At 50.2% G+C, this 72,089-nt stretch overlaps 1 protein-coding gene across 1 annotated transcript; it reads right to left on the reverse strand.

The window, feature by feature from the left end:
- Positions 1 to 23,367: 23,367 nt before the first annotated feature.
- Positions 23,368 to 44,610, reverse strand: LOC119375354 (serpin B3). Its single transcript, XM_037645532.2, has 5 exons — positions 44,557 to 44,610; positions 41,860 to 42,241; positions 40,650 to 40,961; positions 36,598 to 36,854; positions 23,368 to 23,826 (listed from the first exon to the last, which is right to left on the reverse strand). The coding sequence occupies exons 1-5, from the start codon at positions 44,589 to 44,591 to the stop codon at positions 23,454 to 23,456; spliced, it is 1,359 nt and encodes a 452-aa protein (XP_037501460.2). The 5' UTR covers positions 44,592 to 44,610; the 3' UTR covers positions 23,368 to 23,453.
- Between the last annotated feature and the right edge of the window lie 27,479 nt (positions 44,611 to 72,089).

Raw genomic sequence — 72,089 nt, forward strand, 5'->3', positions numbered from 1 at the left:
GCTCTGCTACAAGGATTTGTCGAGATAAAGACCTTGAAAGTAAAGAAAATAACGTCCCCTGGGCCAATATTGAGGTTTTTTATAAAAGCATCTACACTACACATCAAAACTAAAAATACCTGAGCAGAAGCAAAAACATGCATATATTTAGTTAAAGAAATCTCAGCTACCTAACTTTAGTATATTTTGTGCAATGCATAACGAAAGTTGGCCAAAACAGCAGAGCGGATGAGCGCTCTACTCCACCTCTTCGTCATTATTGATTTCCTGTGCTTCGAAAAAATTTTTGGCGGCAAAACAAATTGCGGATCTCTTCTTTCCACTCATCAGGCAATAATATATAAAATTTTGAAATAAATTTGAGAGGTCGACCAGCCATCGATTGTTCGATCTTACGTGGAATCACCCAACTATCGTTTATTGAAGCAACGCACACATATATACCTGTCACATATGTGATTACAACGATATCAGTCAGCGCACAAGGGGGAAACCTAAAGAAAAAGCAACAAAACTACGCAGGACCAACACGTGCGCGGAATGCAAATGCGTGTCTTTATTTGGCAGTACAACAGTTGGCAACTCACCCTAAGGATAGCACCAGGCTCATCATTGAGGCGGAAGCGATTGCTAATGGAAGTTGCATCAGCAAGCCATCAATCGCACTAACAAAAAAGGAACTAGATTACTTAAATTCACCCGCACGTGTTGGTCCTGCGTAGTTTTGCTGCTTTTTGTTTAGGTTTTCCCCTTGTGCGTTGACTGATATCGTTGTAACCACGTGACAGGGGACCCTGCGTGCACATACGTTCGTAGTGGCCGGGTATCCATATCAGCTGTTTCCATTCTCCCTGAGCGCGGGGACAACAGCTGTGTTAGGATTCGGTGCGCAATGGGGCCAATCTGGTTTTTGCAGACATTTCTGTAGGCTCTTTGTGAGTCTGTGAGAACGAAGGTGGACCCGGGGTTTCGTATAGGGTGACGGCAATTCCTGCTTCTTCCATGCTAGTTGCGCCCGTGTCCTGTGCTGATATACAATAAATGTTTTCCTTGGTGAATGGCACTTGCCGTCTATTTTCCGCTCATTGGTGCAGCCGCGTCGGCAAAGAAGAAGCCCTCAGTGTATGAGTATTTGTCGTGAGCCTTGGCCCATGCCCTACGTCGATGTTCGTGGAACTGTGGGTGCATGTTGCGCGGTAGTGGTTTTATGAAGTCCCGCCTCCATTCAAGTGGGATGTGTTGTTTCCCCCTCCTCTGAAAGGGGCCTTCGATACCAAGTTCTGACACTGCTTTCCGTCCCGTTTTACTGACGGCCAGGCGCATGACTTGATCCGTGTGGCGTGGAACTTTCCTGCTCCGCATACGCGGCTTTGGTCATGCAGAACAAGAAGGAAGAGTAAAGTTTATTGATTGTAGCAAAGAGGAATGCCCAGCGCTGCAGCCACATCGCCAGCTTTGCTCGACGCACGAGCTGGAGCTGCCCAGCCTGTGTTTTCTGAAACGCTGCCTGCGCCTGTACAGTTTTGGCCGCCCTGGTGTGCACAAACTTCGGGCAGAACAACGCCTACGAAGCCGGTCCCAGCAGGCAGGTGAAACGTTCACCAGCTACATCGAGGACGTTCTCGACCTCTGCCGCCGGGTCAACCCGACCATGGCGGAAGCGGACAAGGTGCGCCACATCATGAAGGGCATTTCCGATGATGCCTTTCAAATGCTGCTCTCTAAGAACCCTGGCACTGTCTCTGAACTCATTGAGCTTTGCCAGAGTTTCGACGAGCTCCGAAGACAGCGTCTTCTCACGCGCCGCCAACACGTATCTGACGAAGCCATCTCGAGCGTGGCTAGCGCTCCTCACCTCGAGTCACTGTTCTCCCAGATAAAGGAGTTTGTCCGTGCTGAGGTCGCTCGTCAGCTTTCGCTGCTATCAACAGCCGGCCAACCACCATCGCCTTTGCCAGCAAACATACGCCAGGTGATACAGGAGCAAGTTTGCGCGGCTCTACCTTCTGCCCGCGACACTCCACCGGCGCCGACCCCTGTTGCCTGTGCCGAGGTAAATGCTCCCCTAAGCTACGCCGAAGTTGCCGCACGGTCGCCGCCTCAGTCCTTTGCGCCATTACCATCTGCCGTGCCACTGCGACCAACACCCCGCCTCGATCAGGCCATGTACCTCCAGGGTAGCGGACAATGGCGCACTTTCGACAACCGGCCAATATGCTTTGCGTGTGGGCCACCTGGCCACGTCGCTCGATATTGCCGTCGTCGAGTACGTCCCTACCACCAGACCTTCGAACCTGACCCGTATGTGTCACCGCGGCCATCGTTCTCAGCGTCTCGGAACCCCGGCCAGATGTCTTCATATACCGACCACTATCCTGCTGCCAACCGCCGCTCGCCATCGCCTCGACGCCGCTCGCTATCGCCGATGCGCCGTCGTCCCTCTACGCCAGAGCGGGAAATCTAATTGCCGCAGTTCCAGAGGCAGGAGCTGCGTCACCCGCGAAAAGACCAAGGCCTCTTCCTTCACCGACGAACGTTATTGACGTGTATGTGGATGGCGTCGCTGCACTCGCCCTTGTCGATACAGGTGCAGCAGTTTCAGTTATCAGTGCCAAACTCTGCCGCTTGCTCAAAATAGTTACGACACCGCTGTCCAACATATCGCTTCGCACCGCCAGCGCAGACCGCGTCACGCCGGCCGCTGCATGTTCTGCTCGCGTCGTAATTAACGATATCCTCTACGTCGTCGAATTTTTAGTCCTCCATTCTTGTTCACATGACGTCATTTTGGGTTGGGACTTTCTATCCGCTAATAAAGCCGTCATCGACTGTTCTCGCGGAAGTGGCATTTGAAGCGCTTTGCGATGCTCCGTTATTTGACGCTCGTGAAGCCGAGGACAAGCTATTTGTTGCCGAAGACGTTACGATACCGCCGCACTCCTTTGCCCTTGCCACGGTGTCCTGCAACAGTATCGCCGAGTCAAGCGCACTTTTTACGCCATCTTCTATCTTCGTCCGCCGCAAATGTTCACCGCTGCCTTTTGCCCTTTTGGAAATCCGTGACGGTGTCAGCACACTGCTTGTCTCCAACCTTTTGTCATGGCCTCTAACACTGCTTCGCGGTGAGTGCGTCGGACGTGTCCACGGTGTCGACCCTTCGACCATCACTGACATGCAAACTGCTTCCACCGCCGAACACGAAGTCGACGGAGTGACCTGTGACTCCTCGCAGCAGACGCCTACGCCTGATGTCCTGAGCAGCTCCGTTGCCGACACGTTGACTGTTCCTCAACGCGCCCAGCTCCTACATCTCCTCGACAGATTCCGTTCGTCCTTTGACTGCCAGCATGCTTCCCTCGGTCGTACGTCAGCTGTGAGTCACCGCATAGACACGGGTACCAGCGCACCACTGCGACAAAGACCGCATCGTGTGTCCACGACAGAGCGCCAGGTAATCGACGACCAAGTAGCTGACATGCTGTAGCGTGGCGTCATCCAGCCTTCGAATAGCCCATGGGCATCTCCAGTTGTCCTCGTTAAGAAGAAGGATGGGTCGATTCGCTTCTGTGTTGATTACCGCCGTCTCAACAAAATCACTCGAAAAGACGTTTATCCCTTACCGAGAATTGACGATGCCCTTGACTGCCTTCAAGGCGCGGAGTTCCTTTCTTCTATCGACTTACGGAGCGGCTATTGGCAAGTCCCCATGGCGCCTGACGACCAACCTAAAACGGCCTTCATCACACCCGATGGCCTTTATGAATTCCGTGTCATGCCGTTCGGTCTTTGCAATGCGCCCGCAACATTCGAGCGCATGATGGACAACATTTTGCGAGGTCTTAAGTGGAAAACATGCCTCTGCTACCTAGACGACGTCGTTGTATTTTCATCAGATTTTCCTACGCACCTCCGCAGGCTAGAGGAAGTGCTTCAGTGCCTAACTGACGCTGGCCTTCAGCTCAACCTGAAGAAATGCCGCTTTGGCGCAAGGCAACTCACCATCCTTGGCCATGTTGTATCCAAAGACGGTATTCTTCCCGACACCGCCAAGCTTCGGGCAGTTGCTGACTTTCCTAAACCTGTTACTCTCAAAGAACTTCGTAGCTTCCTTGGCCTCTGTTCCTATTTTCGCCGCTTCATCCGGAATTTTGCGTCCATCACCGCTCCCTTGAATCAGCTCCTACGGAGCGACTCGAAAAGTTACGCCTGGACGCCCGCTTGTGACTATGCCTTTCAAGAGTTGCGCCATCTGCTCACCTCTCCGCCAATCCTGCGTCATTTCGACCCTACTGCTCCGACTGAGGTCCACACCGACGCCAGCGGTGTTGGACTCGGCGCCGTGCTCGCGCAGCGCAAATCTGGATTCCAAGAGTACGTCGTCGCATACGCAAGCCGCACCCTCACTAAAGCAGAGACCAATTATTCTGTTACAGAGAAGGAATGTTTGGCCATAATTTGGGCTCTTGGTAAATTTCGACCTTATCTGTATGGCCGCCCCTTCGACGTAGTCACAGACCACCATGCGCTTTGTTGGTTATCCACGTTGAAGGACCCCTCCGGCCGATTAGCTCGCTGGGCTTTGCGGTTGCAGGATTTCGACATGCGCGTTGTCTACAGGTCGGGCCGCCGCCACACCGATGCCGACGCCCTATCACGCTCGCCTGTATCAACCGACAGCACTGCCTGCCTATCTGCCGTGGACGAAGTACTTTCGTTCCCAGCTGACTGCAACATGGCGTCGGAGCAACGCAAGGATGCCTGGATCAGCGCTCTGCTCCGATTCCTTTCCAACCCGTCGACTCTTCCTTCAGCTCCTAGAGCCTTGCGTCGTCAAGCTACTCACTTTGAGATCCGTGATGGCCTCCTCTATCGCAGGAACTACATGTCCGACGGCCGCAAGTGGTTGCTGGTGATACCTCGACATCTTCGGGCTCAAATATGTTCAGCCTTTCACGCTGATCCACAGTGTGCACATGCGGGCGTCTTCAAAACATACGCCCGACTTTCCTCGAGGTTCTATTGGCGAGGCATGTACACCTTTGTGCGCAAGTACCTTCGGTCATGCCCACAGTGCCAACGACGCAAAGCTCTTACTCCGCACGTCTCTGGTACGCTCCAGCCAATACCGTGCCCGGCCAGGCCCTTCGACCGCATTGGCATTGACTTGTATGGACCTCTTCCCTTCACGGCTTCCGGAAACCGCTGGGTAGTCGTCGCCGTCGACCACTTGACGCGATACGCAGAAACAGCCGCTCTGCCTGCTGCCACAGCCCGTGACGTAGCATCTTTCCTCCTGCGGAACTTCATTCTCCGTCACGGCGCACCCCGCGAACTTCTGAGCGACAGAGGACGTGTATTCCTTTCCGAGGTTGTAAACGCACTCCTTGCCGAATGCCATATCGTTCATCGCACTACTATACCGCCTACCATTCTCAAACCAATGGCTTGACAGAAAGATTCAACCGCACCCTCGGAGACATGATCTCTAAATACGTTGCCTCTGATCACTCCGACTGGGACCTAATTTTGCCCTTCGTGACGTACGTTTACAACACGGCTCCACAGGCGACTACAGGCTTTTCACCATTTTTCCTCTTATATGGCCGCGAACCTTCTACCACCCTCGACACCATTCTGCCATACCGACCCGATTCATCCGAACCTACGCCCATCTCTCATGTTGCCCGCCGCGCCGAGGAGTGCCGTCAGCTCGCCCGCTCGCTTACAACTGTAGACCAATGGAAACAAAATCTCGTCGTGCCGATGACCACCCGTACCCTGATCCTCACTTTCTTCCAGAATCCCTTGTGTGGCTTTGGGTTCCAGCTGTCCCTACTGGCCTCTCCTCCAAGCTTGCTTCGAAATATCAGGGACCCTACCGTGTCGTTGCGCAGACGTCACCTGTAAACTACATCGTCGAACCGGTTACACCGGCTACAGACCAACGCTTTCGTGGTCGTGAAACCGTCCACGTACAACGCCTGAAGCCCTACTACGATCCGCTTGTACTGTGTTCACCGTGAGTCGCCAGGATGGCTCCTTTTTCGACGGGGGACGATTGTAGCGAAGAGGAATGCCCAGCGCTGCAGCCACATCGCCAGCTTTGCTCGAGGCACGAGCTGGAGCTGCCCAGCCTGTGTTTGCTGAAACGCTGCCTGCGCCTGTACAGATCTTGCTGTTCCTGCCCGGACGCTTCCTGCCCAGTGTTTTACAGCGAAAGCTGTTATGAGATCATTTCACCGGCCGTTTTTGGCGCCGTAGTTGTCCGCCGCCGCCGCCGCCGGTGTCCGTATCCAGTATCGCTCGAAATAAGAAAAAAAAACTAAATAAGAAAAAAATTCCAGGATGGAACGAGGTTCGAACCCGGGCCCTCAGCGTGGGAGCCCGGTATTCAACCTCTGAGCCATGCCGGTGCTTGAAGCTGCTTTGCAAACAGGTCCTATACAGGCTTCATGTCGGGAAGGAACCACATTAGCATATGCAATATAGCGTGGTAGAAGAGTCAAATAAGCACCAAGCATCGCACAACGTGAATTCTGTAACCAGGCGTCACACAATGCGAATTGCGCAACGAGTAGGTTGTGAAATGCTTCCAACCCATTACAAAGAGTTCTGCCATAATTCTTCGTTGTCATCAGGCACAGCATCAACAAAGTGCGCATAATGCCTTACATGCGTTTAGCAGGTACCACGGCTCTCCGTAAAATGACGAAAAATGGCACCGTGCCTGCTGCCCTACTTCTCAAAAATTACAATTATTCAGAGCGTAGTGGGTTCCTCGCAAGTGCACTTGTATTGGTTGCCAAGGAAGCCCATAAGCGCATGATCCATTTCCTCGTGTCTCAGTAAAATTACAATGATTTATAGCGTAGTGGGTTCCTCGCAAGTGCACTGGTATTGGTTGCCAAGGAAGCCCATAAGCGCATGATCCATTTCCTCGGGGTCTCAGTAAAGTTCTTCGCCCCCCCCCCCCCCCGTCTCTCTCCCACGTCAACGTATGCTATACAGCATGATGGGAGAGGGAAATAGCGAGCGGGCCTCACCCAATGCAAATTACATAACTGGTGGGCCGTTTAAAGATTCCAACCCATTACAAAGGGATGAGCCATAATTCTTCATCGTCATCAGTCGTCGCGTCAACAAAGTGCACATAATGCCTTACAGACGTGTAGCTGGTGCCTGGCTTCTCCGCAGAATGACGAATATTGGCTTAGTAGGTGCTTCCCAACTTCACAAAAATTGTGATTTATGGCGTAGCGGGTACCTTTCTAGTGTACTTGTATTGTAGCCCCAAGAGAGCTTAACGGGCTCTAGAAACGCCGCTCTTCCAGCTTTCGCTGTGACTGTGCTGCGGTTTTAGCGCAGGCCTGGCGTTTTTTATTATAGATAATAGATGCGAGTGGGAGTGGGGGAGCCAGGCTGGACAGGGAAGAAAGTTCCAGGGAGGCGATCAGTGCCATCTGTCGCATAAAGCAATAAATAAAGGAAACAACCAACCGTGTTCCATTTGGAGTATTTGTAGAGACAAGAAACCACTACCGCACACCCCGTGTGATATGTAAGAGCGCTACCGACTAGTGTCGTGACTAGGGTGACTAGATGTTTTAACGCAGTAGCGTTACATGCAGCGCACGTCCGATGAAAAGCCGTCTGTGTAAAAGTTGGGAAGAAATCACAGCATGTATGCCGATTTATTTCCGGAAAAACTTCTCTAAATCGAGTTCAGTGCCACGAAAGCTTCGTTAATTCGAGTTGATGACAACATTGGACCCCATGGGCACCTGCCGAGGAATGGACGTCTTCGTTAGATCGGGAAATTCGCAAAATCGGGTTCTGTTAGATCAAGCTTTAACTGTATCATGCACAGATTACATCCCCCTTGATTGCATACAGCGATGGTTTGGACTTTAAGAATTGAACATTTACCGAAGAGGGGTGCAATTCTCTGCATAAGATGGAATAGTAAGGACTGATACCAGTTTCAATAAAGACGCTCTTCGCCTAACAATCCCCTACTCCCGACCCTTACTTTCCTCCCTCATTCTCGGGTACGGCTGAGAGCTGCCCCATCAGTGGAATAAATGTTTCAGTCCTTCATTCATATAGGATGAATCCACACAGTTCTAGGGACTATGTTAGTTTAGTTGAAAGTTTCCGTCGCTTCGAAAGTGCTGTAGTTGTTGTTGATGATCATGGTTAATTAATTAATTAATATCTGGGGTTTAACGTCCCAAAACCACCATATGATTATGAGAGACGCCGTAGTGGAGGGCTCCGGAAATTTCGACCACCTGGGGTTCTTTAACGTGCACCTAAATCTAAGTACACGGGCCTCAAACATGATCATGGTTGGCTTGAGGGTTGACATGAGCGCTGTGCGTGTGTGTTTATTTTTTCGCTCGTTTCACTTCGTGCGTTATTGAATGCGAAGCATTTCTTAGCGAACCTCAGGCACTTTGGCCGTTTTTATATCTATCTATCTATCTATCTATCTATCTATCTATCTATCTATCTATCTATCTATCTATCTATCTATCTATCTATCTATCTATCTATCTATCTATCTATCTATCTATCTATCTATCTATCTATCTATCTATCTATCTATCTATCTATCTATCTATATATCTATCTATCTATCTATCTATCTATCTATCTATCTATCTATCTATCTATCTATCTATCTATCTATCTATCTATCTATCTATCTATCTATCTATCTATCTGTCTATCTGTCTGTCTGTCTGTCTGTCTGTCTGTCTGTCTGTCTGTCTGTCTGTCTGTCTGTCTATCTATCTATCTATCTATCTATCTATCTATCTATCTATCTATCTATCTATCTATCTATCTATCTATCTATCTATCTATATCTATCTATCTATCTATCTATCTATCTATCTATCTATCCGCCTATACGTCTGGGCGCTCTCATACTATCGCTCAGGCCGACCTCTCTGCTTTTCTGTGAATAAACCTCTCTCTCTCTCTCCTGGCCGTCTCCGTAACTTGTTCACCAAAACTGACATAACAGGGGATCAGTCTAAAACGAACAGGATTCACTGGTCATGACATGAATAAAGCAAAATGCTTGTCGCGTACGTCATGATACCTTTTCCCTCAGTCACGTGTGGCACATACACGCATACCACAGTTCATGTTATACGGGTATGCACCACAGGTGATTCACAGTCTCAATCAACACGTTAACAGCGAACATACACAATGAAACGCAAGGCTAGTGAGGAAGCTGGAGGCAGAACACCCCTGAAAGACACTCGACTACCGTCCCCGGAATGACGCAGTGTTCTCTTCATTTCTTACGAGGATGGGCGGTAGCCCCATGCTGACTGAGGATGACGTCAAATTGATTGAGAGCCGCTTTGTGACACGCGAAGAACCGCTATAACTCACATTGCCTCGAAGCTGCGGTCGACGTTTTATGTCATACTGCATGCGATAACATAACTGGCTACAAGAATGAGCGGGTACACAGGGATGTCCTGGCCAAGGTGGTCAAGATGAACGCAAGCGACATGGGTGGCCTGCCGGCCTCAATTTGCCTCAGCGTCGACAAGCCCTACATGATCACAGCCAACATCGACGAAAGCGACGGCCTGGTTAATGGGAACATGAGCACCTTGCGGTACATTGAGCATGACGAACACGGCAACACGGCAACCTCGTGCGACTGCGGCTTGAATTTCCGACGTCCACGGTAGGCATTGACGAAACAGATCACTAAAGCACACTCCTCAATACAATTGAAATGCGTGTCCGTGAGATTGCGAACCACCGCAACCACGATATAGGCTAGAGAAAACATCTCGTGTAATAGGACAGTGCCCCTCGCGCAAGCAAATGCCATAACTGTACACAAGTCACAAGGGGCCACATACGCCGAGGTAGTCTTCGATTACGATAAGCAATATTACACCGCAGTCACCTTCCCGACGTATGCTTCGTATAACGTCGATCCCCATGGTACGTGGGACCTGCCAAATTTTTTTTGTGCTGAACAGGAACTGTACTATCTTCGCTGAACCGAGGAACGCAAATCGAAATGAAAACCTACTTGTTGGCACGGGTTGTCTAATCAGAGCCATGCTAAAACAGTGAAGCAAAACGGCATGCTAAGTTAGCGCTGTGTTCGAGTGCGGCAGTATACTACAGATGCAACAGCAGACATGTTGTGCTTGCTAGAGACGCCGGTTTAATTGTTGGTTAATTACACCCGTCGGCCAGGCAACGCGCAGGATGACACGTCGTATTGCTCGTTCGTGAGAGCAGTACACATGTCAAACCTGTAATCACGCAAACATTGTCGTGTTTCAATTGTAAGCACAAACAGGGAAACTTAACTGTAGACGATATACAGAGATGCCGCGTTCCAGGAATTGCGTAGAGAGAAAAATGCGACAATGAGTGACTGTATGGCTAGCTATGTCGTTCCGAGAATTGCGGCTGCCGATCGAAGCTGCAACTTCCACCGACGACGTCCCATTCGGTGAATAGGAAGTGATCGAACGTCAGTTCACCCCACCGGATTCCATCGACGCATTGTTGAATGACATCTTTGGTGCTCGAGTGGTGACGTTCTTTGAGATGACGATCGCGCTGTTGATCAGGTAGCGCACGTACGTCGTGAACATCAGAAAGGCGCACACTGCCACCAGGACGAAGAAGATCCAGGACAAGTTGGGCGGCTTCTTAGAGGGCGTCGAAGTGTCGCCGGTGGCGCGGAGCGTGCCGGGCTCCCATATCCAAGTCTCGACGCTCGTCGCTGGCTTCGCGTCGCCCTTTCGCTTCGAGCGCTCGCATTCGCGATCTTGAGAGCTCGTCGACTCCGAGCGAAAACTACTGTCGCAATGAAGGCTGCCACTCCCGGGGACGTCGTCGTGGACGCTGGGTTCTTCGAGCGTATCGGTCTGGAGGAATCCGCATTTCGCTGCTGGGAGTAATCTATCGATGGAAGACGTGGAGTCGTTCTTCATCACACTGGCGTCATGCGTCGTCGTCGATGTCATGCTATGCGCAGAAGAAGACATGATTGCGTTGCGACGCACGAATGTGTTCCTCGCTAAATGCTTCGGCGCTTTCGGATCTGGCTCTCAGAGACTTGAATCTGGCTCTTCCCGATCTGACTCGCAGAGAATGGCAGGTCAAGTCCATTGAGAGAACTAGGGTATGGTTGATGAATACATCTCACATCCTCATGGCGAATTGTATCGTCGTTGGTGTCCAGTTAAGGCTAGACGTCCGGTACTCGATCCCTTCTTCGGAGCAGGTACGTGTCCGGAAGCGCTCAAGTCAGCGAGATGGATAGCTGGAACTGCAGATGATCTTGCTTGCTTGCTTGCTTGAACCTCTTCTACTGGCTCTTACCCACAAAGGGGGATTGGCCATGAAACCGGCGGTATACATTACATACAAATTTAGAATTTAGACAAAAGTAATTGAATTAATCGGACTACAAGCGAGTATTGAAAATAAAATAAGAATCTTTGGGTTATGTGCGAATAGAATGAGAAAAGAGCCTTAATATCGAAAATAATCAATTAGAGAAAAGAATTATAAAATACCAAATTGCAATAGGAAATAACTTAATAAGGAACTCTTCTTGTGTCTCGAAGAAATTCGCAGACAGCTATGCAAACGTTCCTGTTGCTGTGGCCCAGAGAAGACGCCCCAAGGGAAAGAATATTTGCAGAATCTAGAGGAATGTTCAAATTTCTGAATAAATATTCGAAATGTTTTTTCCTGTGACTGGAGAAACGACGACAATGTATTAAAAAGTGAGCAATGTTTTCAGGCTGTTGACATAAAAAGCAAAGAGGGCACGGAACCATACCAGCCCTGTGTAAATAAAAATTTAGAGGAGGAATACGGCATCGAAGTTTAGTAAGGGACACCTCCAATTTACGAGAGGGACACCATTTATTGTTGCAAGGAAAAGAAAGGTGACCATATTCTTGCTGTGGTAATCTTACTTTCATGGAACCCTGATTTAATGCGTATTTTCGGAATCTAGATGCAGTAATCTAGATGCAGTAAGTCTGTATCTGGCACAATGTACATTGCAGGACCATCTAGGGACCAACGCGCGAGAACATCCGCCATCTCATTTAAAAATATGCCACGGTGACCTGGTACCCATACCAACCGCACTGTGCTGAAGTTTTTAGGAATTAATGACATGAACAAATTTAAGGAGGAGGACTCGGAAGGAGAAGCGGAAGTGAGAGCACTACATACAGATTTCGAATCAGTGACTATTACAGCTGATGACTCATTTACTGAAAGCTTGCGAAGGGCTAAAAGAATTGTTAAGAGCTCTGCTTCAAATATTGGAGTATAATCCGGGAGTCGCAATGAGAATGACCAAGATAAAGCCTCTGAGAAAATACCTACTCCCGCTTTCTCTTCACGCATGGATGCATCAGTAGCAATTACGTTAAAAATTCCCAACTGACCTAAATGGTCTTCTAGCAAGCCTTTCAGATATCTAGAGGGAAGAAATTTAGAAATGGATGGGAATATATCATCGAATTCAATTTTTGTCTTAGCCAATGAGAAATCATTTGAAACAATGTTGCGTATATTCACCTTTAAAGGATCTAGCTGATCTTGCACAAACAAAACTTGAGGCTTATGTATCCGAGACCATGGCTCATTAAAAAATGATCTCGATTCAGAAATGAATACAAACTGTGAACGTCTTAGAGAAGATGCATAAATTTTTAAATACGTTTTGACTGTAAGAATGCGGAATCTGCAAGTCAGAGTAGGTACTCGGGCTTCTTGATATAGAACACTGTTCGCTGTAAATTTCGGAACCCATAGATAACTACGAAGAGCCTCGCGCTCTAAAAGAACCAGGGGATTAATTTTGTATGCTGGCCCCCCAGAGAATAAAACGCAACCAAATTCTAAAATCGGGCGAACATACATACGGTAAATCATAATGAGATTGTCCCTGCGTAACCCAGTGGGATGACGACCAAGTTTACGAATCATTCCAAAATAGCGAGTTGCCTTCGATTTAATATGCTCAATGTGATGTAGCCAAGTTAGGTTTTCGTCATAAAACACCCCCAAATACTTAACGCAGTCTTTTTGGGGAATTATTTCTCGACGGTACTGAAGTGAAATGCTAATTGGAGCATTCAAAGGAAAAACAATAACGGAACATTTACTGACGTTTAGTGTCATTCGTATCTGTTCAAACCATAACTCTAAAGTTCCTATATATGATTGTAGTGTAGCATGCAGTGACTGAATATCACACGCAGAAGAGAAAAACGCGATGTCATCTGCATATACACACAGATGAACGTTAGTCTTCATAGGAAGTGGACTTAATAGAACATTAAATAAAACAGGAGAAAGAACGGAACCCTGAGGGACTCCTCTGGACTGACTATATTTTGGGGAAGATATGCCACGCTGGGAACAGTAAAATTTTCTATCCTTTAAAAACTCATACAGCCAATTAATAATATATTGCGGGAAGTTCAAGTTTAGCCACGTCCGTGGCGTTGTTGCTGTTGTTGTTGTCCTCTGTGCATGGCTCATACGCAATGCAGGGGATTGGCCAAGTAGAGGGTGAACGTATTGCAGATGATGATGATGATGATGATGATGATAATGCTACTTTAAGCTTATTGGCATCCACCCACTCAGGGGAACAGACCAAGAATCGGGTGTGTATCAATATTGTAGTGGATCAGACCAACGAAGTGACTCGCGTGAAGGGGAGGCTAGTGAAAGAGAACGAAAAGGATGGAGTTGTGTTGCAGGGGCGTAGCCAAGGGGGGGGGGGTTGGGGGGATTCAACCCCCCCCCCGAAATTTTTCAATTTTGCTTGGGTATATATGCACGCACACATACAAATGCACGCACGAACATGCCTAATGTATGGTTGAACCCCCCCCAAAAAAAAAAAAAATTTCTGGCTACGCCCCTGTTGTGTTGGACCGTGTTTGTCAGAGTTGCTCTCGTACGTTACATTTGGTGGCAGCGGTGACAACGGTAACCCATGCTTACACGGAGCAAGGCTTCTGCCGCGACAGCAATAGTCGGTGGTTCAGCGGTGAACCCTATGGAGGACGATACGTCGTCGCCGGCCGTGGGACCTGCTGTCCCGACTACGGAGGGAAGCTTGGCAGAAGCCGCGGGAGCCCCAGTCTCATCAAACGTCCCGCCACCCGAACCCCGTCAGCCTCTTCCGTCGGAGTTTGATGTACGGGGCGCATCAACTCACCCTCCACAGTCAAGCACCGGGCCCAGTCTACCTATGGCAGATTGCCTACAAGCCCTGGCTTCACAAGCCGAGGCCGACAGAAGAGCGCTCATGCAAGATTTCGAGACTCGCTTTGCTACTCGCCTGCTGTCTCTTGAGACCGCGCTTGCCCAGCGTACCTCCACGGCAGATGACGTCGTCGCAGACCTGGCTGCACGGGTCTCTGTCATCGAGGCACAGTCTAGCCGTCACCAACGTGTGTCCACATCGGTCGAACAAAACAACATCCGTCGAGCTCAGTCTCGGTTTTTTGGAGCACACCTTCTACCACCTACCTTTGATGGTACCACATCGTGGGCAGCATTTTGCCTACAAGCCCTGGCTTCACAAGCCGAGGCCGACAGAAGAGCGCTCATGCAAGATTTCGAGACTCGCTTTGCTACTCGCCTGCTGTCTCTTGAGACCACGCTTGCCCAGCGTACCTCCACGGCAGATGACGTCGTCGCAGACCTGGCTGCACGGGTCTCTGTCATCGAGGCACAGTCTAGCCGTCAGCAACGTGTGTCCACATCGGTCGAACAAAACAACATCCGTCGAGCTCAGTCTCGGTTTTTTGGAGCACACCTTCTACCACCTACCTTTGATGGTACCACATCGTGGGCAGCATTTCTGGTGCAGCTCGAGTCTGTTGCTACCCTAAGCGGCTGGACAGTTCAAGACAAAGCCCAGGTGCTCGTTCTGCAACTCCGTCACGCCGCGGCTGAATACCTCGAGTACATTCCCCAAGCCATCAGCTCGAACTATGAAGCACTGGTGTCGGCGCTCGAAAGCCGATATGGTGACCGTCATCTTCTTCAGCTCTACCTCACACAGCTGAAACACGTCCGGCAGGGTCGGCGAGACCTTCAAGAACTCGCCGCTCACGTCGATAGCTTGTCCCGGAAGGCCTTCTCGGGTTGCCCTACCGCAACCGTGGACCTTATTGCTGCTAATGCCTTTGTTGACGCCATCAATAACAGAAACGTCCAGCGCTTCGTCCACCTCGCTCGTCCGATCGACGTACCATCAGCTCTAGCCGTCGCTCTTGAGGCAGAGATACAAGACCGCTCGCAAGCAGCTGAAGATACGTACCGGAGGCCAACCTACACGGACGTGCCGTCCGAAGCCCGAAATTCTCCTGCTCGGCTACACGAGCCTACAGCGATGTTTCGCTGCTACCACTGCAACGACGTTGGACATTTTGCTCGTAACTGCCCTAGAATGTCCGAGTCGCTGCCAAACTCGGTTGCTCGTGCAAAGTTTCCCTCGGGAAACTACAATGCGGGCCGCCGAGGGCAGGACCCCGCATGATGACTGAAGCCCCTCTGCTTTCACTTGGCCCCTTCACCGAGATGCCAACTCTGCCGGTGAAGCTTGGAGATCCGCCTCAGCGTGTTGAAGCACTTGTGGACGCAGGGGCTGCCTTAAGTTTTCTCACGTCGAGTTTCTTGTTTGGAAGATTTTCGGTGAATCCTGCACAGATCGATCGACCCCATCTCGTCCTGGCTGACGGAGCTGCTCTACCTAGCCTAGGCGAAGTCTGCTTGAATGTGTGTGCGCTTGGGAACAAAGCGAGACATCTGTTCCTTGTCGTCCCAAACCTGTGTGTGCCAGTGATCTTAGGCTGTGATTGGTGTGCAGCGTTTGGCGTTCGTTTGCAGTTTAGCGGCACTGATTGCACCATTGACCTGCTATCTACCACGTCGATACCATCGCCAGCAACTCTTGAAGCCTCCAATAGAGCTTGTCCTTGGCAGTAGTATTTCCCGTTACATCAAGTCATTTACAGCACTGTTCACAAAGTCTGTTCCGTGCTCGCTGCCAACTACCGCATGATGAAAAGTCTGTTCACTAAATTTTCTTCGCAATTCGGCATTCCAAACACAAGGACGTGTATGGCCGTTGGTGCAAACAGGAGTGAACAAGCCGAAGTTGGACAATCATCACCTCTTTTGCATCCTGTGATTACGGCAACTTCAGTTACCATACCCTTGTCGTCTGCTGCGTGGGTGCCCGTTTACAGCCACGCGAAGTCTTTTGCCGACACGGAAATTCTTGTAGAAAGCGCCGTTTGCTCCCGGCCTGGAGGTGAATTCGCAATGCCGTGGGCCCTCCATCACTGTTCCGGCAATACCTTTGCAGTGCTTGTCTTCAATCTGTCCGACAGTAACCTGCGCGTGCCGTCAGACACCGTTCTCGGTACCTGTACGTACCTTGAAGCCCCGTCTGTCGTGGCAGTAGTGCAGCCCGGAGCACCTTCCCCACCAGCTACTTCGCCCTTAGACTGGAATGAATTCAACTTCGGCCCCAACTTAACTCCGTCACAGAAATCGGAGATTCAAGAACTTCTACGAAAATTCCGTAACTGCGTGGCCATGTCACCCAGTGAGCTTGGCCACACTCCTTTGGTGCAGCACAGAATCGATACCGGCTCTGAAATTCCTATCCGACATCACCCGCGGCGAGTCTCTGCCTCTGAACGCGCAGAAATCGCTAAGCAAGTGGATTACATGCTTAAACGTGGTATCATATCGCGCTCGTCCATTCCTGGTCGTCCCCCGTAGTACTCGTCAGAAAGAAAGACGGCACGATGCGTTTCTGTGTGGATTATCGACGACTAAACAGTGTCACCAAACCGGACGTGTATCCACTGCCTCGTCTTGATGATGCCCTTGACCGCCTGCATGGTGCCAGTTTTTTCACTACGCTGGGTCTTCTTTCTGGCTATTGGCAAGTGGAACTAGACCCAAATGACGCTGAGAAGACCGCCTTTACAACTCCCGACGGACTATACCAGTTTAATCGCCTGCCATTTGGCCTCTCCAACGCTCCCGCTACATTTCAGCGATTAATGGACCGGGTTCTTGGGAATCTGAAGTGGTCGATGGCTTTGGTTTGCTTAGACGACATCATCGTTTATGCTCCTACGTTTCCCGAACACCTCAGGCGCTTGGAAATGGTCCTGCGTGCTCTACAAGACGCTCGTCTTTGCATTAAGCCTTCAAAGTGCTTCTGCGGCTTCTCGGAAGTTACTTACTTGGGACACGTAGTCAGCGCCAAAGGCATCAGCCCTGATCCCACCAAGATCCAAGCCATCGCCTGTATTCCGCCTCCCACTACGGCTAAGCAGCTTAAAAGTTTCCTAGGCTTTGCTTCATATTTCCGGCGCTTTGTCCCTGACTTCGCTTCCCGCGCAGCACCTCTCAACGAATTGTTGAAGAAAGAAGTTCGCTGGAAATGGGGTCCCGATCAAGAAGCTGCCTTCCGCGACCTCCAGACTGCCCTTCAGGCACCACCGACACTCGCGCACTATGACGAGAATGCGCCGACTATTCTACACACGGACGCCAGCGGGCTTGGCCTCGGAGCTGTTCTCTGGCAACTTAACGAGGACGGCCAGGAGAGGCCGGTCGCTTCTGCTAGCCGCCGGCTCAGTGAACCAAAGAGCCTATACCCCGCCTCCGAACATGAGTGCTTGGCGGTAGTTTGGGAAGTCGAAAAATTTCGCCCGTACGTTTATCGTAAAACCTCCACGGTCGTTACCGACAACGTTGCCCTTCGCTGGCTTCAAACAAAAAAAGACCTTAACGCTAAGTTAGCCAGGTGGGCTCTAAAGCTGCAAGATTATACCTTTTCCGTTGTCCATCGGAGTGGCGCTCGCCATCAGGACGCTGCCTACCTTTCTCGCCACCCGACAGCTCTCAACGGCACCTCGCCAGTCACCGCAGTGCTTGATTTACGCGCCACACAGCCACAAGACGCAGAAATCCTCGATATAATCCAGCGGTTGTCCGGGGAAGTACGCACTCCCAAGCGTCGTCGTGAAAGTCTCGCCGCGTCTTATGTCGTCCGAGATGGAATCCTTTTTCACCGAAATCATCGGGATGGGTCGTGTGTGCCTGTCGTGCCTGCAGCCATGCGACAATCGGTGCTGTTCATGTGCCATGACACCCCGACTGCCGGTCACCTCGGGCTTCACAACACGCTGGTACGCATCAAAGAGAGGTTTTGGTGGCGGCGCATGCAGACTGACGTCTCCCGCTACGTTTTGTCGTGCACGGTCTGTCAGGCACGGAAGGCCGTCACAAATCCGCCACCGGTCCCCATGCACCCTATTCATCCTCCGGAAACGCCTTTTTAGATAGTGGGACTTGACCACATGGGCCCATTTCCACGTACGTCGCGCGGCAACAGGTTCCTCATCGTTGCCACGGACTATCTCACGAAGTGGACCGAAATCAGGGCCGTCCCTAACTCTTCGACGCAGCACGTCCTCACGTTCATAAACGAGTGCATCGTTTTTCGACACGGTACACCACGCTTGCTCATCACCGACCGCGGCACGGCCTTCACGTCGCGTGCATTCAGAAACCTATTGAATGACCATGGAATTCAACATGCAGTGGCCACCCCTCAGCACCCACAAACAAACGGTCTGGTGGAACGTACAAACCGTACCATAAAGGACATACTGTCGTCGTACGTGAATCCTAGTCATGACAACTGGGATGAATACGTTGCCGCAGCTGTCTCCTCCCTCAATACGTCACAGCAGGAAATCACACGGGAGTCACCGTTCAAACTTGTCTATGGAAGGTCGCCAAGGCTTCCGCAAGAGAGTTTCTTTGGTTTGAACACAACGGCACACCACCGTCCGGACGACACCAGTACTGCGGAGCTCCTTCGGAAGGCTCGCTTTGGAGCGCACCTGACCATAGCGCATCACCAGGCGAAATTCCGCTCGCCTTCCCGTGAGAATTACACCGCTTTCAAACCGGGAGACCTAGTGCTGGTTAGACGCACCCAGCGTGCGCCACGGCGCTGCCAGAAGTTTCTTCACCGGTTTTCGGGCCCATTTCGGGTGGTGAAAGCACTAGGCCCTGTTACGTTCCGCTTGGAAGTTATTCCAGAACTGGGCACCAAAAGCCGAAACCGTGTTTTCCCCGCCCATGCAAGACAGTTGAAACTTTATGTGCCGCGTGATTTTTGTATTCTCGCCTCTTCGTCTTCAAGCTCCGACTCTGGGGGAGAGGGGGTGGCGAATGTAGTGGATCAGACCAACGAAGTGACTGGCGCGTGAAGGGGAGGCTAGTGAAAGAGAACGAAAAGGATGGAGTTGTGTTGGACCGTGTTTGTCTGAGTTGCTCTCGTACGTTACAATATGGTTTCATGAACCTCAGTTTATTTTATAGCTTTCGAAATAAATTGGAATGAATGGAATACGCAGTTAGTTTCGTTTCGTGTTCCTTTACAAAGTGATGGCGCGTACCTGCCACGGTGATTGGCCATTCGCTGTGTGGTATTAAAATGAAGATTTAACGCTCAGCGAAAACAAAAAGAAATAAATTGAAGCAAGAAATGAACGAAAGATTATTTACGGAGAACTTATCCCCAGAAATACCCCCTGAAGCATAAACTACAAGGGTCCCTTATGCACTCACCTAAGGCGACTGGAAGGCGAAAGCCATCTTCTTTTTTCTTCTCAGTCGATGTGTTGCTCCTGCCTCGTCTCCCTCCGAAATCTATCCGCACTTAACGTGGTTTTCCACTGCCTCCAGGATCGGAGGAACTTACTTTGTTTTGCACTGCCTACGTGATCGACCCACCTTTGACCAAGCTATGATGTCATGTGACGTTACGTCACGCGATGTCACACCCGCTTTTATAATTGAACTAGCTTTTATAATTGAGCACGCCGTCGCTTCTGCTGCCTCCTTCATTTTTGGTGGACCAGTGGTGAATAGTGGGATTACCCAATTTCTGTGGCAGATACACTTTAGGATAATGGTATTCTGCGATCGACTCGCATGGAACGATTTGCTAAACGGCTTCGGTGTTAAATATTGTGGCTGAGTGCAAGGTTGGGGTACGTATTAGTTCAGAGCTGGCGCCAAGCAGCAGCTTCTGCACGGGTTAGTTTTGCGTATGGTGGAGGTAAGGAGGTTCCACGAGATAGCCTGTAGTGCTGTGGTATGTGCGTGTGTGCGTGCGTGTGTGCGCGCGCGCGCGCGCGCGCGCGCGCGTGTGTGTGTGTGTGTGTGTGTGTGTGTGTGTGTGTGTGTGTGTGTGTGTGTGTGTGTGTGTGTGTGTGTGTGTGTGTGTGTGTGTGTGTGTGTGCGCGTGTGCGTGTGTGTGTTATTTCCACCTTGATTGGGCTGGACTCGTCTGCCAATGGCGCCTTGGCTATGTAAGCAAACAATCTTCGAATAGTTGAGTAATTTTGAAAATATTACTTTAAAACCCCGCGCGACGTACAATGACAGAAGTTGCAGCGATGGATCCCTGCAATTGACGTCCATGGAATAAGACTGCGCAAACGACTTAAGCTCACAAATTACGGAGCAGCATGCATAGATGCATTTGGTTTTCCTATTCCCGTAATGCCACGGCCAACACACGAATTCTTGTGGGTAGCAGCGAACCCCAGAATATTAAAATGATTAACAAACGAGAAACTTTTGTTCGTGCTTCAGTGAACTTGCTAAATGTGCATATAATGGCTTAAGTGGGCAGAAGAGAGCTTTGGTTTTAAATGCGAAGCATTTCTTAGCGAACCTCAGGCACTTTGCCCGTTTCTATCTACGTATCTATCTATCTAGCCGCCTACGTCTGGGCGCTCTCCTGGTCGTCTCCATAACTTGTAATATACCACAATTCACATAGCAGGGGATCAGCGTATGACGAACACGACTCACTGGTCATGACATGAATAACGCAAAATACCTGTCGCGTACGTCATGAAACGCTTTCTCTCAGCTACGTGTGGCACATACCCGCATACCAAAGTTCATGTTATGCGGGTATGCGCCACAGGTGATACAGAGTCTCAACAAACACCGTAACCGCGATGACACACACATTTACACGTAACGAAAGTGATAATAATAGTAATTGTTGGGGTTTTATCCCAAAATCATGATATGATTGTGAAAGACGCCGTAGCGAAGGGCTCCGGAAATTTTGACCATCTGGTATTCTTTAACGCGCACAGAGATCGCACAGTACACGGGCATCTAGCATTTAGCCTCCATCGCAATTCGACCGGCCACGGCCGGGATCGAACCCGCGACCTTCGAGTCAGCAGCCCAGCACCGTAACCGCTACACCACCGCGGTCGACGCAAGGAAAGCGAGGAAGCTGAAGACAGAACATCCCTTGAAGGCGCTCAACTACCAGCCACTCGTCCACGTGCTTCGCAACGTGGACCACGTGGATTACGCAGGAACCGGGATTAATGCTTCCATTAATAAATCTGCCGAGAAAACCACGCCTCTCATAATCACCGGTGACTTCAACATTGATTTATCGAGACCGAACAACGCCTGGCCCTTATACTGCGTGAAAGACGACTTGGATGTGGACAGGGCATCAAACGATCTCGCAGCCACATCTAGGACAGGAGGCATCATATATCATTTCATCGTAAGAGGCATCCGGGATTTCCACCAGCTGTACTATACCTCGCACTTCACTGCACTTAAACCCCTCGTAGCCGCGATCACGAACGGATCCGATTAAAGGGATGGTGCCATCAAATTTCAAGGCTATAACAATCCTGTTGTGGGTTTGCTCTGTATGCAAGGACACTCCAAAAGAAGGGTCGGACACAGCAAACGTTTAGAATATATTTTAATTCACTTCCAAAGTGTACCTAAATGCCCATTCTCCCGATCGAAACCAATCGCTAGCGCGCCAACACTGGCGTAGATCTGTAGGATGGGCAACGAAAGTTGTAGTGACGTCGCACCAAATCTGCTGTAGTAACGTGAGTGACCACCGGACCTCCGCCACTTCCGCAACATACGTACCGGCTGTAGTGAACTAGAATATATTCTAGTTCATTAGGAGTACCGGCAAAGCATCGGTTGTTACATCACTCGCCGAGTTTCGGTCGCTTCCTGGCTAAGTGCGTCACAGCCTTGTGTGGTCATGTGACCACGCCTCCTACACTTCTACGTCACTGCACAACCGCGGCGCCCAGAAACCTAAACCGAAAGTTGTCCACATCAAAGAGGAATATTAAATTATTTAGCGATGAATACATGAATCTTGGCGCGTGCATCATGCTTCCTGGAGCTATGGGAAACGCTTACAGCAAAGAACGCGCAAGCCACAAATTTGGTAGCACCACCCCTTTAACAAGTCCGGTCCAGCTGCTGGTGCTCACTGATCATGATGACGATGACCTTGTTCAAGAACTTTCAAGAACCCCTTTCACACATGCACACGGGTTCGTGAAACGGGCGTGCGTTCTTCGTCATAACGGACAAGTATAAGCAGAACAACTGTAACGACTGCAACAGTGACTAACGTACGTGCAGTGCGCCTGCGCGCGCCACTCGGCTGTGCATATATCTAGGGACACTTTCCTGCATGAATCGGAGTTGCGAGTAACGCCTGTCCTGTGCATCTTTGTCCTGTTCGGATTCGCGCTATCCAGTATTGAATAATATAAGCACTACATATCAGCTTATCACGTCTGGTGTTAGTAACACCAATTCTGCTGTTGTCATCGTTACGCAACTGCATGTAAACAACTGGTTATATAATACATATGCGACTCTTCAACATATTAGTGTGCGTTTGCCACTTCCACATTGCTGTAGCGTCATTCCGAAACGTTTCGCTCAATGTGAAAAATTATGCCACAGTCACCATCCCGCGCATGCTTCGCATAACATCGATTCCCACGGTACGTGGGATATGCCGAATTTTTGGTGTGTAGACGGATTAGGGCTTGGGGTATGCAACGGGCAGAAATAAAAGGTAATTATTTAGAATCATAGGGGCACCAAATGCTGAACTGCCATAATAACACTTTATTTTTTGCCGCGTTAACGATCGGAGATGTAGGCGAATAGATTAATTTCGAGTGAACAATACGATCATAGTAGACCACAGGAGTAGGCTTAACGAAACATGCATACTTGAAACACACACTTCTACGCAGTAATATAGGAGAATGATTAATACTGCAATGAGCAGTACCTGTTTTTTTATCAGTGTTATACTGTGCCACAATAATCAGCTAATGTAACACAAGGTGCCAACGAAGCACTGCAATCCCAACAGGATACTGTATTGCACACCATACATTTGTCAACCAGCTTTTGAAGCTGCATCTCGACGCAATACAGCGATCGCATATCCAACACATCGCCGGGCCCCTTGAAAGCTACACGAGCTTCTTGACGGTGCCTAGCAGGAGCACGACGTCGGGTCTTCTCTTGAGCATGAGCAGCATGAAGGGCCGGTCGACGACGAACTGCGACGTGGAGCGAAGCGGCTCGTCGAAAGCGTTGCCGGTGCTCATGCCGCTGGACGAGTCGGCAGCCGGAGCGGAAGGTGACAGTGTCCCTTCCGGTGTAGGACTGGTGGGCGGACTGGCGGAATCCAATGTCGGGGTGGCAGTGCCACTGCTAACTCCGCGACCGACGGGTGGAGGGGAGACGGCGTCGTCGGAACCCACAGCGCCCTTGCGGTTGACGTGCAGCACTGCCACGTGACGGGCGCCCGACAGGTGCGCGCCTTGTGCCTTGCTCAAGTACCTGAATGTCAGCGAAGGACGCGCGTTCATGCACGTGCGCAAGAAACTCGCATTGTCTCTTATGCATTTTCGCGCAAAAGCGACGAGGGCCACTGTGCGCCAAACACACGATGTAGATTTTTACAAAATTTTGAAGTTATTATAAAAGTTCAAAAAAAATCACAGCATATCCACGGGGTGAATGATGATGAGTGGGGCGAAGCTACGGAGGGAATCACCTGTAAACCGTGAAACTCTTCCGTGAAATGCGCCCAGTACATAATATAAACAGTGTGAAACATCGTGTATATATTAAACATCAAACTTTTATTGTACTGTTGGTTTACGTGGTCCCTTCATTATCACTTGTGATCGGTGAAATGCAAGGAAGAAGTCCGCTCCCGAGCGAAAGAGCGCCAAGAGCGACCGCATTCCCCGCTCGCCCTGTGCGAATTAAAGGCAAGGCTAGAGGGAAGACAGGACGCGCGTTCCACGACGCGAGGTCGGTAGCATAGTGAGAAAATGTTTATTTTCTGAGAAATCCACACCAACAGTGTTACAGAAAGGCACTGAAACCTACAATGCTCATTTCGACATACAGCACTAACACCTGAACACCTTCACACAGGACAGTTTTCTTTACTCTCTAAACATCACAACCAACGATATTGAGGCATACTGTAGCCGTGACAGAAAGTATTGTCCACAAACCTCACACGTGGCCATGGCACGGCCAGAAATTATGTACATTTCAAAGCACTTCTTGGTCGGGGAAAACCACCGAGAGCCTCACTTTACCGTTTACTACGCTCAAGAACGGGCAGGACCAGTGCCGCAGGAACTCGACTTCGCCATGTATTGACAGTTGGGCCTCCAGAAAGCTTAATATTGTCCTCCTAAACTGAGCTAACAACGGCCACTGTAGCCACAAACGTCTCCGACAGACGCATGCCCTGCAGCGATTGCGCCAGAGCACATATTCGCCCGCGGCTATAGCTAACCTGCCGAGGGCCCCTCGGGGGCACCGGTCTCTCGTGTAGTAGTTCGCTACACGACAACTGGGCATACTTCTATGAACCAGTCGCCAGAAGGTCCTTGCGACCACACAGGTCGAGACGGCGTGTGCCGCTGTTTCGGTACTGCCGCAGTTGGGGCACCTCGCATACTGCACTATCCCCCATCGCTGGAGGCGATCCAGGGTCGGCAAGATACGCCAGGCCCTCTGCCACTGTAGGTCGGCAGCCTCTTTGGGTAATCTACCTGACGTCAGTTCCAGCCAGGGGAACGTTGGTGGCGGGCTATTTAGTGTCGTTCTGGCTGACACCAGTTGTTCGCACAGCCTTGCTGGCGGAACTTCCCGTGGATTTAGGTCGGGGTCCAAAGCCGTGAGTTCCCGTGAAAGCGCAACTAGCGCTCGGTAGTAAGCGGGGGTGATCACCGCACTCGGGTATAGGTTTCCTAATGCCCTGGGGACGAGTGTTCTGCGCAGCGGGCCTAGAAAAAACATGGCCAGTGGCCTTGCGGGTGCCCCTACATCATCCAATATTCCTAGCACTGTCCTAAGTGCAAGCAGCTGCGCCATCGTCCCTATACACGGGAGACCGTAGCCGCCGAGGCACCGCGGTAGGCGTAGCGCGTCTCTCTGGAGGCGCTCCGTGCTTCCGTCCCAAAAAAAGGAGAACACGGCTCGGTGAAGAACCTGCAACACTGGTGGCGGAGGCAACGTTACACGTGCAACATAGAAGACGCGTGCCAAAAAGATACACTTAATGAGGTATGCCTTTTCAGCAAACGAGAAGTTACACCTCATTGCCTTTTGTGTGGAATCCACTACTTCCTGCACCAAATCGTCCCAGACATCTGATGCGACTCCTTTTTGCTCGAACGTGACCCCAAGAATCTTTATCTTTTTTTCTATCCTTAGATTACAAGGTAGGTTCGTCTGTGCAGGTCGCCCAGCACCAAGGCACTGCTTTTACTGATGTTTAGTTTCGCTCCCGAGAGCCTACCGTAATCTTCAAAGCGCCTCAGAGCCTGAAACAAACTATCTAGGTCTCTAACAAAAACCGTTACATCATCCGCATACGCAGATACTGTCACCGTCTCTGTTCCCGGAAGGGGGAGTCCGCGTATTTTTGCGTCCGCCGATATCGAGCGTATGAAGGGGTCGATGCATAGGACAAACAGCATGGGGCTCAAGGCGCACCCCTGTCGAACGCCTCTGGTTAGCCGTATCTTCCCCTCTGCCACCCCATTTATCACCAGGGTGCTCGTCATATTACCGTATATGATCCGGAACAGATCGATTACTTTTGGCTGGAATCCGTATACTCCTAATATGGCAAAGAGGTATTCGTGCCGAACTCGGTCGAATGCATGTTCCTGATCGAGGGATACACAAAGGCCCGGTGTCCTTGTGTGGTCCATGTAGGCGAGAAGGTCACGAGTGAGCGTCAGGGCGTTAAAGATGTTTCTACCGACGACCGAGCCCGCTTGTTGGGTGCATATCACATCTGGCCACCAGTGTTTGAGTCGGCTCACCAGGACCGCCGCAAATATCTTATAGTCTGCATTTAGTACGGTTATCGGTCGCCATGACCCGGGTAGTCGGTGATCTTTACCTTCTTAGGTATTAAAATTAGTTTCCCTTCTTTTAACGACTCCGGCACCCTCTCATTGCATAGGATTTCATTTATCATTCCTACAAGGCCTTTACCGATTTCCGGCCAGAATTCCTTATAAAACTCCGTAGGCAGGCCATCCGGGCCCGCGGCTGAACCCACCTTCATCGACCGTAATACCGAAAATACTTCGGCCGCGGAGACCGTTTTCAAGAGGCTCTCGCTCGCTGCAGCCGGCAATTTTGATACTGTCGCGCACAGTCCTTCAAGCTCATTATTGAGCGCGTCCGAATCTGCGGCCATATCTCCTTCGGTGAACAGGTCTGCGAAGTATTCAGAGAAGCGCCTGTCTATATCGGAGACACATTCAGACACAGACCCGTCCGGCATGCTAACTGACATTACATAACTGCTCGGGCCGTCTGGCGAGCGCCGCGATCGCAAAAATCGGGTGAGCTCCGGAGCGTCTCGGAAAATGGTGTCCTGTGCGTATAGGTTCGCCTTTTGGGTCGTCTTCAGGAAGAGCCTATCGTACCTCGCTCTCAATAGTTCCAAATACTCTCTTGTAGTTGGGGTCAGCGGGGCTCCGGCGTTAACTATCCTGATCCTTCTCAGGGTTTCATTCAGATCGCGCGCGAGCCTCATTTTCGCATTCCTGCCACTCTCCTTCGCCCAGTGCTGCCACTGCGACTTGAGGGCGTCCCACTCCAGGGAAGGGTTTTCTCACGTTTGTCAGCGTTCTGTTGATCCCCGCGCGTAGGATATCTTTCGCTTCGTCGTCTGCAAGCACCGCGAGGTCAAACTTCCAGAAACGTTTCCCTTCTAGGCGACGATCTGGCAAAGCCATAGATAGGGTTACGGGATAATGGTCGGATATGCGACCCGATTCTGGCGGAAACGAGCCTACCGCCACGTCAGCTACCACGGGAATTAGGCCCTCACTCACGTAGAACCTGTCCAATCTGGTTTCGGAGGTTCCTCTTTTCCACGTCGGAACAAATGTTCCGCCTTTCTTAAGGACCCACGCGTCGTGAAGGCCAAAGTCCCGGGCTAAGGTGGCGAGTTCTCGTGCATTGCTTGTGTTCCTACCCTGGCCTGGGCCACGGACGTCTCGCATGCTATCTAAGACACAATTAAAATCCCCGCACAAAACTGTGGCACAATCATCTAAGAGATAGGGTGTCAGGGATCGGTAAAACGCATTTATATATCTTGTCCTTGTTGGCGCATACACACAAACGAAGCGCATGCGCAGGCTTCCTACTGCGCATTTCAAAACCAACACGCGCCCCTCACTATCAACCGTATTGAAGACAGACGAAAAGGGGGCGGTGTTCGTTATCACAACGCCGACCCCGCAGCTGCGTGTGGAAGCGAGGGAAAAGAAACATGGAAGATTAAACCGCCTCTGAAAGGCGGCTACATCCGACGGCGACACAAAATTCACTTCTTGTAGAAATAAAATATCGACGAACTGTTCTCTAGCGTAATGTATAACTTCCGTCTGCTTATCTGGTTTGCAAAATCCTTGTACATTTAAAGTTAGAACGTTAACCATGGCTCTAGAGAAGGTCAAGCGGAAAAAGAACAAAACCAATACCTTCCCGTCGGCGAACGACGGGCCAAACAACGTCCGTTACAGGTCTTGGGTCTCGGGCCCGGGGAGGTCCCCGGGACGCGACGTTTCCGTCGCCGGCAGCTTGCGGGGGTTTCCGGGCTCGTCGGCACTTGACGACGACGAGTAGTGTGGCCGTTTCAGGTCCGGTTTGTCGACGTGCATGTTATCTCCTTGTCCGAGGACGTCGGTTAACTGGTACAACGGGTTTCGAAGGCTGGGGTCTCGGCTTTGTTTAACCGCCTGAGATATCGGGCTCAGCGGCTGCTGGTATTGTGGTGTGCTTGCCGGTTCGGTAGTGGTCCGCCTAATAGGGGAATCCACCACGTGCGTGCGGTGTCCTCGCCCGGCGGCCACCTGGCTACCGGTGTGCTTCACGGACGGGGCCTTGCTCGGCGCGGACTCGGCACCTGAAGGGGAAGGTGACTGCGACGCTTTCGCGCTGTGGCATGTTGACGTTCCCGAGCTCTCCGATTCCGTTGATGCCGCTTGACTCAGTCCGGACAGCGACTCCGCATCCGTAGAAGCTGCCGTGCCTCGTTCCGCTGGTAGACTTGAGGACGCGTCGTCGGCCCACGTGCTCCAGTCCTTGACGCGTGCTTCTTCAGGAGAGCTGTCCGTCTCTCTGGCTTGTGCCTCGTGTGCTTCGTTTGGCGCCGCCATGTCTTGACCACGCGTTTCATCTTCCGTAGCAACTGTCCTCCCACGTGCCTCTGGTCTCTCCCCCACAGCCGCGGCGTACGACCTTGGCTGTAAGCAGTCTGCCGTAGCGTGATCCCCGGCGCAGCGGCGGCACGGGGCGGAGCAACCGGTCGTGTCGTGGCCAAACGCTTCACACCTCGCACATCGCGGCGTGTGGCAGTCCTTTCCAACGTGGCCCTCTTGGGCGCATCGGGAGCAAACTTTTGTCACGCCCCTATAGTCACACATAACTCTATGTCCTTGTACAGACATAAAGTTGGGTACGGGTTTTGACATTTCCAGTCGCACGACCCGTAGACTGTTGCCCACATGTTGGCGTCCTTTAAAAGTTTGCTCGTAGATCTCCAGGACTTTACCATACTGCGCGAACGCCGCGGCCAGGGAGGCGTCGCCGACGAAGAGGGGACACCGAAAGACCGTGACGGTGACAACTTGAGGGCCGATCTGGGCTACTGGTACTGCAGCACCGTTGAGCACGAAGCTCCCACGTGCCGAAAGCTTCCCTGCCGCCGCAGCCGTGGCTACGGCGATACAAAACTTAGTTCCACCTTGGTGCTGTAAAGACTTGAGTCCTCTTGGTCCGGTTATTTTCCTCAATCGCGTCGATGATGTCATCGGCGGATGAGTCGGTGGGCGTGTTAAAACTAAAGCAATGCGCTTTAGGGGGTGGGGCTCGGAATGCCATCCTCGCGCTGCAGGCGACCGGCTAGGCCGATCGCGGGCACCGGGAGACGGCACGACCTAGAACTGCTGCTAGTAACCTTCTGCCACTCGCTTTGATGAGCCAACGGAACGCGATCGTGCAAGTGCTCCGGCTTCGCATCGCCTCATGGTTCCATTTAGCGTCCCAAAACCAAATATATTGCTCAAGGTGTGCCTTGCGTTTTTCGTAGAAATAATTTCTTTATCATGTACATTAAGACGAAAAGTTGAAAGCTCACTAGAGTGTATCGCCCGCAAAGTATGTCTTTTAGTGTGATTTAACTCTCGTACGGCAGGGTCCTCGCGCCGTTGCCGGTCCACCTCGCCCGTTGACGATCGGGCGAGGTGGCTACATACAACTACTACTACTACACTTTAAGAAAAAACATCTGGCGTTCTTTCGTTCTGCTTTTACAAAACATCTGGCGTCTTTCGTTGGTTTATTTCATCAATCAACGGCGTTTTGAACAAAATTTTTATTGTTTAATCACGCACAGGAGAAATCTCACCAGGCACTACCTTGGAGGTAAACAATGGCTGCTAATGGGAATGAGAGACAGAAGAAGTCGGCTTTTAGCTAACACTTACACTTCTACTTCTACTAACGCTTCCTACTGGAACATGCCAATGGCTGCTAATGGGGAATGAGAGACAGAAGAATTCGGCTTTTAGTTAACGCGCACGCTGCGAATTTTTTATTGTTCAACAACGCACAGGAGAAATCTCCCACCGGCACCACCTTGGAGGTCAAAGCGTAAGACTTGTTACGGACTACTACGATGACTACGAGGGACGAACGGGTGCCGCCTTAAGGAGCTTCGCCCCTAAAAACGCCAGGCCTGCGCTGAAACCGCAGAACAGTCACAGCGAAAGCTGGAAGAGCGGCGTTTCTAGAGCACATTGTAAGCTCTCTTGGGGCTACTTATACAAGTGCACTAGCAAGGTACCCGCTACACCATAAATCAATTTTTGTGTAGTTCGAAAGCACCTACTAAGCCATTATCCGTCATTCTGCGGAGAAGCGAGGCACCACCTACACGTCTGTAAGCATTATATGCACTTTGTTGACGCGACGACCGATGACGATGAAGAACTATGACTCAAACCTTTGTAATGGGTTGGAAGCTTTAAACGGCCCACCAGTTATGTAATTTGCATTAGGTGACGCTCGGTCGCTATGACCCTCTCCCGTCATGCTGTATAACATACGTTGACGTGGAAGAGAGACGGGGGGGGGGGCGAAGAACTTAACTGAGACCCCGAGGAGATCGATCATGCGCTTATGGGCTTCCTTGGCAACCAATACAAGTGCACTTGCGAGGAACCCACTACGCTATAAATCATTGTAATTTTACTGAGACCCCGAGGAAATGGTTCACGCGCTTATGGGCTTCCTTGGCAACCAATACAAGTGCACTTGCGAGGAACCCACTACGCTATAAATCAGTGTAATTTTTGAGAAGTAGGGCAGCAGGCACTGTGCCATTTTTCGTCATTCTACGGAGAGCCGTGGTACCTGCTAAACGCATGTAAGGCATTATGCGCACTTTGTTGATGCTGTGCCTGATTACGATGAAGAATTATGGCAGGGCCCTTTGTAATGGGTTGGAAGCATTCAACAACCTACTCGTTGCGCAATTCGCATTGTGTGACGCCTGGTTACAGAATTCGCGTTGTGCGACGCTTGGTGCTTACTTTACTCTTCTACCACGCTATATTGCATATGCTAATGTGGTTCCTTCCGGACATGAAGCCTGTATAGGACCTTTTTGCGAAGCAGTTTCAAGCACCGGCATGGCTCAGAGGTTGAATACTGGGCTCCCACGCAGAGGGCCCAGGTTCGAACCTCGTTCCATCCTGGAATTTTTTTCTTATTTAGTTTTTTTTCTTATTTCGAGCGATACTGGTTACGGACACCGGCGGCGGCAGCGGCGGCGGCGGACAACTACGGCGCCAAAAACGGCCGGTGAAATGATCTCATAACAGCTTTCGCTGTAAAATATTCGTGCATGCAGGTCTTAGAGTTTGTGTAGCATTTCCGTAGCTTTAAAAAATCTGATGATCCCCTCCACGGTGGCCTAGTGGTTCTGCTGCTCGACTGCTGACCGGAAGGTCGCGGGATCGAAACCCGGCCGCGGCGGCCGCATTTCGATCGAAGTGAAATGCTAGAGGCCCCCTGTACCAAGGTTTAGATGCACGCTTAAAGAACAAGGTGTGTGAGTACGCGCGTCTCGCGATTGGCTTTCGTCGTTGTAAACGCTCGTGGGAGCCCTCGCTAGACCGCGCGTGATGCGCCATGACGGGCTGCCAATGAAACACCAAGAAGCGAAAACAAAGAGACGCTAAACGATCCAGAACTTATTGACAACCGTATAACGGGGTTTGCGTATATCTGAGCATCTTCATTTATTACTGAGCCTAAAGACGAAAAGAAATCATATTACGAGTGGTAAAATCATTGAACCATTTCTTGGTGCAAACGCATCTACTGCGAGAAGTATCGCTAGCACCACAGCGTTGCACCTGATGTATGAAACGGAGTAGAGATGGTCAACATTTGCGGAGCCCTCCACTACGGCGTGTCTCATGAATGATATCGCGTTCTTAGGACGTAGAACCAGCCCAGTTATTATTGAATATCTGATGAAATGTTTTACTTCTACACTTCGAGGTTCTCGCCGATGAAAAATGCAGGGTGAAATGACACGCTTTGCCCGTTATAGGTTATGAAAAAAACTGTTTCACTTCAGTTCCCGCAATAGTTTCAAACAACAGATCAGGAAATCATTAACAGGTAAAGGTTGTCTATAGTTGTCACAGACCGGTTGTTCTTTAATCAGAAGAAAATTGTGGGTCGTGGTGGTGTAGTGACTATACGGTGGTCGGCTGCTGACCCGAAAGTCGCGGTTTGGATCCCGGCAGCGGCGGTCGCATTTCTATGGAGGCGATGAGCTAGAAGCCCGTGTACTTAAATTTGGGTGCACGTCAGAGTCTCATTTGGTCGAAATTGCCGCAGCCCTCTACTTACGGCGTGTCTCAGTATTATGTAGTGGTTTCGGCGTGTAAAATCCCATGGCACCTTCACGTCTCGGAGGGAAATATCTAACTACGCCGCGCAGTGCTCCAAGCTACCAGACTGAATGCGTTACAAGAATCTGATTTTGATCTAGTTGGTATTCACTTTACAACATGGTTGCCGGAAAAGAAAAAAAGAAACTCACAGTGTCTCTTATGCATTCTACTAAGAAGACTCGAAGGAGAAAGCCGTGCTATTTTTATTGTCAGTCGCCGCATTGGTCCTCCCATGCACCCCTGCTAAAGCTTTCCGCACCCAACGTACGCTTTGCACTGCCTCCAGGATCGGAGGTATTGGAAGCTTTCTGCACCTCACCTGGTTTTTAGTGACGTCGCGAATTTTGGCGTTCTGTGGCATCATGATGACGCCATAAGGTGACGTGCTCGCGTGATGATTTTTTTGCATCACTCGTTGACGCCGACGGTCAATTTTCACGTTTATTCAGCCATGTGAGGCTTTCGTCTCTAAAAAAGATGAGCAGAGGCGCCATCAACAAGGTTGCACTTAGAAAATTTTGATTATATAGATGACGTCAACAAAGCGTTCTCTGGTCAAACACTTCTGAAGGTTTAGGAGTGTTGAATTTTACCTTACAGATACAGGCTCGTGTCACTGGCGTGAAATCCAAAATATGAGCATCCCGACAAATTTGATCGAATATTACCGCATCAGTGCTCGGCCAAACATATTATTTTCACTAGAAACGAGGAACTTTAATTCTCCGGTATGCCTATAGTTGGGTACAACTTTAGAAGTCTGCGGCATTTCCTCTTCGAAGGCACACAAGCCGGCACCAATGGGTGTGCACTCCAGACTGCCGTTACGAGCCGGGTGGCTGGTGGACCTTCCTTCAGAGAGCATTGCCGAGTGCATGAGCGCGACAAATCTTTAGTCGCGGAGCAGATTGGCTGCCGCGCTTGCACCATCAGGGGTGTGGGCTTCTCCGGAAATCTTGAAGAGACCGACAACTGATTTTTCTCGACCCAGCTTTTTACTGCGCGACAGGAAGCTCACCCTTCGTAGCGTTTGTAGCTGCAGTGGTTTATCCGAAAAGCGCGTAGTTATTTTATAAGCAGTATTTTTCGATCTGAAAGGCTGCAAACATGCATGGAGGCTTGCTCCAGCAACGCTGAGAATTGATAGCGATGCCGCTAGCCTTTGTGAAAGCTGTCGTTGTTCTGCTTTCGCAGGAGTTACTGTAACTATGCTTACCCACCTTTATTTTGAGCTTTCCAACCATTTTTGAAAACAGCAAGCTGTTACAATGAGATGTGTGGCTTTATACACCTTCCCGGTATTTGTACAGCGTTGTGTGCGCCTGCGCCCAAGGTTGCCTGCGCCTGTGTCGTGGATGGCTTGTCCCGGCGTCGTTACTCTCTCGATACACGAGCCAAGCCAAATAATCGAAAACGTAACAGTGCATATGCAGGGCCGCACCGAGTAGCAGCGCGCGTCATTTCTGAGACGAAGTGTAGGTAGCAAAACGATGTCGCGCCAAAATCTTAGCGACCTGGAACCTTCGTGCACGGTTGCATGAGCACGCTGAAAAGTTGCTCAAGACGCGCTGACGGGCATGGGATCATTACGTCACGCGAAGTCAGCGCCACTTTAATGCATACTACTAACGCAGACCTATATGTACATTATTATGGAGTAATACCTTTTAATATGAAGAAACGAACAATATTTCAATACATCAAAAAAATCGTCGACCGCGTACAGCAATCAACGGTCACGGGGCGTCTTCATCGGATCCTTCATGTTTGTGCCGCCAGAGGCGCCACAGTGTCATTTTTCGCGACTTTGAATTAAGAAATAAAAATACAAATTCATCTCTCACGAAAAAAACAGGGTTGGTTTGAGTCAGTGCAACGGACAATCTTTACATCAGTGGAGTCAACTCATTTCATATTCTGGGCAGTTGTCGGTCCCTTTAAGTTTTGTCCGACTATAGTATTACATTAGCGGAGACAAAGTGCTTGTGCTTAGGTTGTATCCCACTGTAGTATTATATTATACTAGTGCTTGAGTGTCATGTCCGACTATAGTTTTAGATAGGCGGAGACAAAGTGCATATGCTTAAGTTGTATCCGACTATAGGATTACATAATACTTGTCCTTAAGTGTCATATCCGACTACAGTATTACGTAAGTGCTTGTTCGAATGAAAATCAGCTCTCTTAGAGGTGAAGAGCAGCCGAACCGCAGCTTTGTGGGCTGAGCTTATATTTATGATTTGGCTGTAACCGACTAGAAAATGTGAAGGTCATCTTAAGTAATTAAAAAAAATGATGTTCAATGTTCGGAAATTATTACAAAAGTGTCGGATGTTCGATTGAAATCCCCTCTGTAGCACTATTCGGTTGGTATTCGATTCGGTCTCAAAACACAGGAGACGACCCTAATCCTTGAAGGAAGCGCGTAGTTGAGATCTGCTCCGCGAGGTGCCGTATCGATCTCAGCTGCTCACAAGAAAACCGTCTGCTCTCTCAATGAGCTAATTTATTAATTTTCAATAATTATCCTGAGAGGTAATTGACCCTTAAGTACAATTATGCATGCGATATCGTATGTATCCAATTATATAGATACTTTTAATTCGAACCATGGCCATCAATTTCGTTCGAGTTCTAGAAGACCTTTTCTGAATGTTCGGAAAACCGGTAGTAGGTGCTCGACCGGAAGAGCTTGGAAGAGAAACAAGAGCGGCACTCGGTGCTCGTGCCACTCAAATAATTATCTGCACCCCTAAACAGTGGTTTAGCGTCTCGGATTCTCTTATAACGGTGTAGCACAGACACTTCTGATTGCGATCAGGACCGATACAGATAGGGTTTCTTGATCGCGATTGAACAACGACCGCCCCTACACACTCCAAGCTAATCCGGATCAGATTCGGCCAAGTCCGTGGAGTCGCAATGTGAGAGCCAGACCTCAATGCGACGATTACGATCGTCTTGATCTTGATCTCGGTCACGATCGCGATCAAAGGGACCCTGCGATACTTCACGGACATGGTCAGAAAACTCCGCCGATCGGTAGTCGAGGCATCTGTGAACATGTGAGCCAAATAATGTAGCACTGCACAGGGTAGGCAATTGACGATTACGTTTCGAAGACACCTAACAAATCGCTCTCTTCTCTCGGCAAAAAAACATGATCGACGGGCCCGTCTGCGTCAACGGAGCGAAGGATACGGCCATTGGCTAATTTCATGATGGCGAGAACATGTTCAAGGTTATGTGCGCTGACGCAGCTCCTTTTCCCTTTGTCCCGCCTCCCCCCCTCCCTTGTCCTGTGCCACGGCCGGTCTGGAGGCGCGCGCTCACTCCCTTCAAGGGAGCGAGCGCGCGCCTCCAGATCGGCCGTGCCTGTGCCTGTGCATACGTGTATGTGTATACAGGGGTAGAGTGACTGCCGTGTGCTACATTTCATATATAGTAACTCTACGTCTGTGTAGCTTCCAGCACGCTCATGGGGATGAAGCAAGAGAGAAAAAAAAAAAACGCTTAAAACGCATCCCTCTAACTCCGTTCCTACATTGCAGCAATAGATTCGTGGGGCAATGAATTCCGATATTGAATTCATCGATGATTACTTGGACAATCGTTGCAGGACCCCTTTAAACGTTACCGCGCAGCAGCAACTGAACCGAATGGAGCCTAATCGAAATCGACTCCGATCTCAATCAAAAGCGTCCTTGTTACAACGCACCCCGGTATTATTCTGACTCAAAGGAGTGATGTGTACCACTAGCGACGCTAATGACACCGCGAGCACCGAATGTCGAGCTAGGATGACACCGTAATTGGGCAACGAGGGGGAGGGGGTGCGCTAAGGCACTTGCCCCTCTACCCCCTCCCCCTGCCGCGATGCATGCAACGCGTTTGTTAGAACAAACATTTAGGCGAGGTGGTTAGGATTCATCTTGGCTGCGATTCAGCACCCATCCGCTGTGTCTTCTGTTGTCCTTGTGTTGCTGCGTTGTTTCTAAGATGAAGCAATGGGTTTGCCCTGAACGAAACAAAATCCTGCCGACGCCCGCGAACCATAGCGGAGTTATGATCGAACGCGCACCTGAGGTCCGCCTCGTCGGTGAAGAGCACGCCTAGGCCCATGTCCTTCAGCACGGGCCCCAGGTCGGTGACGCTCTTCAGCTTGAGCCTGGGCAAGTACACGGTCACGTTGTGCCGCTCCTCGAGTCGTGCCACGCAGTGAAGCAGGCGAGCAGCCGTGACGCGCTTCTCGAGCGCCGCGAGTCCGTCGAGGCGTCGCGGAAGGAGTATCACCAGCGACACGTCGCGGTTCTCGTAAGGCAGCTCCAGCACCGTCACCTGCGTCACGGGGGAGGTCGTTAGGGTTCAAAGAACCGAGAGCGCGGGAACAAGGAAGACGGCCGAGGTAGAACCACACAACACGAGCGCTCTCACTTCTTTGAACTAATATGTCTTTTATGTCTCAGACAAATATATCCGACTTTTCTTTACGTATGTTCGTTCGTGTTCTTGTGTGGGCGCGTATCACATGTGCCTTCTAAATGTAAAAAAAAAGAAATAACTCCTGGGGATAGGGATCAAGGTACATGCTACAAGTCACACCTGACTAAGCCACTGCATACAGATCCTCTCAGATTTTCGCTCCATTCCCTTGAGTTTACGCACGCGTTACGCAGAGTGACATTCTGCGGCGCGGTAAACTAGAACTGTCAGCAGTGGTCGCGACGTTGTCAGCGGGCGATTCCTGTCACAGCCGCGGTGTCCTTGACGTGGCGGTCTACGTGGAAGATAACTGTTAAGGCATTTGATTTCATCTTTATGCAAGTTAATCGACGGTTGGCTCACGCATGCGCTACCACTATTCTCGATATACCATGCTTCAATCCATAGAGTTTCCTAAAATTAACTAGGGGGAACTCTGGCGCTGCGATCGTTCAGCCACCATGGGAATGATGGGTAGTACACGGATTTGCCTAGTATTTGTACTTGCGGGCTTCGAACGCACTTGTGGCTTTGTTTATTGCTGTGTTTTGGTTTTCTTTCAGATAAAAGAATGGATCGTTGTGAACTTCGTGACCCGATTTGAATTGGTGAGCCTAAAAAAGTTAAGTGGTGAAGTGGAAATGTTGAACGTTTGCTGAACTTCATCTTGCGACAAAGCGGATACAGGCGACGCGGAGCCAAACGGAGCCGAAAGAACGAAGTTTAGACAAATCCGTGTACTACCCATCATTCCCATGCTGGCTGAAGCGCCATGCATTGCAGCTCCCATAGACACTAGCGCCAGAGTTCCCTCTAGTAAGTATTGTAGGAAACTCTATGCTTCAATCATCAGGCGCGTTTCTTCATTTCTATGCCGGTACAACACTGCGCATTCATCGAATTTTGGCGTGCACTTACAATCTCGACAATGTAATGATAGATTAGAAGGTGAGCCTCCTGTTAGCGATCTTTTATGTTCCAACAATCTCTGGTTAATGCATCGGCCCGTCTGTCCTACGTAGAAGCGGCCGCAGCTGAAAGGGACCTTATACACCACACTCGTACGGCAATCAGTGAATTTGTTGGTGTGTTTTACGAAACAATTATCGGTCCGCTTCTTGTCTTTTACTCGCTCATTCTTCCTCTGCACAGCGGCACAAATCTTACCTAGCTTATTGGCAGCCGTGAAAACAACATTAACGCCGTATCTACTTCCTACTTTCTTTAGCCTGTGAGATATGCAATGAATGTACGGAATACCTACGACACGTTTCTTCCTATCGCTTTCTGCAACCATGCTCGGACTTAACACAATAGACTTCTTTAAACGCTCAGCGACCGTGGCCACTGCATCACGAGGATACCCTACATCTAAAAGACGCGTAACCTGTGCGCTAAAGCTATCACTCATTTTGTGCTCACACGACTTGGTGAGGGCTGACTTAAGGCAAGACATGGCGATGCCGTTTTTTACAACCTTCGAGTGCTTCGACGAAAAATTTAACAGCGGTTTGGAAGATCTAGGAGAATACTGCCAGCACACGTGGTTCTTCTGGAACGTTAAGGAAATGTCTAGAAATTGTATTCCATTATTCTGAGGCACCTCTTTAGTAAAGCTCAGCCCTCCTCCATATAATTCAAATTTTTCGCTCACGGAAGTTACCACCTTTTCAAAGGCCTCATCACTACAAAAAATCAAGTAGTCGTCCACATAACGAAAAACCTTAATAACCGAATTACCTAAGGCGCCTTCCAAAAGATTGTCAATCTTGCTAAGGTATAAATCACTAAGAACCGGAGCAACCTTAGAACCAATACATATCCCTGATGTCTGCACATAAACGCCTTCCTTCCAACCTACCAGCGTCGACCTTAAATACATGGAAAGGATTTCTAGAAATGCCCCGGTAGTCCTTATGCGGCAAAGTCCTTATGCGGCAAAGAATAATATAGGTCTTCAATATCCATACTAAAAGCTTTACAACAGCCGGGGTTCTCCTCTGAGAGGAAATGAACTAGCGCCTGAGAATTACGCATACGAAAAGGGTCTGAAAAACTCAAAGAGGTTAAGCAGTTCTGCAAATAACTAGATACAGCGACTTGCCAGGTGCCTTGCTCTGAAACGATTGCTCTAAACGGAATCTCGTTCTTATGTGTTTTGGCTGAAAAAAACAATTCTTAAGTAAGTGATTTAGCCTTCTTGACATTACAAGCTATTCTCTCAAGATTATGTCTTAACAAAAGGTCGACAGCACGTTGCCTAACTACCGATGGCTTAAGTTTTACCGTCCTAAAATTCTTTTCTATGGCTGTTAATGCTTTTTCTGAGAACAAACTGTCCGGCATGATTACAAAATACCCTTCCTTATCTGAAATTACTGGCCTGAGTTTCTTTTCGACACAGTAATTAACCAAAGGCCGGATAGGATCAGAACACTTGAGATGCATATTAGAACCCTTGATGCTAGCAACGCAGTCTGAAATGCAGTGGGAACGCTCTTCTTCAGAAACAAGTCTAGTGATTGTACGTGGCAAACTTAGCGGCCGCTTCTACGTAGGACAGACGGGCCGATGCATTAACTAGAGATTGTTGGAACATAAGAGATCGCTAACAGGAGGCTCACCTTCTAATCTATCATTACATTGTCGAGATTGTAAGTGCACGCCAAAATTCGATGAATGCGCAGTGTTGTACCGGCATAGAAATGAAGAAACGCGCCTGATGATTGAAGCATGGCATATCGAGAATAGTGGTAGCGCATGCGTGAGCCAACCGTCGATTAACTTGCATAAAGATGAAATCAAATGCCTTAACAGTTATCTTGCACGTAGACCGCCACGCGTGCCGGATTGATAGGTTCGCCGGTTGCATGGGCATGCGCAGATAAGTTTTCGTGCCTTTTTTTCTTTTCAGCCGTTGTGCGTCTCTTCAGTTGTTAGTCGGCGTTTGTGGTGTCCTGATCTCTTTCTTGTGTCCGTGTTTGCACGCCCTGTCTCTTTTTAGAATGAATACGTACCAACTAGCTCAGCTCTCTGTTATTCTAAACCACTCAAATCCATCTGGTGAAACCCATCAGTGGAACCCATCCATGGGCGTAGCCAGAAATTTTTTGGGGGGAGGTTCAACCATACTTTATGCATGTTCGTGAGTGCGTTTTTATGTGCGGCGTGTATATATACGCAAGCAAAACTGAAAATTTTAGGGGGGGGGGGGGGGGGGGGGGGAATGAAACCCCCAACGCTCCCCCTGGCGGCGCCCATGAACCCATCAAAGCCATCAGTTGAAGTCTAGCGGATTGTCCCGTGTCTTTCTCTGTAGCCCTTGCGCGTGTTCACTAGTATTGTGGAATCATTCAGAAAATGAAGCGATTATGTGCTCCTCACAACGGCCTGCCTTTGGTCCCCAGCTTTTATGGGGTAAACATGAGAAGTACATAGTTCTTAGAATACAACATCAGGGAATGTCGGGCCGCCGTTGTCGTCAATAACCCGTGTGGCCAGAACCGCGACGGGACAGGTACAACGCGTATTAAGGTATGAAGAAGACATGGCTCCCTTCTTAGACGATTATGGGTGGGGGACGCCTCCCCTGCTTCCCATTGTGCGCACGCCTACGGTGCTGACATAGCGCTGAGGAGGAAAGCCACGCACCTCAAGCTCCGAGCTGCGGCACATGCGAAAGGAGCCCGTCTGTCGCATCATGGCCACGGTGACGACGGCCTCGGGCGTCTCGTGGAAGTCTCCGCTGACCTGCTGGAAAGAATGTCGCCAGGATCCTTCCAGCCGGATGCACGAGAGCAGGACGACCAGGGTGCGCTCGTCCACCGAGCCCCGCGGGAAGATGTCGACTCCCGGCTTGAAGGAGAAGGACGACACGGCGCGCGCCAAGGCGTCCATCGAGAGGCGACACTGCTCGGCGTCGTGCGCGAAGTTGCGTCTCACCAGCAGGTACGACAAACGCTCCTGCAGGAAGCGGTGTTTCAACGTGGAAGGTATTCACCTATGTGTACTTAGACAAGTCACAGGGCTAACAAGTCATAGAACATCGGATGCGTTTTACGAAGGTTGCAGGTTCGGTTCCTGCCGGCGGCAGGTTGTCTTTTCGTCAAATTTAATTTCTTCACATTTATATAATAATTACTGCAATACAGATAAAGAATACAAATAACGTCCCCTATACCTTCCTTGACTTCATTGTCTCTTGGTTTTCATCAAAGAATCCCTGCAACACTGTTTCAGAATGGTCAGAAAACGCTGCCGATCGGTAATCGAGGCTCCCGAGAAGACGCGAGTCAAACATAGCGCAGCACGCGGCCTGGAATTCACAATTAATTCTCAAAGCCAGTTAAAAATCGTTTCCTCCTCTCTCAAAAAATGATGCCATAAACCAAAGTGACCATGCCATAAAACCCAAAGTCCACGGTCATTGGTTGATTTGAGCATCGTGAGCTGCATAGTTACCGTGGCCGCCACGGGATGCCGCCACGTGCCCGCAATCTCCCTAAAGTAAGCCGTGCGTTCGAAGAAACAAAGAAAATAAAGTGATCAAGGACATGACGTGCGCTGACGAAGGGACGCATCCTGCCCCCTTATCATCCCCCTCTCTATGTAGCTTTCAGTGCGCTCGCTTATACGAAATGAGAGAGAAAGGGCTTGAAGCACGCAACAAATGCCTGAACTCCGCTTGTACTGATGGATTCTAAAATGTTTTTTGTGGCAGTCGATTCGTGATGCAATAAGTTCTCCTAATGAAGCCATTCGACTATTACTTCGAAAAAAGTTGGAGGGCTCCTTTAAGGTCGTGTATATCCAAGAAAAACGAGTCCTTAAATTCTCTTGCTATATACAATTGGCGCAGCACCTGCATCTGGTAGTAGGAGCGGGCGAGCGGCACGCTGTGGTCGTGGAAGAGCGCCATGAAGAAGGTGTAGGTGAAGCGCTGCTGGTGCAGCTTGGGACGTCGGAAGGGCGCCAGGGTGGCTCGCGCCACGCGGTCGTAGGAGCGCGCCATGCGGAACGGTGCCCAGTGCACGTGCAGGGCCTTGCCCAGGGCGGCCGCCGAGGCGCACGTGCGAGACGCGCAGCCGTGCAGCAGCATCACCAGCATGCCGGCTAGGAGCAGGGGAGACACCAGCAGGTTGCGCGTGTTGCCGCCCTCGCGCAGCTTGCGGCACACGTCCACCGCGAACTGCAGCAGGCAGCCGCTCATCTCGGGAGCCATGTTGAAGGACGGCTCGCGCAACCTGTGAGAGGGAATCACGAGTCCCCGCTAAGGTTTGGCGATCACTGACAAACGTGTCGAATGCCGACTCAGCAAAAAAAAAAAAAAAAAAAAGCTAAGTGCGCAAAGAAGACAAGGGCGATACCAGAGCACAGACGCACACATGAAGCGCAGAACTATTTTCGTCCCGTCTTCGCCCAGTTTGAAAATTTTTATGAATGTATTGTCACGAGGCTTTAGAAATACTGGGGTCCTTTAGTAAACCACCGAGTAGCTGGCTTCTGAAAAGCGCGTCCGTCGGGGTTGGCTGTCGAGCGGAGAAGAAGCTCGCGAGCGTCTTTCTTTTCTAGGGCGAGAGCCGCTCTTGCATTCGACCCATTACGTGCAGGTGGCAATATGAACAGACTAGCCCAGCTACATAATAATAATAATAATCGTTGAAGTTTTACGCCCCAAAAGCACGATATGATTATGAGAGACGCCGCAGTGGAGGTCTCCGGAAATTTTGACCACCTTGGGTTCTTTAACATGCTCCTAAATCTAAGTACACGGGCCTCTAGCATTTTGCCTCCATCGAAATGCGGCGGCCGCCGCCGGGATTCGACACCGGTCAGCAGTCAAGCACTATAACCATTAGATAACCGCGGCGGGTAGCCCAACAACATGTCTCATTTTAGGATCTCTCTTGCTTTAGTACCGACGTATTTTATGGAGACAGCGCAACGACATTCTCTGTGTTTGTTTTTGTGCTGTCTACCTGTATTGTTGCACTGAGAACGTAAATGATCATTATGACATTAACCAGTTCAACGTGCAATTTCTGTATATTCACACGGTGCAACAATGTTAACAATGATCCTAGAATGAGGAATGTGAATGCAGCCAATGTTTAGACAAGAGGACTTGCCTTCGTCAGGGTGATAAAAAAGACAGTTTCGCCGCAGGGGCGATGCAATGAATGCGACACCAACGAGCACGAATGTCTTTGCTAGTGTCGCATTCATTGTTGGTGGCGAGAAGTAAGGCTAGCCGCTAACTCCTTTAGCATCCCATCTATCGTAACTCAACGAAACGCTGGTGTAAGAAAACACAGCCGCTACAGCAAGCGAAGCGACCTTCCTGCTGTATACAGCTTCAACGCAGGCAGCATGCACAAAGGTATGAGTCGTTCGCTGGTCCCTGTCAAGGTAGGCCCCACACGACCGCGGTAATGGTGTGCTTCATCGTCATGAGTACTCCGGGACCAAGATTCTTCGGGCGCCCGTGCACAACAGCGTTTGAACTGCGCGCCGGAACGATGGGATTTCCTGAACGAGTACTGCGGTGCGGCAGTAGCGACTGCGCAGGGTGAACGTTTTCACAAATGAAGGCAATCCCCGAGGGTTTATCGGGCCAAAATCGGGACGTTTTACGGCGCTTGCGGCATACGCGACCGAACTACGCAGGAAGTCCATGCCTTCGTCTCGGAAGCGAAGTTGTGAGGGGCTTGACAGTTATCTCTCTCTTTTTTTATGTTTTTTCACGCACACAATTGACATAACCTTCTTTAAAATAAACATGCGCTCACTTATGAACCAGGATATCGGTGAAGTTTTAACGAAAGGTCTACTGTAACGACGTTAGCTTTACCTTTAGCCACCCCACCCTAACCACCAAGTTGCACCATTGGCTTTTGTCGAGTTTTAGATACTCGTCCTGTTGAATTGTTATTAGATATTCGTCCTGTCGAATACAAGCTCATCGTGGCTAACAACGCGAAAAGCACAGAAGAAGACGAGAAGTGGATACGGCACAGCGCTGATGCCGTGTCCACTGCACCAACTCGCCCAGTATTCCATCTTACTGAATACAAGCTATATTCGAAATTCCAATCGAATTGTTCGTTTAGGTACCATTAGATTCGCATTTAAAGTCGAATATTCGCACACCCCTACTTATGACCATGATCATAACCCGGTACATTAAACAATGACGTACACGTCCAACTGAGTGAAGATATGGGCTTGACGTGGCGCCTTCGTTATATGATCTAGGGGAGCGAATGGGGAGGGGGGCACCACTTCCCTGCTCCTCCTGTGTGCATGCCTATGGTTGTCCATCAAGGCATCTTGTACAGTTGGCAGGTATTGGGGAGTGCCGTTGGGACGTTTTCGTTTCAGTGACGTTAACGCTTCGACTTGCAGGATCCTGCATCTGCGTTGTCGACAAGATTCGTAGAATTGTTCTGATGTCGGACACATGGACGGCTACCTTTTCTCGCGCTATCCTGCACGATGTGAATTTCCGTATCTGTATCGTTCAGCCGAAGTACACTCGTAATCGCGACGCGTACAGTACCTCTTGGTTTCGACGTCCTCATCGGTGCTGTCCATCTCGGATGAGAGGTCTTCGTCCGTTGTGCCCGGCGCGGCGGCACTGCCTCGCAACGAGGTGTGGGACGGCCGCGAAGCCACCGACGTCGACGACGTCATCGAAGACGATATGGTGGAGCGGTGTGGTATCAGCGAGTCTGGCGGGCGACTCCCGCGACGCGACCTGCTGGACGACAGGGACGACGACGACGACCTGTGACGCCGCCTGCGGCGGTGGTGAGACGACGACCGGGCAGCGGGGACGTACTCCTCGCCAGAGTCCGACGCGTAGTCCTCCTTGTGGGCAAAAGACCACGGGGAGGAGCCACGACGCCGCATTGAGATGGCTTGCTCGTGTTCTCGTTCAGGGAGCAGCGACCTCCTGCGCGTGACGGCCGGCAGCGAAGGACGCTTCTTCTTCGTCGTCCTCGCGTGAGTGAGGCCCGTTCTCGTGCCACGCTAATAATATGATTACATTTTTTTTTTCCACTGCAACAGATGACCAGAATCAATGAATGAATTGAACCTTTATTTCATGGAGAAGGACGCTAGCCTCAGCTGGGCTCGTGCGGCAGTGGGAAGTTAAGTCGACGAACTTTATTGTTGTTGTTATTCCTCAGACACTTGGCGCAACCCACTTCGGGGGATAGGCCATGAATCGGGCGGTGCCTTTCTTAAAGAATTAATTCACTTTCTGAGGGAAACGGTTTTAAAAATTAATAGTTTATGCGTTACACATTAACAGTATAACTTCTTAAAGCATAAAGAAAAAAAAAGCACAAAGAAACGAAAAGAACCGGCCAAAAATACATGTATGTACAGCTGTGATCAAGGAAGGAAACGTTCCAAAAAGAAACTGAACTAAGTTACACTTAACATTCAAATCTTTTAGTCTCTCGTAGGAAATTGCATACAGCGTCGAAAACACTCCTGTGGCTAAAACCAAGCACGGTAGCACCAAATGAAAGAACCACCGGAAGTGACAAATTTAAGCCCATCTTTCGAAGGGGATCTTCTAGTAGTCTTTTTCTTCGAATTTTAAACCTACGGCACGTCAAAAAAAAAGTGATCCACACATTCACTCTCATTGCAGTGAAGACATAAAGGTGACTGAACTAGACCAGACTTGTGAAGGTAAAAGTTCAGTGGGGGGGGGGGGGGGCTCGACATCGCAGCCTTTTAACTGAGATTTCTTCCTTTCTAGAGGAACAGCGTCTGCGCTTCCAAGGAAACTTCAGTTGTGGGAAATATGATGAAAACAAAGGAGATTTGTCTATGCTATTGGACACTGTAAACTTTTCAAATCTCGCTGCAGTGACATATGCCGACGTTGGCAATATAGACATGACAGATCCACCGTGGGATGATACTGCAAGTGAATCCGCATATTCATTGAGTATCAAACCTTTATGGCCAGGTACCCACAATAAACGAATAAGCCTTAAGTGTCTTGGAATTAGCGAATAGAATGTCTCTAATGTACTTGATAAATTTCGTGCGCTTAAGGAAGAACAGACAGAGAGGCAGTCGGTTAGAATAACCACTTCCGACAGACACTGAGGTAATTTACGTAATGCTAGCACTATAGCCAGCAATTCAGCCTGGAAAATAGGCGTACAGTCAGGTAACCGAATCGAGAACGTCCAATCTAGAGAGAATGATGCGATTCCCACACCTGCCCTCTCTTCGCAAACGGAACCATCAGTCGCTATCACAATGTTTGTTTGTAAATTGGCCAAATGACCTTACAAAATGCCATTTAAATATCGATGTGGTAACTGTTTAGCATTCCCTGGATATATGTCGTCAAATTAAATCCTAATTGTTTCTACAGTAGTGACATAAGTACTTCATAGAGGTGCACTTTTAATGGGTCCAAAAGCCATTGTGTGAAAATGACTTGGGGGCAACGTAATCTAGACCATTGGTGGTTAAAAAATGAGGCCGGCTGATTAATGAAAACATACTGTGACCTCCTCTGTGGAGACGCATAAATTTTTAAGAATGTCTGTACTGCTAGAATATAAAACCTTTTGATAAGAGAAGGCAGGCGTGATTCTTCGCATAGAATATTGTTTGCGACAAATTTAGGAAGCCCAGGGCATAATCGCAATGATTCGCGTGTTTTTTTTTTTGTCAGCTGGTGTACAGAATCCTGCCGTGCTAGATGTCGTAATTTCATATCGCCGAAAACAAATGGTATTAATAGCAGACCACGTTGAGATGGACAGATTAAAACTAAAAAAAAAATCAGATCGATCGCAGAATAAGGCTGATTACACATAAAAATGGGTGGTTTGGTGTTAATACACGCAAGGTATTCTTAGTAGCCCAATCCCGCGGACGCTTCCCATTCACATCAGTTCTGAAACCCCATGAAATATGATGAGAGTTGGAGTCCCCCAACAATACCATATCTTTTCGGCAATATGAAATTACGACATCTAGCATGGCAGGGTTCTGTACACCAGCTGTAAAATATGCATTAATTAACGAAAACGGAAGGTATCCCGGGAGAGTAATGTCTAAAGCTAAAATTTCACTTTCTGAAGTCATAGACTGATATGTAATTTTAGCTATATAAGCAGAAATAAATATTGCCAAACCGCCACTTCCCTACGGCTTTTTGAATTTCTTAACTCTTTAACTTTTTATTTACATCGAGTTTCGCTCTTCTGTCCTTATGACGTTTCATAGGGTTTACATTTCCCTATATAATTGTCAGTGTGGCCAATCCCCCTCGTGGGTATGAGAGAGTCTCCTTTAGGTGACAAACAAACAAACAAACAAACAAACAAACAAACAAACAAACAAACAAACAAACAAACAAACAAACAAACAAACAAACAAACAAACAAACAAACAAACATGGGGAAGAGACCATTTGCCAAACAAACAAACAAAGAAAGAAACAAACATAGGGAAGAGACCGTTTGCCAAACAAACAAACATGGGGAAGAGACCATCTGCCAAACAAACAACCAACCAAACAAACAAACATGGGGAAGGGACCATTTGACAAACAAACAAACAAACAAACAAACAAACAAACAAACAAACTGTAGCGAAGCTTATTGGAACCCTGAAGTGGGTCGTCCTCTCCGGCCCCTTCTAGTGGGTTGCCCTCTTCGGACAGAGCGCAGCTCGCGCAGAGTCGGCCCCGCCTTGACTGTCGCTGTCGCTCATCTTCGCCGAGTGTCCGCCAATAAACATCTTTATAATTTGGTGGAGAGTGCTGTGCCCTTCAAACAACTACGGTCAGCATTCAATGCCCTTGGAGCTGCGATCCCGTGCCGTGCCCTCTCCCATGACTCAAGATGCCGCCCAGCAAACGCCTCCCCCTGCACCGACATCTTGTCCCGGTGTCCCCCGTATCCGCGACCATCCTGTTTTCACCGGCGCGGATGGCACCGACGTCGAGGACTGGCTCGCGATTTACGAGCGTGTCAGCGTACCCAATAAATGGGACGAGGCCGGAAAACTAAGCAACTTGGTTTTCTACCACGCGGGTGTCGCAAGCCTATGGTACAACAACCACGCTTCCGATTTCACTACGTGGTCCGCTTTCAAGACCGCCATCGTCGACGTGTTTGGCCGCCCTGCCGTTCGTAAGCTGCAAGCTGAACAGCGTTTGCGTGAACGAGCCCAGCAGTCCGGCGAGTCTTTCACGAGTTACATTGAAGACGTCCTGGACTTGTGCAAGAAAGCCAATGCGACCATGCCTGAGTCTGACAAGATCCGGAACGTCATGAAAGGCATCGACGACGATGCCTTCACCATGTTGCTCGCGAAAAACCCTAGCACTGTGGCTGAGGTCATCACACTGTGCCAAAGCTATGAGGAGCTGCGCCGGCAGCGGCTGATGACGCGTCGACCTCCATCACGCGACGCCGACCTCGCAGGCATGTCGGCCATTTCGGACTGTTGTGTCGGCGAGCCGTGACCGACGGCGAGGGCCCGACGACTGGCACGAGACGCGCCGCGCGCCGGCACGGCCCGCGACACGAGTGGGAGAAGTGAGAGTCCGGAGCCCGCGGAAGCCCAACAACGACTGAGCCGGCCAGCGGCCGTTTATTCAAACATGACACAACGGACACGCGTGCACCCTGTGATATTGCTAGCTTCATCGACGGGCGGGATGATGTAGTGTAGTGGCGCCATCTGCGAATGGCGCGCGCACTGAGAGTGTGTTGTCGGCAGAGGCCGTCTTGTATCGGCACAGGTGATGGCATATGGCCAATCACGGGTGCACGCGTGTCCGTTGTGTCATGTTTTCGAATAAACGGCCGCTGGCCGGCTTAGTCGTTGTTGGGCTTCCGCGGGCTCCGGACTCTCGCTTCTCCCACTCGTGTCGCGGGCCGTGCCGGCGCGCGGCGCGTCTCGTGCCAGTCGTCGGGCCCTCGCCGTCGGTCACCGCTCGACGACACAACACCATGGCGACGAGGATGTTTTTCGCCTCGGTTTCGACCGCGGCAGAAAGAACCCGTGAGTGTTCCGTGACTCGCCGCCTTTTTCTGGCTTCTTTGACGCGTCTGGCGTCGCGAGGCCTAGAGCTCTTTATGTGCGGCTCCTGTCAAGCCTTCGCCTAGGTCTTCGCCCTTGCTCCGCCAGCTGCACCTCGCTGTACCTCTCCTGTCGGCATGGCTCTCTTCGGACACCTCCCTGTGTTCCTCGAGCTGTCAGGGCCACCCCCGGTTCCGTGGACTGACTGGAAGAAAATGTTTCATGCCTACCTTGAGGCGGCCGGCGGCATCGATTGGAACGACACGCGTCGCGCGTCCGTGCTCGTCAGCATGCTGGGACGGGAAGGACAGAGGAAGTATTTTGCGTCAGCAGAACTAGAAGAAGCCCGCACGACTCCAAGCAACGCGGCGTCCGCGCCGGCGTTTGCCCCCGATTCCTCGGCTCCGGCCGCTTCTATGTTTGACAGTCTCGTCAAGCAGCTTGACCGGCTTTTCGCCGCGTCCACGAATCCGCTCGTCGAACGTCACGAGTTCACAAGTCGGCGTCAACTCCCTGGTGAGTTTCCTGGAGTACGTGACCGTTCTGAAAGAGAAAGCCGTACGATGCAAGTTTGGGCTGATGTACGCGGAACGCGTCCGCGACCAGATTATCCACGGCACGTCCAACTTGCGGGTGCGGGAGAAGCTGCTGGCATACGGCGAAGAGTTGACCTTGGAAAAAGCGGAAGAAATAGGTCGGACGCTCGAAGCGTTGTCGTTGGCCAACCAGGCGTTTGCCCCCAGTCAACCGGAACGCGTTCAAGCCGTAGGGCAAGGCGCCCAATATGGCGGCTTGGGAAGAATAGAACATGGCCGGGGCAGACGGGGAGGCCGTGACGTCACGTCAACGCTTCCGGAGCCACAACGTCGCTAAGGTTCCGGTAAGCCAAGATGGCGACCGCTGCGGGAGTAGATAGCACCAGTCAAGTTTTCGAAATTGTCCAGCCGAAATCGACGTTGCAATACGTGCAACTCTTGGGGACATTTCGCGTCGATGTGCCGTAAGACTGCTCCTGTACAGCGCGTCTCTTCGAGGGGAGCTGTCGACGTCGTACCAGAACAGTAGGCTTCCACACAGTTGAACGTAGCTTCAACCTCGTCAGTGTTATCTTCGGATCGTCCTTCGTCATACGTGCTGAGTTAGCACCTTGTCCAGAAAGGACTTAGTCGTCCACGCTGTAGTCGATGGTGTTACCCTGCAACTACTGGTGGATACCGGAGCATCTGTGTCCTTGATGACTGCAGAAGACTTCTACCGTCACTTCAGCAAACAGCACAGCCTGTCCAAAGCTGTCGTCGACTTGCGGAACTTCTCCAAACAGCGCATCGGGGATCATTGGCTCTTTCCAAGCTCCAGTGGAAGTGTTGCAGCGGTCTTGCTCTGTTGTCTTTTCGTTTCACATGTTGTGTTTTGTGTTAGTGCCACTTATAGGTGTGCGCAACTAACCTCATCCCCGCCGCTCGTGTGGTGCGTGCATTATTAGGTGGATCCTGGGACTTGCTTCAGTGTTACCCGTGTGGATCCAGGGACTTGCTTCAGTGTTACCCTTCGTGTGGATCCTGGGACTTGCTTCAGTGTTACCCTTGTGGATCCTGGGACTTGCTTCAGTGTTACCCTTAGTGTGGATCCTGGGACTAGCTTCAGTGTTACCCATAGTATGGATCCTGGGAGTGGCTTTAGTGTTACCCTGTGATATTGCTAGCTTCATCGACGGGCGGGATGATGTAGTGTAGTGGCGCCATCTGCGAATGGCGCGCGCACTGAGAGTGTGTTGTCGGCAGAGGCCGTCTTGTATCGGCACAGGTGATGGCATATGGCCAATCACGGGTGCACGCGTGTCCGTTGTGTCATGTTTGAATAAACGGCCGCTGGCCGGCTCAGTCGTTGTTGGGCTTCCGCGGGCTCCGGACTCTCATTTCTCCCACTCGTGTCGCGGGCCGTGCCGGCGCGCGGCGCGTCTCGTGCCAGTCGTCGGGCCCTCGCCGTCGGTCACCGCTCGCCGACACAACACGGACCACTCCGTCTTGCTCGCCGAAATCAAGTCCTTCGTGCGCGAGGAGATTGCCCGCCAGTTCTCTCTACTGGCCTTCGCTCACCCACAGCCTGTTGAACAGCCGTCGAGCACACTGCTGCCTCCCCTACGCCGGGCTATTGAGCAGGAAATCGCCGAGGTCATGCCGGAATACCACCAGCCCCCTCGGGCGACTGTGCCGCTCAGTTACGCGCAAGTTGTCGCCAGGCCGCCTCCTGCGATTCCTGTGGTTCCCCCACATACTTACGCCGGAGCCGTCGCAAGGCCTCAGGCCTTCGAAGAGAGTGTGCCGGCTGCGTACGCCGACGTCGTCCATACGCCACGACTGCAGCTCACCATGCAGTCATATCAGCAGCCACCCCGTCCCTCGCGTCCTGCGACATGGATGGGACCTAGCCCGGCAAGCCGATGGCGCACTTCCGACAACCGCCCCATCTGCTTTGCGTGCGGTTGCGCCGGTCACGTCGCCCGCTATTGCAATCCCATGTAGGCGCCTCGATTCGGATCGACCGTCACCAGCCAGTCCAGCCGCCCATACTACGAGCCGCCGCCGCCTATGTCACCGACGTCACGCCCGTCTCCATCTAACCGCCGTTCGCCGTCCCCAAGACGCCGCTCACTGTCACCGATGCGGCCCCGTCCGGTCGCGCGCGACCAGGAAAACTAGCCGTCGCAGTCCAAGAGGCAAGGGCTGCGACGCTATCGAACTGCCAAAGCCCTCAGCAAAGCCCATCGAACGTAGTAGACGTGTTTGTAGATGGCGTGCGCACATTGGCCCTTGTGGACACTGGAGCTGCCGTATCCGTTATGGACGCTAAATTTAGCCGACTACTACGAAAAGTGACGACGCCGCTTTCCGGGCTCTCGCTCCGTACAACCAGCGCCCAAAGTATTCACCCGACAGCGGTGTGTACAGCCCGTGTCATCATTCAGGACGCTCTGTACGCCGTCGAATTCATCATCATTTCTTCATGCTCTCACGACGTCATCCTGGGTTGGGATTTTCTCGCTCGCCACGATGCCGTAATTCGTTGCGCACCAGCCGAAATAGAGCTCTCACCATTCTCCAATTTGACGCCGGCGAATAGTCCATCGGCTGCGACCAAGGTACTCGTCAAAGACGACACAACAGTTCCTGCAAACTCGTCAACGGCTGTCCCCGTCTATTGCACCGGTCTCTCCGACACCGTTGCACTCCTTTCTCCCTCTGACCGCGTTTTCACCAGGAAAGGTTTGCTGGTGCCATTTGCGACCGTGCAAGTCACTCAGGGCGACACCGATATTTTCGTTACGAACCCATCCCCGTACGTTGTTACGTTGGTGCGAGGGGAATGTCTCGGCAGAGCGGAAGCCCTCGAAGACGCACAAGTTATGGACGCACCGGGTGACACGCACTGTGCCAGCTCCCGTACGCTCAGTGCTGTTACCACATCCGACTCGTCACCCGCTGACGTGTTTGCTTCCTCCATTGCTGACAACCTCACGTCGGTCCAGCGTTCCCAGCTTCTGTGCCTCTTGGAAGAATTTCGTTCTTCGTTCGATGTCGCACAAACTTCTCTCGGCCGCACGTCTGCTGTCACGCATCGCATCGACACTGGCGCCCAACCACCACTGCGGCAACGTCCCTATCGCGTATCTCCTGCAGAGCGTCGTGTAATTAACGAGCAAGTCGAAGACATGCTTCGCCGCGATGTTATTCGACCCTCAAACAGCCCATGGGCGTCTCCTGTCGTTCTCGTTGCGAAGAAGGACGGCTCTGTGCGGTTCTGCGTGGACTACCGACGACTCAATAAGATCACCCGTAAAGACGTTTATCCCCTCCCTCGAATAGACGACGCCATTGACAGCCTGCAAGGAGCAGAATTCTTTTCATCGCTCGATTTGCGCTCAGGGTACTGGCAAGATCCCATGGCTGATGACGCTCGACCGAAGACAGCGTTTGTCACACCCGACGGCTTGTACGAATTCAACGTCATGCCGTTTGGGCTGTGTAATGCGCCCGCGACCTTTGAGCGCATGATGGATACCGTTCTGCGCAACTTGAAATGGCACACGTGCCTGTGCTACCTCGACGACATCGTCGTTTTCGCCCCGGACTTCTCCACGCATCTTCAACGCCTGCGGCTTGTTTTGACGCGTTTGAGCGACGCCGGGCTACAACTGAACCTAAAGAAGTGCCGATTTGCAGCACGGCAGCTGACAATACTAGGCTACGTCGTATCCAAGGACGGAATTCTCCCCGATCCAGCCAAGCTTCGGGCCGTGACAGAGTTCCCCAAACCTACGTCCGTCAAAGAACTGCGCAGTTTCGTAGGACTATGCTACTACTTTCGGCGCTTCATACGAAACTTCGCGACCATCATATCGCCGCTGACGAAGCTCCTTGGCAGCAACGGGCCCCTCAATACGTGGTCGTCAGAGTGCGACGCCGCTTTCGCGAAGCTCCGTCGTTTGTTGACGTCTCCTCCGATACTACGCCACTATGACCCTGCGGCCCCTACAGAGGTACACACGGATGCCAGCGGTGTGGGCCTCGGCGCTGTCCTTGCACAGCGCAAACCTGGGTTTCCGGAATATGTCGTGGCATATGCAAGTCGCACGCTTACTAAAGCCGAGACCAATTACACCGTCACGGAGAAAGAATGCCTGGCAATCATCTGGGCCCTTACGAAGTTCCGACCTTATTGTATGGTCGCCCATTTGATGTCGTCACCGACCATCATGCGCTGTGCTGGTTGTCGTGATTGAAAGATCCCTCAGGCCGTCTCGCCCGTTGGGCACTTCGCCTGCAAGACTACGACATCCGCGTACTGTACCGCAACGGACGCCAGCATGCTGACGCCGACGCCCTGTCGCGCTCTCCCTTGCCTGACGACAGTGCCCACAGCTCAGTGTCTCCCCTTGCCGTTTCTTCCATCGACATTCACACCATCGCTACCGAACAGCACAAGGATCGCTGGATTGCCTCACTGATAGACTTGCTGACTGATCCGTCGGCAACACCACCCACTCGCGCGTTGCGTCGTCAAGTCCACCATTTCGCCGTTCGCGACGACCTCCTCCACCGACGCAACTACAGCGGCGACGGCCGCCAATGGCTACTAGTAATACCCCGAAGTCTGCCTTCTGACATATGCGAGTCGTTCCACTCTGATCCGCAGTGTGCGCATTCTGGGGTATCGAAAACTTACCACCGCATCCGCCAACGGTACTTTTGGCGAGGGATGTACCGCTACGTGCAGAAGTTCGTTCGCTCCTGCATCGATTGTCAGCGCCGCAAGACTTCAAAGCACCTGTCGCCGACAGGTCTGCAACCTCTACCTTGCCCTGACCGGCCGTTTGGGCGTGTTGGCATCGATTCGTATGGGCCATTTCCTCTGACATCCGCTGGTAACCGCTGGGCCATCGTCGCTGTAGACCACCTCACGCGATACGCCGAAACTGCCGCTCTCCCAGCGGCTACAGCGCGCGATGTGGCCTCCTTCCTGCTCCACCGATTCATGCTACGTCACGGTCCACCTCAGGAGCTGCTCAGTGATCGAGGCCGTGTCTTCTTGTCAGAAGTCGTCGAAGCCATTCTAAAGGAGTGCAACGTTGTTCACCGCAAAACTACTGCTTACCACCCGCAGACGAATGGCCTCACCGAACGCTTTAACCGTACGCTCGGCGACATGCTCTCCATGTACGTCGCCGCCGATCACACCAATTGGGATGCCATTCTGCCCTTCGTCACCTACGCCTACAATACCGCCGCTCAGAGCACCACTGGTCTTTCTCCCTTTTTCTTATTGTATGGCAGGCACCCCTCGCACACAATCGATACAATCCTTCCATACAAGCCGGATCGGTCTGAGTGTGCGCCGCGATTTCTGCTACCGCCCGACTTGCTGAAGAGTGTCGCAAACTTGCCAAGACCTTCACTACGCATGACCAAGAGCGACAGAGGAGCATTAGCGGTGACAGAATCACTTCTGAGTCGACGTTCCTCCCTGGAGCGCTCGTATGGCTCTCGATCCCTACCACTGCACCTGGCCTCTCTTCAAAAACTACTGCCCAAATACGAAGGCCCCCTACCGTGTCGTTGAACGCACATCCCCTGTAAACTACCTGATCGAACCCATCGATCCATCCTCGGACATGCGCCGTCGAGGGCGCGACATTGTAAACGTGGAGCGCCTCAAGGCGTACCATGACCCGCTCATTGTGACAAGTTGTTAGGTCGCCAGGCGGCTCCCTTTTCGCACCCGGAGTAATTGTAGCGAAGCTTATTGGAACCCTGAAGTGGGTCGTCCTCTCCGGCCCCTTCTAGTGGGTTGCCCTCTTCGGACAGAGCGCAGCTCGCGCAGAGTCGGCCCCGCCTTGACTGTCGCTGTCGCTCGTCTTCGCCGAGTGTCCGCCAATAAACATCTTTATAAAACAAACAAATATGGGGAAGAGACCATTTGCCAAACAAACAAACAAACAAACAAACAAACAAACAAACAAACAAACAAACATGGGGAAGAGACCATTTGCCAAACAAACAAACAAACAAACATGGGGAAGAGACCATTTGCCAAACAAACAAACAAGCAAACAAACAAACAAACAAACATGGGGAAGAGACCATTTGCCAAACAAACAAACAAACAAACAAACAAACAAACAAACATGGGGAAGAGACCATTTGCCAAACAACAAACAAACAAACAAACAAACAACAAACAACAAACAAACAAACAAACAAACAAACAAACAAACGAACAAACAAACATGGGGAAGAGACCATTTGCCAAACAAACAAGCAAACAAACAAACAAACAAACAAACAAACAAACAAACAAACAAACAAACAAACAAACAAACAAACATGGGGAAGAGACCATTTGCCGATCATTATTACGTTCAATCGGAAAATGATCAGAGAAAAAAAAGAGAGGTGGTTCTTCTTGACTGGAAAAAATTTCTAATAGCCACCGGCCGAGGATTGTTTTACAGATTTTGAAGGTTTCAACGCTATGGTCGCATAGGCGCTGCCGTACGCCCGGCAATATACCCCATAGAATGACACCATGGGCCACGCACATGAATATGCGTCTGGCAAATCTTTGGCGCAGGCCAATCGACTAACAAAACAATGCCGGTATAAAGAAAAAAGTGATCGGGATCTCATGAGTCTTAAACGCCAATACCGACTTATCGAAGAGTACCAAGAAATTACCAGGATATTTTTCTTGGATTCCATACAACATCTGCAAGATTCTTGGCCACTCTACCACAGAGCCACGTCTTGAGGCGGCAGCAGGCAGTGGAGCCCTTGACATGGGGCCCCAGCCATCGAGCTCATGAGCCCTGACCCTAAACACTTACCAATGAAGTTGTTCCCTCGTACTCGTACTCATACTCAGACTGGAGGATATGCCAAAAATTGTTCATATGAAATTGTAAATATGTATACAGTATGAAGTAATGGTTAACAGAAAAGAAAAGCTAACATATAAAGGAAAGAGTCCAATATTTACTTGTACATTCAGACTAGACAGTTAAATGGGTATACTGAAGTGAAATTAAAGAAAAAAAATGAAATTAAGTATAACCCAACAAGCTTCTTTTTTCAGTTATTGATTCTTTACTACGAATACGTATACAGTAAAACCTCGGTGATATGAATCTCGCGGGGTTACCAAAAATATTCGTATCATCCGAGATTCGTATCACCAAAAAACATGGAAAATTAGTATGCGACAAAAGAAAGTTGGCCTACATCTTTATTTAGTGTTTCTCAGGGCCGCAGCGACGTCGTGAACAGATCTGAAAGATTGTGAGTAAAGTTTTTAGACGTCAACGATCATACTTGTACTCGTAAATATACGGTGCATGCGCGCGTGTGTTCTGCCCCGTGACCGCCAGCTGCACCTTCCTAATCGTACTACGCTTTTCTGCATGGCACCAAAGTACTGCGGCGAATGTGACTTAAGAAGCGATTAGCACTCGATAGATAGAGGACAAGCTCCTACGCCAAGATCGCCCGCTTCGTCTCTTGGGGTCTTCGTCCACCTTTAATGGGACTTCATGACGGACCCGCAACCCAAGTTTCAGTCTTGTTTTATAGAACGTCTGATTGCGGGGACATGGCTTGCATCGACGTGGCAGGCACGTGTTAACACAGTACAAAGACGCTGCTCGAGCATAGGAGCATAGGAGCACGCGTGAACGTGTCGGAAAAAAAGAAAAAAACGCGGCGTCAACGTCATCTGTAGTATAAACGCCTCCACGATTCGCGCGCACTATCTCGAAGGCAACGACGCACCGTTGATGGTCGCCCAGCGCGCATGCCCACGCCCGCGCGTGACTGCCGCGTCTTCCGCAATAGCGCGGGCAGCACCTGTTCGTACCTGTGCGCATCAAACGTCGCGGGGTGCAAATCGGTTCTCAACAACCGTGCTCCAATACATTGCAGGCTAATGGGCCTTGGCCAGGACCACAGACAATTTCGTATCACCCCGAAATTCGTACGAGCCGTGATCGTATCACCGAGGTTTTACTGTACAAGTAGGAATTTAAAATCGCATTCGTATTTTTTTCGTGAAGGAAAGCACAAACAGCATAAAAAACGTTCCTGCGGCTGAAGGCCAGAGCCACGCCAAAAATGTAATCATCATTTTGGCGTGCCACACCAAAATGATGATCACATTTTCAACTGCACCTTGTCAGGACAATGCAGCTGCATCTTTCTTGGATTTTATACAACATCCGCAAGATTCTTGGCCAATCTACCACAGAGTCACGTCTTGAGGCGGCAGCAACCAGTTGGACCCTGGACTTTGGTCCCCATCAGACTCATCCATAGAGCTCATGACCTCCTACTACAAACCCTTGCCAATGACGTTCTTTTTCTTATTCTTCTTGGCCCACCTTACTGTGCAAATTCCAAGCAATAGGAAGTTGGCGGGGTGGCCTGCTAACGCGTAAGCTCTTTAAAGAAAGCGCAAAAGTCAAAGACGAGGAAGTCGCTAGCGCGCGGTTACAATTAAATACTGAGCTGCTGGATTGTTCCCCGTGGTTTAGCACATCGTGCAGCGCAAGACAACCTGAAGCTACATTACCTAAATTACGATGCCGAATACCATCACTAAGCCCCGCCACAGTGGTCTAGTGGTTATGGCACTCGACGGCTGACCCGAAGGTCGCGGGATCGAATCCCGGCCGCGGCGGCTGCATTTTCGATCGAGGCGAAAATGTTTAAGGCCCGTGTACATAGATTTCGGTGCACGTTAAAGAACCCCAGGTGGTCGAAATTTCCGGAGGCCTTTACTACGGCCTTTCTGATAATCATATCCTGGTTTTGGGACGTGAAATCTCAGATATTATTAATTCTTGTCTTATTCGCATCCAATGAGAAAACCGAAACCTCCACTTTAATCTTTTAGTCCCAAGTTATCTTTCTAGTATTTTTTACGAATGCTGCTGCTGCACGATTCATGCCCGATTCCCCGTGGTAAGTTGAGCCCGTGGTTGGTTGGGTCCTTTAGGACCCAACCAACCAGGAGCCAGGAGGTTGGTTGGTTGGGTCCTAAAGGACCCAACCAACCAACCTCCTGGCTTGCCGGAGGTGGGGGGGGGTGCAGGGGGGCTGCGCATTGAGTCCTTGGCTGTCGGCACAAGTGTGCACGTGCTGTTTTGAGCAGCGGGCCAATAGCCCTTGCGCTGCAGTCGGGACAATGTTAGGGCATAGCCGTGATGAAGAGAAGGAGTTTTATCACGGCTACGCCCATCATAGTTGCCGTTCGTAATAACGTTCAGCAGATCAGCGGAAAGTTCAACGGCAGATCAACAGGAGGTCCAAGTAAACTTTCGCCTTTACAACTCACGAAACATTTTTTACGTGAGGCGATGACAGTACCCTCCACCACACAGAAAATTATGCAGACCACCGGCTCTGACACTCAGGCGACTTCAGGTATAGGGGCGTACCCTAACCCCGCGCTATTGCACAAGATTTACCCGGTAACACAGCCAACTAATGTTCAATATGCGCGGATATATCCAATCTAGAACACATGCTCTGGCGGGTGCCCCGCGTTACGCGGCAGCGAAGTCATCACGCCGTCCAAATGGGAGGCTGCTATTACCAGATCCGGACTCGAAGTACAGCTATGGGCAGTCCAACGGGCCCGCGACGCAGCAGAGAGACTTGGGCTTTCTGTTCCGACGTGGGAGCGGCCCGCAGCGTGCTCGAGCGCGTTCCGACGGACTATAATAAAGTTTTTCCATCCATCTCCCGAATTTCGATATTTTTTTGCTCACGCGAGCGCTGCAAAAACGAAGTGAACGAAGTATACGCGTAGCTGGCGCGCCATTTAATTTGGACCTCACATGACCTTGAAACAGACATATGACCTTGAAACGAACATTTATTACTTTCGCCTTAAAAGGTGAGGCGACTACTGGTCACCGTCCCGTTTCAAAATGGACGCTAATAAAGAACATCATGAAGGTGTGCGTGTTAGCGTGGAAGTCGAGCATGGCTAACCACGTTGTTTTGCGGCGCTGGAATTTCCCATCTGGTTCACGGTCATTATTTATTTCGCACTTCTCCTAACATTTTACGATTGTCAAACTCTTTTGGCACAGCAACATTGCATGTGTTCACGTGCAATAAATATTGAGTTAGGTTAGTTAGCGCTGTGTCCCGTCTTGCTCTTTCACCGTCCATGTGGTTCTTTGCGCTACTGTGTGATGTAGTACCATGGGCGTCGGCAGGGGGTCCAAAAAGGGCGCTTGCACCCCCCTGTCCCCCACCGCGATGCATCAGGGCTTTACAGTTTCCTTCCTGGATTCCAGGAAGGAGGGAGTGGACGTGGGGAGGTGGTTAATTTTGGGGATGGGGGTTTTTAATATGGTATATAGAGTTGTTTATGAATATGGGGGAGGGGAGAGTGTCGGGCGCCTTCTAGAGGGATAGAGGGGTGTGGCTCGGAGGGGAGGGGGCGGGCTACTGTGTACACCATCGTTGGATTTATGTTGGCGGTGTTTCTAGGTCCGCTGCACGCTGCCGCTGCAATCGAAGACGTCCAGTAAATAGCGCATGGTAAGCTATTGAATAATATCGCTGAGCAATAGCTTTTAAATAAGGCCCGCAAGGACGAGAAGAACGAACGTGAACAAGGACATGCGCTGACTTCCCAAACAAATTCCTTGCAAGGGAAGGACATACACGCTCTTGAACACGCGTATCAATTATCAAATAATCGCGTGGCCACGACGCATCTCGACTCTCCGTAACTGGGAAAAGAAAAAAAAAAGCAAATCTGATAAGCAACCGAAGCAGAAGTAAAAAATCTGGAGGGGACCCTAATTCTCGACTTGAGTGTCTGGCGCTGGTTTTGCACCCGGATGTCCCGTGGTGTCGCGTGTCGCTCTCAGGGCTGGGTAATACCTTAAAATTGCCAAAATACTAGGGCAAGAAGTACTTGAGGTACCGATACACGATACTACCACAATAATTTTATCCGATACGATAGTTCGAACTTGTATCTTAAGATACTTCGATACATTTGCAAACTTCTTATTATAGATCTATACCTGGTGATAAAATTAAGCTCTATGATGTTCTTCATATTAGGCTTTGGGAAGTACGTGAAGGCCACCTCTGCAATTATGTAGTGTGGTCTCAGGGGAGCACAAAGTGAGATGTTAAGTATCGCTGCCAGCCGCCCTGTTGAATTTACAGTTGCTAAGTTCCAGACGGCGATTACAAACAGCGACACGCGACAGCACTGGACATGACGTCAAGATTGGCCAGCTTAAAACTAACAGGCCAAGGATGACAGCCTTTGACAAAGTCAGGTCCTTCGTTAAAGCGGAAAGTTGGGCAAGTGGGTAATGAGTGACAGTAGCGTAAATTCAGAAAAATCACAACGGGGGACGCACATCTTGTCATGGCGGCGATTTTGTTTTTATTTATATAAAAAGTAAAATCATGCTTCGAAATAAAATAAAAAACATGGTTGATCCCTCCGTCATAGGAATCGGAATAACACGAAAGTAAAGCGTGCCCTTACAGAAGTAACTGAATGCTTACTGTACATTGATATAAAGAGAGTTTGCACAATGTATATTGATGTCTGGCAGCTAATGGCGCCTTTTAACGTGTGTGAACCCACTTTGATGATTGGCGGTACATCTCCATCCCGACGACTAACGTCCACGTTAAATGATTAAACAAACCCTTGTGGTAGCTGTAGTAGTTAACGGTGAAAGCGTAATCAGAGAACGAGGTGTGATAGCCAGAAGCGCGTCGCATATTGGACGCAGAACTTGGTCGCCATCCCGCGGCATGTTAAAATGTGATTGAACACCACGGCCGGACTAGAGGGAAACGCAAAGCGCGTCGTGCTGCCCCGGTAGCCCGGCTGCGATTTTTCTCGGGGCGAGCGCGTGAGCATGGAACGCGGTGTTACAGCCAGGTGAGGCAGGCGCAGGGGCGTCGCCAAGGGGGGGGAGTGGGGGGGGGGGTTCAAACCCCCCCAAAATTTTTCAATTTTGCTTGCGTATATATACACGCACACATACAAACGCACGCACGAACATACATAAAGCATGGATGAACACCCCCCCCACCGAAAAAAATTTCTGTCTACGCCCCTGGGCAGGCGCGCGTCGCAGAGCTATTTTTGGTTTGTATTAGCGTGATGCTGAGCGAGGCCGACGCTTTTACGACGCTTGGGCAAAGGTCGCCACCTCGCGGTGCGTTTAGGCATTGACAAAATTCAACTTCTATTGAAAACGCGCCGAATGGGATGGACGTGTAACGCGTTGCAGGTGCTAGTCGCGGAGGCCACGGCAATGACGAATTACATTACCATACCACCCCCAGAGGTCAACACCACCCGGCCGACCGGGAGAGTGGTAGATATAAAAGGCGCGTTCGTAAGGCCTCCAGAGTCTGTGACCGTGGCGCAGTGGATAGCGTGCCCGGTATCTGTTGTTGCGGACCGAGCAGTCGTGGGTTCGATGCCCGTTGATTGTACCCTTTTTGCTTTGCCATCTAATTGTGTATATTTTTTCGACGTCATTTCCGTGACGGAAACACGTCATTGAAGTCTTGGTGGACACCGGCATAAAACACTTTCGTCTTAAAAGAAACAAGCATGGCTTCCTAGCTCGTGTAATTGCGTTGCTCTATTTAGTCTTCTCCGGAAGCAGTCGAGTCGCAGTTGCGATTTCAATAACCTCCCACATCTGAGGGATACTGAACACAGGCCTACACACTACAAAATCAACAGGCATTAACTAAAAAAGTATTACGCTATACTTAGCTCTCCTGCAGTTGAAATATGTGACATTTCAAAAATAAATCACAAGGGGGGGACACTTGCAAGGGCTGCCCCCCCCCCCCCCAGCCTGAACAAAAGATAGTAAGAACCCCCCTAATGCCTCCCCCCCCCCCCCCTTGATTTAAGCCAGTGCTGATGCACGATGTGGAACAGCGCAAACGACAAGGGTGGTTGAAAAGAAAGCAGGAACAGCGCCCGTCCTGTTTTCATTTCAACTGTCCCGTGTTATTTGCTTTGTTCAGCATCATGAAAGATAGGTCCTCCTATCGAAACGTCGGTTAGCCTGTCTGAGCACTTTCTCCTGCTCATTCGACCGGTCCACAACTTGTTGGTTCATCTGTCGGCTCCCACCTTGACCTTGGATTTGCATTTGATCTGGTGTTTTAGTAGGCAACCTTGCTTAAGATTTTCCAACCTGCCGTCTAGCTATATAAGCTGGGTTATTTGATTCAGCCTGTCACTTTTATCGAAGCGCACGAACAGACGACCCAGTAGCCGTGCCATCCATAGCGAGACTGAGCGACCAAGCAGTGACGAAGCAGCCTTGAAAACCTTCGCCTAGTCACGTGGTACCGCAGCGGCGAGTCTCCGAGCGAGCACGTCTGCGAAGCCTCTCCGCAGCAGATGACGTGGTGTAACTTCACTTGCACTCCAACAGCTCGAGGTCATTGCGACGCGATGATAGACCTTGCTGAGATGGTGTGGTAGAGTTTTCGCTTTAAGAGAGATGACGACTATGTACAAGAAAAGTGCATATATAAGCAGGAAGAATAAAGAGAGAATAAAGAAGACTAAGGAATGACAATGCAGATACTGAATTACTATGTAAACGAAATGAAGGTGAAGAACGCTAGAGATATATTCGATAAACAAAAGATATAAAAGAACGTCAAACATATTAAATAAGCGCCCGTGAAACGTGCCTGTCGCCCCACCAATCACGTGCCATTCACGAGCCGGCACTCGAGCGAAACATGTGGCAATTGTGGTGGGACCCCGCGACGCTCCCGGATGAGCAGGCGAACGCGTTCTTGAACGGCTCGTGCCATCGAAGTGCGGCGTCGCACGTCACTTTCCGCAAGTCGGGTGCGCAACGCAGGTAGCAGAAGGAGACGTAGAAGGTCTGCGACGGCGACAGCCGCTTCAGTCCCGGCAGTCGGAGCTCTTCTGATTCGTCGTGGGCAGACTGCTCCTCGAAGATGTTTGAGGCGGCCTCCACGCCACTCGCACTGAGCAGGTCGAATAACTGGGGCCGGCTGCGACCATCCCGTCGAGCGCACAGCTCGAAGTCGGCGAATGCGCGAGGCACACCGCTGCCGTCGCCCATATGCATGTAGGGCACGGCCGTGCTCGCGGCGAGCGAGGAGACGAAGGCGCCGTACCTGCACAGCGCGTGTTTGCGGTACAGCGGCGATGTCTCAGTCGTACACGCTCGTAGTTAAGTTATAGGCGGTTTGCACTGACGTCATTGTAGCCACGATTTTAGAGGACTGGGAATGTTGTGAAGTTGCATCTGTAATAATTGTTGAAGCTTTACGTCCCAATATCCCGATATGATTATCAGTGACACCGTAGAGGAGGGCTCCGGAAATTTTGACCATTCAATGTTCTTTAATGCACACCTAAATCTAAGCACACGGGCCTCAAGCGTTTCGCCTACACCAAAAAGCGACCGCCACGGCCGGGATTCCAACCGGCGACCTTAGGGTTCGCAGGAAGTTGCATCTGTCGTGACACTTTGGTGCAGGCGTAGTGGTTTTGCTATAAGTTCTCCTACCCACGCCAGCAGCGTTCGGTGGCATTGAATATGATTCTCTGACATCATCCTATAGCCTCAGAAGGGAAAGGGTTTTAGCTTGTTGGTTGGTCACCGCTAAGCAGAATACGCAGCGCAGCGACGAACACCGGACAACAAGGGGACTCGCCAAGACGCGCTCGTCCCGTCATCTTCTTGACCTGTGTTCGTTTCTGCGCAATGTATTCTGCTTACCGATCTCATATTCACCATGCCGGAACACGAGTACGGTGGGACGCTACGTGTCTGACGTGTGACCGAGGAATCCCAGCAGACCTTGCGAAAGCACGTGTACAAGGCATCTGTACGACGCGCATAATAATGACGGGTGGTTTGATTGCACGCTAGAGGCAAAAGTTCTTACAAGGGCGCCAGAATTTAGGCATTCAGCGTATCTCCTTGGGGTAAATGCAAGAAATTGCGACAGATCCCACGCATAGTGGGAATCGATTTCATGCGAAGAAGTCAGCGAGTAGCAGCTTACCCCGCTTCCTGCGGATGCCGGCGAAATACGAAAAAGTACCACGTTACATGCGCGCCCTAATTACAGTGCTCCTTAAAGCAGAAAAACACTAACACTTAAAGAAAGACAGTTCAGGTGTTCAGTCGGACGATTTGCAAACCGATCTTTGCCCAGTTTTGCCCAGCTTTGCTGCTTTAGAAGTTAATTAATCTTGCCTAATTAAGCAATTAAACGGAACACAAAAATAGTATGACTTACTTCATTTAATAGTCAGCAGCATGCACTTGGTCAAGTCGTTATAAAGTACGCCGGCATACTTTTGAACTCGGGCTAGAATTAGCTGGGGCGCCCTTTATTGTGAGCCCGACCTTGGCAAATTAGAGAAAGTCTGCGTGCTGCCGTATTAGCTTAATACATACAATCACAAGTGAGCCGTGTAATACAGCGTACTTGATGCTCAAGGGAACGTCTGTTTCGTAGTAGGGAAACATCAGCGCCGACGGCAGCACCGAAACGTCGCGCTGCTCTAGGAGCTGTGGGAACGGCTCCTCGTGAGTCTGAGCGAGCTGCTTGCTCATGAACCCTCGCGCCTGCGACTCGTCCATGTGGAGCAACCGCAGGGCCATGGAACGCACGTTCTCCACTATGTTGTTGCTGATGTCGCCCAGGCTGTACACGATCTGCGTCAAAAACGGACCGAGCCATATACGAGTTCCAATTGAGGCCCGATGACGTTCACACATGCGACTAGCACCGGTCGCGCGACCATTTGTGACTGTCCACCAGAAAGCGACTAAAGGAGACCGACGTTCACACCTGTGTGCGCCCTATACGCGTTGCCGCACAGAATGCATGTCTGCTCGCATTCCCATTGCGCCGTGAAATAAGCTGGCGCCCTGTTGCTGCATATCTGATTGGTTCAGAGATTTGCGACTGCAGCCGCGCGACTGAAGAACCGAGCAGCTATAGCGATTGAGGCAAAGCAGCCGCTTTACGACCAAAGCGGCCATTTGCAACCGTTTGTGACCAGTCGTTTGCCGGCTAACCTGGTCGCGCGACCGATGCAAGTTGCAGGTGTGAACGAGCCTTCAGAGTGGTCCTAGCCGTGTGCTTCCGGTTTCGTTATAAAAAGAGTAATCGTAACTGAATTGTAGCGTGGCCAATTGGCCACGCTACAATTCAGTTAAGATTACTCTCTCTGTAACGAAACCGAAAACGCCAGAGCCGCCGCGATATCGGCTCTAACAAAGAAATATTTGGTTCGCGCGCGGCTCAACACTTGAAAACTAGCATAAAAAGCGAAGTAAAAATTGAAAGACAGCACACAACCACATCCTTTTTTTTTCAAAATTTGGTTGCGATTCATATCATCCTTCTTCAAGTAAATGTGAACGCAGACCTTTATTTTTTTCTAACGAAGATTGTTATCTTGTAATTTCACCTTCTCATTTACCGGTCCGTTCAGTTTGAAATGCCAAAAAGGGAGGTGAGGATTACCTTATTTGTACAAGGTTTGAAGACTAGAATATTGCGTTTTCGTATATAGAGGTTCTGCGCGAGCCCGACTGCAGATTTTTATCTCTACTGTTAAAACGAATATCGTATATAACGAAAAGATTTGTTGTCCGAATTCTACTTTGTTATAAGTTATAACTTATAACGGAATTCAACTTTGTGTTCCAAAAGGGTTGCAGGGCCCTTTCATCGCCATCTGCTGCTTTTTTGTTGTTCGTCACCTGCTGAATATTGCCGGAGTGCGCCACATCTAAGAACTCCAGCACCCGGCGGAGGTCCTTCCAGTCGTACGTCGTCTGCTTGAGCGTGCCGAAGTACGTTCGACGCACGTCGCGCGCCATCGCCTCCACGTCGCTGCGCACCGCGTCAGTGAAGCGCTGCTGGCTCACGTACAGAATCGACGCAACACCCGTGTACTTCTTGGTCAGGTCGAAACAGCATTTCTGCGTGGTGGGAACAGCGTTCGGTCAGATGAGCTCGATGTGTGTACTATAGGCAAGGGCTCTGAAACACGCGGCCCCCTCACTAGAGGTTCGGCTAGCACGACTGCCTTCGTCCCATTTTTTCATAATTTCTCAATAAGTATGTTCGTGAGCTATACAGACGTGAGTGGTATCAAGCATTTTTCGTGGCGCACCCCATGCATTCACCATGTCTTAAAACATGAAATGCGGAAAAAAGACTGCATTTCAGAGTCAGCGTCCAGATTTCAGTAATTCTGCGGATCAGTACCAATACACTTCTCGGATCCCGACGTCAGATCGCCGTAAGAAATGGCCATTATACGAGATATGGGAATGCCTTTTTTAAAATGGTAACGTTGGCTAACTGGCATTGTGTTCATGCTGCCCCCCCTCCCCCCTGCTTCAACCTTCTTCACTGTCCCTGCCCATGAGGGAGACACCTCAGCTCACCCGCGCCAGCTTAGGTGAGTTTGAGACCCCTGCGGCATGCGAAATACAAATGTTTCAAGAAATGTGTCCGAAATCCTCAAATGTAAGGAAAATGAAATATTGGCTCGCTTCTTTAATAATTGCTTCTTCTATAGCGGAAGGGATTTTAACATAACTAGAGACATCGATTACGGCAGTACTACAGAAATTGAATAATTAACTTTTTAATTAGTTGAGAGAATGACGGTCGGGTGAAATGGGATGATCGAAGCCAGTCCTGCGGAGAGCCCATTGTCGCTTTGAGATTTCGAAATAGGGGTTTTTCGTAATCATTGCGGTGAAATGAAAGTCGACCAAGATCACAGGCAAAACCGAAACCGAAGCGCAGATGAGCGCAACTAGCAGATGACCAGAATGACGTCACTGTTCAGGACAACGAATGTAGTGGTGTGAGTTCTGCATTCCTTAACGTATGTGCGCCATAAGTGCTACAATCTTCCGTTTTTTGAGAACCTCAAGGCGGGAATGTGCTCTTCCCACGAAGGGCTTCAATTCTTCCATTTGATCCAACCGCCTGTCCCCAATATTGAAAACTAATTTAATTTCTTTAATTATTACCGTAATTGATGTCTCTACCATGTAAAGATGTCTGCCTCAACATAAAATGTAATTATAAGGCTGGAAGCAAATATTGCACTGCCCTTATTTTTAAGATCTTCTAACAAATTTCGTGAAAAACCCTGTATACGTTGGAAAACAAGCTTCATTTCAAAGAATCACACGTTGGGCGTGTTTGTTTGGATACTATACCCGAAGAAAGGAAAAAAAAAACAGCGGAAGCAACAATGACGTAGAGAGGACGAGACGAACGTACGTTTTGGGAGGGCGTCACTCGAGAGTGAAGCTTTCATAGAAAACAACATATATTTTCAACGGCCAGCATGGGTGATGATTAACCTCCTCAAAACTGAAGGCCGTCCATTGGAATGAGTGTTCAGGCAAGTTTACAAAATGGGACGGTACGAGCACGAAAAAAAAAATTATGTGCCACATTTCGATGGTAAATGCAAATACTCCACGTACGGGAAGAAAGTTCCCGTCTCCTCGGACTCCTTGTCGTAAAAACCCTTTTTATCGGCCGAAATGCAGAGCTTGTAAAATAGCGCCAAAGACTCGAGTGTTGACGTTGCATTCGAGATCTTTTGTGGTCAAATTGTAGCATTCAAGAGGACATTTTACGGGCACTCTTCGTCGTCTGTGACGATACAATGGCGTAGACCAAGGTGACTCAAATATTTGGAAAGGACGATAGCAATAACGCGCTTAAAACATTTCCATTCGTATTCGCAAGCATCAGACATTATATCGAGGACAACTCATTTATAATGTAACTTCTGAGTTCTTTTTGAAAATTCTAAAAGCGAGGTGCCGGATTGGGCACTGTGAGACTGGGGAGGTTATATCACCATGTAGATCATGGAGCTTCTCTCAGTGGTCATCGATCTTCAAAATGTTCGGCAGCATGCTACAATCAGTGGCGTAGCCAGGGGGTGGTATAAGGGGCCCGTGCTCCCCTCCTCCCCCTCCCCCCGAATTTTTTTTGCCATGGCATACAGAGCACAAAATGACTCGACCACATCTGCCTGCCCGGTCCCCACTTCAGATCAAGGAGTTGCCCCCCCCCCCCCCCCCCAAAAAAAAAAAAATTCTGCCTACGCGCCTGGCTAAAATATCTGTAACACTTGAAGGGGAAAGCCTGCTGTAGACTTGGCGATGAATGAAGTTACACCTAGCCAGAAAGGGGAGGGTTGGGTAGGTTGAATTCCCCCCCCCCCCCTCGACACCTTCCCCCCAGACTTCTGCATGTGAGATGGTGTTGCACTACCTCGACGCTCGGCTCAGGTGTGACCTCATTTGATGGACCTCATGTGACCTCATGTGATGGCGCAATCACGTGACATGATGACGTCACAGATTTTGGCGATCTATGATGCCATGATGAATCGCAACAAACCGTTCCCTGTTCACATGCTGCTGGCTCGGGAAAAGGGTAATCACTCACTCACTCACTCACTCACTCACTCACTCACTCACTCACTCACTCACTCACTCACTCACTCACTCACTCACTCACTCACTCACTCACTCACTCCCTCACTCCCTCACTCACTCACTCACTCACTCACTCAATCAATCAATCAATCAATCAATCAATCAATCAATCAATCAATCAATCAATCAATCAATCAGTTTTTATTACAAAGCAGTTCACTTAGAACAGAAGTAAGGTGGCAAATTGGGCTAGTTGGAACGTACTCGCCATGTTCAGCGCAAATAAAGGAACACGAAAACACAGCGCTTGTGTCGTGCACTTCCTTGTGTTTTCGTGTTCCTTTTTTTGCGCTGAACATGGCGAGTACTTAGAACATATAGTTATACGGTCCCAAAGTACGAGACTGCAACAGGACGTGGGTTTTTGTACACTTCATTCGTGTGCCGTGTTTGGCTGAAGGTCGCCACGCAACCAGACGTTATGTTCAAAGTTAGCGTTGGTGTGCCGTATTCTTTCTTGTGTAGCGAAGAGGAACGAACGCTGTAGTGGGTCGCCCTGCAGTGACATCTAATGGGTCTGTCCCGCGCATGGCTCGTGGACGCCGCTCGCTCTCGCAGTCCGTGATTTCAGCCGTTGCTTGAGCCACTGGTCGCCCTTTCAAGCAAGGGTAAAGGCGTTGCACAAACGCCTTTACACTTGCTTTAACAGCGGAGCTGTTAATCAAAGTATAAAGACGGCAGTGATGGTGCAGAAAACTGTTATCGTTAACGGGTACGTGCCACAGAATTTGGGCCAATCGCACAACTCAACGCTCGAGCGTGGCCTGTAACAGCCCTGATGGATGCGGGAACGAGTACAGAGAGAAAGAGGGAAAGAAACAGAGAGAAAAGAAAGTTAAAAAAGAAAGAGAAAGAGAGAAATTCTTGCCGAAAGAAATTCTTCAAGAGGCGGGACTGAAACCCGCGTACCCTCTATCCGAAGACCAGCGTCCTAACCACTCGGCTATCCAGGCACACTAGCAGAGTATTGGCCTCGAGGAGTTACGGAGTCGCCCTCTCTCGGACGCGCCTCGATTGCGTGCTAGATAGGATACCGCCGGCGCGCTCCGCATAGGCTTTGCTGTCGGCGCTCTACAAAAACACCTCGCGGAAGCACTCCACGGCATTTCTGTAAGTACTTTCGAAAGGAACTGTGTTCTTTACTGTCAAAATAATCATCTTCGATGAACTGAAAGTACAAGACAGTCTACAGTCGCTGTCTCTTTGCAGAAAACCGAGCACCCGCTTCACGCGGTCACCGCGTTGGAGACTCCTGAACCGGCTTCTTGCGTGAAAGGTAGTCGCTGGCTGAGTGCAAACTACGTGCTATATCTCGTTAGAGTAGACTGCCTGTGTAACCAAGCGGAGTATAGCAGAAAGAAGCCTCAAGCCAGCGATCGCACGGGTTCGCGACGACTGACGGTGCCTCTGCATGTATGAGCGTCTGCATGTATGTTCGTACTGATGGTTTCGCTTTTGCTACGAGCGCGTTTTGGCACCACGCTGTGAACTTTAGGCCACAAAATATGAGACTTTGTGAGTACACAAACAACTACTGTTGCGCGGACGCTATCAGAGCAGTTCAAAAAACATGGTTGATCCATCTGTCATAGGAATCCGTATAACACGAAAGTAAAACGTGTCTTCACAGACGTAGTTGAGCGTTTGTTCTGCATTGTTTCGCCTCGAGGGCGAAGGAATGAATGCTATAGCAACAAGATGTAATGTCAAGCAAAGAACGGCAAGCAGCTCCAAACTTCCAACGCGTTGCTCAAGCAGAAAGGACGCACGGAACGAACATACACAGGATGAGCGCTAACTAACAACTGTCACAGCTCGGCAGTTAAAGCGTGCTGGTCAAATACAAAGGAGGACGCAAGAAACGAACGCACAAGTATACACAGGATGAGCGTGAACTGTCACAGTTGTAACTTATTTGTTTTTGAGCAGCGCGCTCCTTTCGCAAAGGCGGCCGATGCAGTTAGCGAAATGACCTTTGTGCTCTCTGTAAATTGAACGCAAACTTGCGGTGAGAACGCAAGACGTACAAGATAAGCGCGCGCGCAGGAGCGGCCACGCCCTGTAGAGGCACACACTCATCTCAACGCGGGGGGCGACGAAAACACGCTGGTGATAACGAAAACACGCTGATGTACTCTGATCTCCGAGTACCGCCACTGGCAAATGGTGTATATAAATAACACGCCGGTAGTACAACGAAGAACGTGCCGCTTGTGGCGGAGTCGTTTCGCGCTCCTCGCTGAGGATCAAGGGGTCGTAAGTTCGATTCCAGGTGATGGAAGTTTTTCTTCTAGTTGTTTTTTCTTTGCCTTATGTTAGTCTTTATATTTTACAACGTCATATCCGTGACGGAAATGCGTCAGTGGAGCCGTGGTGAACCCCGGCATAAAACGCTTTCGTTACAACTGCGGCTTCGGTGCGCATGGCAACTTCGTGATCTGCCGTCCTAACGATTCAGTGTTTTTTTTTTCTTTTTCGGTCTAAATTCGGGTACGTTTCAATGTCATTTGACAAGTTGTCTCGTACTGCGTATTGATCGGTCTTCTCAGCGGGCAAATGCCGCTGCTTCTGTTTCTTTATTCAGTGCATTCGTTTCGTTTGGTGCTCACACAAAACATTAGCAAATGCGACGTCTTTTTTTAATGCTCCTTAATTATCGTTCCCTTTGCATTCCAGTGAACTTGCCGCTCTCTGCCATCAACAAATTCATAGACCAAAGCTTCACCACTTCGAGATTGCTGGTGGAAGGAGAACCAGTCTACGAGACCGGGCATGTAGTAGCATGTGACGCCAAGGAAAAGAAAGAAAATACAGTAACGTTTGCCGGACTTGTTCTGCAAACGTCGGCTGTGAACTAGGACCCACATGAACTTGAAATAGCGGTGAAT

This window comes from Rhipicephalus sanguineus, chromosome 11 (assembly GCF_013339695.2).
Source record: "Rhipicephalus sanguineus isolate Rsan-2018 chromosome 11, BIME_Rsan_1.4, whole genome shotgun sequence".
Lineage (NCBI taxonomy): Eukaryota > Metazoa > Arthropoda > Arachnida > Ixodida > Ixodidae > Rhipicephalus > Rhipicephalus sanguineus.

Bases quoted from the DNA above. Each gene is read 5' to 3' on its own strand.
- LOC119375354 (XM_037645532.2), bottom strand. From the start codon at position 44,591: ATGGACAGCACCGATGAGGACGTCGAAACCAAGAG. The intron at 40,962-41,859 runs GTGCTGCGCCAA...CGCTTCCTGCAG, and splicing joins GCTCCTACTACCAGATGCAG to GAGCGTTTGTCGTACCTGCT. The intron at 36,855-40,649 runs GTGCGTGGCTTT...CCCGTGACGCAG, and splicing joins GCCGCAGCTCGGAGCTTGAG to GTGACGGTGCTGGAGCTGCC.